The sequence below is a fragment of the Sesamum indicum genome, linkage group LG5 (assembly GCF_026168435.1).
Source record: "Sesamum indicum cultivar Baizhima isolate 11 linkage group LG5, ASM2616843v1, whole genome shotgun sequence".
NCBI lineage: Eukaryota > Viridiplantae > Streptophyta > Magnoliopsida > Lamiales > Pedaliaceae > Sesamum > Sesamum indicum.
Window position 1 is genome coordinate 1,941,296 of NC_142661.1, and position 69,333 is coordinate 2,010,628.

The 69,333-nt window shown below is 35.4% G+C and overlaps 10 protein-coding genes and 1 pseudogene across 13 annotated transcripts; 7 read left to right on the top strand and 4 right to left on the bottom strand.

Annotated features, from left to right (window-relative positions):
- The first annotated feature begins 3,163 nt into the window (after positions 1 to 3,163).
- On the top strand, positions 3,164 to 6,991 carry LOC105162949 (putative protein S-acyltransferase 4). The gene is made up of 6 exons (XM_011081128.3): positions 3,164 to 3,581; positions 4,656 to 4,850; positions 4,943 to 5,251; positions 5,553 to 5,774; positions 5,861 to 6,314; positions 6,525 to 6,991. The coding sequence occupies exons 1-5, from the start codon at positions 3,525 to 3,527 to the stop codon at positions 6,305 to 6,307; spliced, it is 1,230 nt and encodes a 409-aa protein (XP_011079430.1). The 5' UTR covers positions 3,164 to 3,524; the 3' UTR covers positions 6,308 to 6,314; positions 6,525 to 6,991.
- Positions 6,992 to 7,717: 726 nt separating this feature from the next.
- On the top strand, positions 7,718 to 9,976 carry CRD1 (dicarboxylate diiron protein, putative (Crd1)). The gene is made up of 5 exons (XM_011080930.3): positions 7,718 to 8,234; positions 8,787 to 8,851; positions 8,959 to 9,286; positions 9,394 to 9,492; positions 9,569 to 9,976. The coding sequence occupies exons 1-5, from the start codon at positions 7,785 to 7,787 to the stop codon at positions 9,830 to 9,832; spliced, it is 1,206 nt and encodes a 401-aa protein (XP_011079232.1). The 5' UTR covers positions 7,718 to 7,784; the 3' UTR covers positions 9,833 to 9,976.
- Positions 9,977 to 9,993: 17 nt separating this feature from the next.
- On the bottom strand, positions 9,994 to 12,523 carry SIP2;1 (small and basic intrinsic protein 2;1). Its single transcript, XM_011080929.3, has 3 exons — positions 12,012 to 12,523; positions 10,507 to 10,767; positions 9,994 to 10,405 (listed from the first exon to the last, which is right to left on the bottom strand). The coding sequence occupies exons 1-3, from the start codon at positions 12,309 to 12,311 to the stop codon at positions 10,214 to 10,216; spliced, it is 753 nt and encodes a 250-aa protein (XP_011079231.1). The 5' UTR covers positions 12,312 to 12,523; the 3' UTR covers positions 9,994 to 10,213.
- Positions 12,524 to 14,118: 1,595 nt separating this feature from the next.
- On the top strand, positions 14,119 to 15,833 carry LOC105162813 (putative cytochrome c oxidase subunit 5C-1). Its single transcript, XM_011080928.3, has 3 exons — positions 14,119 to 14,207; positions 14,301 to 14,353; positions 15,421 to 15,833. Exon 3 carries the CDS (start codon positions 15,449 to 15,451, stop codon positions 15,641 to 15,643), a length of 195 nt encoding a protein of 64 aa, XP_011079230.1. The 5' UTR covers positions 14,119 to 14,207; positions 14,301 to 14,353; positions 15,421 to 15,448; the 3' UTR covers positions 15,644 to 15,833.
- Positions 15,834 to 18,228: 2,395 nt separating this feature from the next.
- Positions 18,229 to 22,338, top strand: LOC105162812 (hypersensitive-induced response protein-like protein 2). Of its 3 annotated transcripts, XM_011080926.3 has the most exons (7): positions 18,229 to 18,304; positions 18,422 to 18,496; positions 19,513 to 19,723; positions 20,072 to 20,192; positions 21,083 to 21,174; positions 21,260 to 21,356; positions 21,571 to 22,338. In XM_011080926.3, the coding sequence occupies exons 3-7, from the start codon at positions 19,535 to 19,537 to the stop codon at positions 21,930 to 21,932; spliced, it is 861 nt and encodes a 286-aa protein (XP_011079228.1). In that variant the 5' UTR covers positions 18,229 to 18,304; positions 18,422 to 18,496; positions 19,513 to 19,534; the 3' UTR covers positions 21,933 to 22,338. The 3 variants fall into 3 exon arrangements, with proteins under 3 accessions (XP_011079228.1, XP_011079227.1, XP_088736842.1); XM_011080925.3 differs by lacking the exon at positions 18,422 to 18,496 and having other exon boundaries at positions 18,231 to 18,389; XM_088880716.1 differs by lacking the exon at positions 18,229 to 18,304 and having other exon boundaries at positions 18,413 to 18,496.
- Positions 22,339 to 23,190: 852 nt separating this feature from the next.
- LOC105162810 (proteasome subunit alpha type-3) lies at positions 23,191 to 25,852 on the top strand. Its single transcript, XM_011080923.3, has 9 exons — positions 23,191 to 23,444; positions 23,597 to 23,680; positions 24,082 to 24,155; positions 24,291 to 24,377; positions 24,465 to 24,549; positions 24,749 to 24,795; positions 25,163 to 25,228; positions 25,385 to 25,475; positions 25,594 to 25,852. The coding sequence occupies exons 1-9, from the start codon at positions 23,301 to 23,303 to the stop codon at positions 25,663 to 25,665; spliced, it is 750 nt and encodes a 249-aa protein (XP_011079225.1). The 5' UTR covers positions 23,191 to 23,300; the 3' UTR covers positions 25,666 to 25,852.
- A 151-nt stretch (positions 25,853 to 26,003) lies between these two features.
- On the bottom strand, positions 26,004 to 29,892 carry LOC105162811 (uncharacterized). The gene is made up of 2 exons (XM_011080924.3): positions 29,702 to 29,892; positions 26,004 to 28,632 (listed from the first exon to the last, which is right to left on the bottom strand). Exons 1-2 carry the CDS (start codon positions 29,706 to 29,708, stop codon positions 26,543 to 26,545), a joined length of 2,097 nt encoding a protein of 698 aa, XP_011079226.1. The 5' UTR covers positions 29,709 to 29,892; the 3' UTR covers positions 26,004 to 26,542.
- A 6,867-nt stretch (positions 29,893 to 36,759) lies between these two features.
- Positions 36,760 to 39,398, bottom strand: LOC105162809 (uncharacterized). Its single transcript, XM_011080922.3, has 6 exons — positions 39,217 to 39,398; positions 38,479 to 38,571; positions 38,112 to 38,210; positions 37,786 to 37,827; positions 37,474 to 37,705; positions 36,760 to 37,115 (listed from the first exon to the last, which is right to left on the bottom strand). Exons 1-6 carry the CDS (start codon positions 39,337 to 39,339, stop codon positions 36,895 to 36,897), a joined length of 810 nt encoding a protein of 269 aa, XP_011079224.1. The 5' UTR covers positions 39,340 to 39,398; the 3' UTR covers positions 36,760 to 36,894.
- Positions 39,399 to 42,914: 3,516 nt separating this feature from the next.
- Positions 42,915 to 43,940, top strand: LOC105162948 (uncharacterized). Its single transcript, XM_020694136.2, has 2 exons — positions 42,915 to 43,661; positions 43,809 to 43,940. Exons 1-2 carry the CDS (start codon positions 42,915 to 42,917, stop codon positions 43,938 to 43,940), a joined length of 879 nt encoding a protein of 292 aa, XP_020549795.2.
- Positions 43,941 to 47,098: 3,158 nt separating this feature from the next.
- LOC105162807 (G2/mitotic-specific cyclin-2) lies at positions 47,099 to 53,388 on the bottom strand. 2 transcript variants are annotated; one of them, XM_088880212.1, is made up of 6 exons: positions 53,263 to 53,388; positions 53,101 to 53,157; positions 52,807 to 53,002; positions 52,610 to 52,726; positions 52,051 to 52,162; positions 47,099 to 47,250 (listed from the first exon to the last, which is right to left on the bottom strand). In XM_088880212.1, the coding sequence occupies exons 1-5, from the start codon at positions 53,304 to 53,306 to the stop codon at positions 52,091 to 52,093; spliced, it is 486 nt and encodes a 161-aa protein (XP_088736338.1). In that variant the 5' UTR covers positions 53,307 to 53,388; the 3' UTR covers positions 47,099 to 47,250; positions 52,051 to 52,090. The 2 variants fall into 2 exon arrangements, with proteins under 2 accessions (XP_088736338.1, XP_020549592.1); XM_020693933.2 differs by lacking the exon at positions 47,099 to 47,250 and adding an exon at positions 49,277 to 49,318.
- A 347-nt stretch (positions 53,389 to 53,735) lies between these two features.
- On the top strand, positions 53,736 to 58,275 carry LOC105162946 (G2/mitotic-specific cyclin-2-like; annotated as a pseudogene).
- Positions 58,276 to 69,333: the final 11,058 nt, after the last annotated feature.

The window sequence follows — 69,333 nt, forward strand, 5'->3', positions numbered from 1 at the left end:
CATAGATTTATATATGTAATTGCTTATGAGAGGAAAATTTACTTTTATTTATTCATTAAATTAGAACTAATTGATTTTTATAAATAAAAACATTATTAATTCTAATATGGAGTATTCATGTAATTGTTTGAACAATATAACTTGTTATTATTTAAAGAAATATTAGTATAATTATATGTATTATTTTTAAATTACCATTTGTCAAAAAAATCTCTGATTCTAGTTTCACTTATTCATCAAATTCTTTTTATTTTCGTAATTTTAAAGTATTTGGAGCTCAATTTATCTTTCACTTGTTTGTCAAACTAAATTAAAAATAAATTTATACATACATATAATTACCGTAGTTATATAATTATCATATATATATATACAAATATATATTAATTCCATATTTTTGTTTTAGTTCATAAGCCCTTTTGATTTTATTAATTGTATATTTTTTAAAGTAAATATATAAATATATCTGCATGTATAAATTTATTTTTAATTTAATTCAACAAACAAGTGAAATTAAAAAATAAAAAGAGCTTGATGAATAAGTAAAACTAAAATTAGAAAAAGTTTCGACAGAGGGGTTGATTTTAGCATTTTAGAAATCTCTTTATTTTTTTTCTCTTTCATAAAGCAATTTTGTAAGGGTAAAATGGTCTTTTCAAACTTAAAAATTAAATGTCAGGATTTCTTTTGAAGGTATAATACTTTAAGGGGGTAATTGAATACTTCAGGAGTGGTAACTGTATTTTATCTTTTTTTTTTTCCTTTCTGTAAAGGGCTAATTACACTTATACCCCTTTCAAAAATGTGAAATTATATATTTTTCTCAATTTTTTTTTTTTGAAACTACCCTTTATAAGTATACCACTTTCGTAAGAGTTTGAATGAAAAATAACAGTTTAGCATAAGAAAAATATATGAACTTATAATTTTACGTCTCAATCAATATTTTGTGTAAATTATTAACAATATATTTAATTTTTCATTCATAAATAGTTATTTTTATCCAATGACATTAATTCAAAAATTATATTTTATTATAATTACACCATTTTGACGTTATTTATTATCTTTTATTCTCTTTAAAGTATAAAAATATTATAAGGGTATTTTTGTTACTAAATTATACAGAATGCTGAATAATAAATAGAATTAAACTTTTCAATAATTTTTTTGTTTGACATCATCATTTTTCGTTCAAACCCTAAATAAAATAGTATAATTGTTAACAGAGAATTTTCTAAGACGGTGTAAATATAATTTTAAAGGTTTTTTTTTTCTACAAAAATTGTAGTTCATATATATTTTGAGAAGAGTCCAAAATAAAATTAAACATTTAATAAAAATTAAAATTCTTCCCATAGACTTAGGATCTTTGTGCATACAACTCTGTCTACTGTCTAATTTTATTTTATTTTATTGTGACTCTGTAAGAAACAAGAAGGTATTATTTTAAACTGTTTTCAGACATATGTGATGATGCTAAATAGAATCTTCACCAACAATTATTGCATTTTAAATCATATATATATATATATATTATTTGCAAATCCATCCCAAAGAATAGTATATTCGCAAATTCCAACCACTTTCTTAGCTGGTTTTATACCAAATTATATCCTATAATATCCGTTTTTTGTATTATTATCTCAAAAAATACACATCAAACACAAGAAATTAAATTTATTTCAAAGCATAGAATATTAAATATATATATATGAAGAGGGCAATATGTGCTTGCACGTTGTATATGACTTTAATATATAAATAAATAGTGATTAATGGTAAGTTTTGTGCTTTGAGATTGTACCAAAAATATAAATAAATTATAATACTAAAGAAATGACTTATTTATGTTGATTTTTAGGAAAAAGGACAAAGAAATATATATATATATATATATATATATGAAGGATAAATATATTTACATCCGCTGATCTATTATCTATCTACACAAATTGTTCTTGTCTTTTGCGTATTTATATAAGCCACTCCTGGCAGCTCAAGAAACTGGAGGTGATTTGTGTAATATTGTTAACGTTTCTCGAAGATATATGTGGAATTTTTTTAAAAAGAGGGATGGTTTGTGTAAATGATGTTGATCTTTTTGGTCGGTGTATGGTAATTTTTCGAAAGGCAAGGTTGTGTAAATAAAGATAAAGAAATATAGATGTAATTTTTCTCTATATATAATTGGGAGAAATATAGTTTATAATCTTTCACAGTAATTTATATATTCTCTAATCTAGTTTATTATTATTAGGGATAGTTACACTCCCCTCCTCTGAGGTTTAGTGTAATTATATGTAGATTCCATGTGGTTTGAGAAATTAAATCTAGCTCTCTTGAGATTTGTTCCTATCTAACAAGTGAGTACCTCTATTAGTCAAAATTTATCGAATTTGCTGATATTAACAAAAAATTAGAAAAAATAAAAATTTATATTAACCACCAGTTAACTTACTCCTAAGTTATTGCATGGCAACTAAATCTTTTTATGATAAAAAATTACCCTTATACATCTTCATATGTTAATGCATGTGAAGATATAAATCTTCAATGTTATAAAGGTAGCTTAGTTCGAAAGAAATTATAGACTTGCGATACGTCATTAATCAGTCAATCGATGGTAAATATCAATCTCCATTCAATTTTTTTTTTGTTAATATCAACAGATTCAGTGAATTTGACTAATGGAGGGACTTATTTATTCGACAGAAGCAAATTTTAGGGGTGCTAAATGTTATTTTTCAAACCACATGAAATTTATGTGTAATTACATCAAATTTCAGGAGAGGAGAGTGTAATTATCCCATATTATTATTATTATGAAATAATACCATATTATCAAGAAAAATCAAGAAAATATAATTTTTCATGCTCCTTTTTTGTTTTTTTTACATAATAAAATCTTTATTTTGAATTCCATACATTGTGAAAAAGGAATTTGCATGGTGTCTTCACAAGAAACGGCAAGAAAAGGTGAAAACTTGGAACATCCGCCGCAGCAGCCAAATTTACCGGAGGAGAGAGAAAGAAAGAGTTGATGAGTGCCGACTTAGAGAGAGAAAATAACTGAAAAATCAGTTTTTTAGTTAGAGAAATTGCTCAGAAATGCAATAAACTGACAAACAGACAGACATTCAAAGATTAGAGAACTAAGACATGTAAACACATTTATGAGAATAATAAACATTTCTTCCTAAGAAAATCCGTCTCAAACAGAAACGGAGGGCAAATGGCAGCTGTTTCTTGATCATCATCTCTCTCTCTCTCACTCCTTCGCTAAATTCAAACCACTCACAAAACCCTGAACCCACGTTTTGCAGAGAATGATCAAGAAAGTTGAAAAGATTAAGGTTTTAGACTGTTGAGGTTGTCTCTCGACGTGGGCTGTCGCCAAGAATCAAAAGGGTTCAAGAAAGAACGGAGCTTTATGCGATCGCAAACTAACAGCAACCTCAATCGAGTTTTGGGTTGTCTGTTGTTGTTCTGTTTTTCTTGTCTTTTTTTTTGATTGAAGCATTATGGAGATAGAGAAACCCAAACCTCAGAGGCTTTATCAAGTCTGGAGAGGAAGCAATGTAAGCCCTTTTCTTTATGGTTGATTATTTGTGCTTTCAGGAGTGGATTTCTTGATTTTGATATGTAACTTTCCTTAAACCAAGAAATGTTCTTGTGAAGATGTGGGAATTTTATTGCTGGGATCAAATCATTTCTGTTTCATTTGGGTGTTTGCAAAGAATAAAGTTAAAACTGTATGGACTAGATTTTGTCCAGATTGTATCATATAGAGAGTTTGATTACTGGCTATAAGAACTTCTCACACTTGCAAGTTTAAATTCAAAATTCCCTCTTCTGAGATGAGATTGCATTCAGTCAATGGTAAAAAATTCAAAAGAATTTTAGATATGCAAAGAGAGAAATAGAGGACGAAGATTTATGAGGTTCGACCATATGGTCTCCGCCTATGAGAGAAATGCCCGTAGGGCTAAATTATATTATTCTTTTTTAATTTGAGGATCTAACCTTCACCTATTTATATAGGTAAATTACATATGTTTGATAATGGAAAACAAAGGAAATCTCTCCAAAATCAAACCATATAAGTATCACAAGAATCACTTGGATATTATTGTGATTCTCTTATGATTTTACAAGTATTTGGAGAATCGATTCTCAACATGGATATATGTTTTTTGTTTGGGTATATGCAACAAGTAACAGTTGTAGACTTGTGGTGGTGTAGTTTGATCCGACGTTATACTTACACTAAGCTATCATGGGTCCTTCTTTATTGCACTGAGTAAATTTTTAATGTTATAAGTTTTTACGGGGACTTCAGTATAAACGTTTGATGGATAGACGTTGCTGCCATTTTGTTTGAAATTGTATCATACTAAGAGAACTTGATCGACTATGGACATAGGAACATTATGCTTTCCCTTGTGTTTGATTCTCCTCATTTTTCCGCATATTTCACTATGTGTCTTCCAATTTCCTACAGAAGAAGATTTTATCGTTTCCTTGTGTATAATATAACGGAATTTCCCTTTTCATGGTGGCTCGTTTAGATTTGAACAATGCTTGTAATTGATTGCTGAATTTGTGATATCAAGCACTTATTAAGATTTGGTTTGTTCTTTTGAATGTCACAGAGATTCTTATTTGGAGGAAGATTGATTTTTGGTCCGGATGTATCGTCTTTGTTTCTTTCCACATTCCTCATTGCCGGCCCCGCGCTTGCATTTTGTATAAAGATCTCATGTATCATCAGACATCGGATAAGAGAAAACAAACCTGCTCTTTCATGGTATTCTGTAATGATTGTGGCTATTGTCCTAACCATGATGGTAAGTAAACTATCCAAAGTGGTCCTATTTTGTGCAGAAACATCCTTAACCTGATAAAATCATTGAAATTGTTTTCTTGATGTTGCATACAGGATATGTTCTTCCTCTTCCTTACATCAAGTAGAGATCCCGGAATTGTTCCTAGGAATACAAGACCACCTGAATCTGATGAAACAGTTGAAATGAACACTCCATCGATGGAGTGGGTGCAAGGTAGAACTCCTCATTTGAAACTTCCTCGGACAAAGGATGTTATCGTAAACGGGCACTCAGTTAAAGTGAAATTTTGTGATACTTGTTTGCTCTACCGTCCTCCCCGGGCATCTCATTGCTCCATCTGCAATAACTGTGTTCAGAGATTTGATCACCACTGTCCGTGGCTTGGCCAATGCATTGGTATAGTGAGTATTTCTGACATACCTTAAAACAAATTTGTGTCGCATAAGTACATATATGTTTGTCTAGGTCTTTTGTGTACCGGTATTGCTTATGAATGTTTGTCGTGCAATATTGTCTTGACATTGGACAACCAATATTATGTTTGGCTTGGATTGGAGGTTGTGAGATTTCTGTTCCATGTTCTCAAATGTTGTAGTGGAGATCAAAGTTCATGTGAAATGCACACAACTCGTACAAACACTGAGTTCTGAGTTTTCAAGGACAGAACATAGTAACATGTGATGTTTTATTATATGTTTGCAGCGAAACTATAGGTACTTCTACATGTTTATATCAACATCGACGATCTTATGCATATATGTTTTTTCGGTGTCATGGATCAACATTGTCCATGAGAAAGACAACGTGTGGAAAGCCATTACAAGTGATATTTTATCAGACTTTCTGATCATTTACTGCTTCATTGCTGTTTGGTTCGTCGGTGGCCTTTCAGTTTTCCACTTGTATCTCATTAGCACGAATCAGGTAATCATTCTCTCAAATTGAATATGACCATTCTCGTGTCGATTTTGTTCGGATGCACGTACTAATGAAGAAACATTATCATGCAGACTACATATGAGAACTTCAGGTACCGCTACGACAAGAAGGAGAATCCATATAACAAGGGGGTGATCAAGAACTTTCAAGAAGTCTTTTTCTCTAAAATCTCACCTTCGCTGCATGATTTCCGAGCATTCGTTCAAGAAGATGAAGTTATGGTCAGAGAACCCACAGATCACAATTTCATGGAAGACAGCAGTAGCTCGAAAGAAAAAATTGATATCGGAAGTAAGTGTGGTGAAAACAACGGCCTTACACTCCCAGAGATATTGAGAAGCATCGAATGTGATGAGATTGAGGAGAATCTGAAACACGAGGAAGGGGACGATGGAACTGATTCTAACAGGTTGGTCAGTCGTGTTGAACAAGAACCGGACAAACACGCGATTGAAATTGACGAAGAGATAGTTGATTATGTAAAATCAGATCAAACGACAGCATCAGTTCAAGCATAGAACACAGGTAGCATTCCGTTGCTGCAATCTTGATTTTATGACATATCTGATCTTGTTTGAAGTCTTACATACAGTTTAATCATCAATCCAAACAAACGATAAGTTGTCTTATCCCATCCGGCATCATACGACATTCTATGTAGTAGTAATCCGATATTGTTGAGTGTGGATTCATATAAGCTCTCAAAAACTGAGACATTTCTTGCATTCTGTTCAGTTTTCAGAATACGATACGAAAACATCGTTGCCGGCTTTCAACTCTGTTTCCAGCAGGAAGTTCCATACTCATAGGACCCTACAATGTTCAGAATAATCACTGCAAGTTCTTGCAACAGAACCAGGAAGCAATTCTAGCTAGGAGACTGCAAACATCAAATATACGATGATTTTGTTGTGTTTGTTGCTTTGTTTTATTAGGGTCTTACCCGGCAAGTTCAAAAATCTGACGGCTCTGACCATACATCACGTGCGACTTGCTCATGATTTCTTTGATGAATGATGGATGTTTTCAGAGACCAATGGATCTCAAGGCTTCTTTTAATGTTTGTTCCAAAACAATGTGTAAGAGAGAGTGTGTGTTGTGTGTCAGAAAAACATACTTTAGAGCTTAGATGGGATATTATTGTCTCCAAAATGCTGACGAGTTTCGAAAATTCATGAAAATTAATTTTTTTCTTTTTATCATTCTTGTGTAATATATTATATTTGATTTTTAATATTTACATATTATCAATTATTTCGATGCACAGAATATAATTATAATTAGGGTAGTTAAAGCTATCTCTCATGAGATTTGGTCTAATTACAGGTGTCTTTTGTTGTGTGAAAAATTACAAATATTCTCATAAATGAAAAATAATTATGTAGTTCCTAAGTAGTGAAGTGAACATTAGGATTTTACCCTAGTTGAACTTTTACAAAAAATATTTAAAAAAGTGATGATGGATAAAATAAATAATCCAATGGGAGTATTGGTCCGTAAAAATATTTTAAAAAATATAATGCATAATTTAAAAGGGTATTTTGGTCAATTTTCATAAAAAATTGAATAAAAACTTAACGAAAACTAACGGAATGACCTCGTTGTTAGATAAAAGTTAAAATTAGAAATGATTTATAATTTTTCAAATAATAATAATGTATTTATAATTATATTCAATTTTAAAAGAGGTGATTGTATTTTACACTTAAAATTATTCATCAAAATAATATATGTAGACATGTATATTGTCATTCACTGAAAATCTACTTGTGGAGAGAGCTAGACCACGAGAACTGTTGTCCCACTACATGAATATGCAATCAGACAGGCGTATAGCACCAGGCCACGTGTCAAACTCCCACGTAACTCATAGATTTCTTCCGATGAGGTTAGATTCAGACATTTCTGTCCGAATTATCATATAATCTCCCACTCCTCCTCAGTCTTCTTCAGTTCATCATTATTTTGTGCTGAAATTTCAGTTTCAGCAAAAATATGGCAGCAGAAATGGCTCTCATAAAACCCGTTTCCAAATTCAGCCCAAGAATTGGGAACCCAAGAATCCCAGTGGGGAGAAGATTCTCCACCGTCAGAATGTCGTCCACCGCCGCCCCGTCTCCGGCAAAGCCGAAGAAGAGTCAGAAACAGGAGATACAGGAGACCCTTTTGACCCCGAGATTTTACACCACTGATTTTGATGAAATGGAGCAGCTTTTCAACACACAAATCAACAAGAACTTGAACATGGATGAGTTTGAGGCTTTGCTTCAGGAGTTCAAGACAGATTTCAACCAGACCCACTTTGTCAGGAACAAGGAATTCAAGGAGGCTGCTGACAAGATTGATGGGCCATTGAGGCAGATTTTTGTGGAGTTCTTGGAGAGGTCTTGCACTGCTGAGTTCTCTGGTTTTCTTCTCTATAAGGAGCTTGGAAGGAGGCTCAAGGTATGTTCTTGATGAGTTCTTCAACTTAATTCTTCTTGCCCTCTTACTATATGGACTACTTGGGAAAATTTAATATTGTTTGTTGGGTTTGAATGCTTGATGGTAATGATCAGAATGGAGCAGTTCTTAGCTATTTTGATTTGAAGTTTTTGTTGGTTATGAATCTGAAATTCCAACTGCATGACATCCGTTCGACGTTTTGTTTAAGTAACTTTAACCTTGTATTGCTAGATTGGTGGTGATTGATCACATTTATATGGCAGGTGTTCTTGATGTTTTCAGTTATTTTCAGCTTGTTTTGAGTGTTCAAAGTTTGTTATCCAAAAGAAGAGCTTGAATTACAGCTTGAAGTACAGATCCAACTTGAAAATGTATTAGATTTTCCATCTCTAATGGTAATAACAGTTGTTTGCTTGCATCTCATGTAGTCGGTTTGTGTAAATTTAAATTGGCTGTTTTTACTCATGAAAGGCGTTAGGCGTTTCGTTAAAGAATTTCGTTAGGCGAATTCATGTTGATGTTAGTCAACTTATATATCCATACCTTGTGCAGAAAACCAATCCTGTCGTTGCTGAGATTTTCTCCCTCATGTCTAGGGACGAAGCCCGCCATGCTGGGTATGTTCGAATTTCTCCACCCACCCTGTTGAAGCACACACCTTACTTTTTGACAAGGTCACAGATGTTTAAATAATAACAAAAGAAATTGGGATTGTTTTTAACAGGTTCTTGAACAAAGGTTTATCTGACTTCAATCTGGCTCTGGACTTGGGGTTCCTAACAAAGGCCCGAAAATACACTTTTTTCAAGCCTAAGTTCATTTTCTATGCGACTTATTTGTCTGAGAAGATTGGATATTGGAGATACATAACCATATACAGGCATCTCAAGGAGAACCCTGAATACCAATGCTATCCGATTTTTAAATACTTTGAGAACTGGTGCCAGGATGAGAACCGCCATGGTGATTTCTTCTCGGCTTTGATGAAGGCACAGCCTCAGTTCCTAAATGACTGGAAGGCAAAGTTGTGGGCTCGTTTCTTCTGTCTGTCGGTAATAACACGTTTTGAACAATGTGTATTGTTTCTTGAAGATTTAGCTGCTATCTCATTATTTCGCTTTTCTATGCTTTGCTCATATCTTGATGATCAAATATGTAGGTTTATGTGACGATGTACCTCAATGACTGCCAAAGAACGGCTTTTTACGAGGGCATTGGCCTTGATACTAAAGAATTTGACATGCATGTTATCATTGAGGTAATTTATTTTTCTCGTTGTCGTCTTGCATCATTTCGTTCTTGCATTTTCGCTTGAAATGTAATTCTTCGTGCAGACAAACCGCACAACTGCAAGAATTTTCCCAGCTGTACTGGACGTTGAGAACCCAGAATTCAAGAGGAAGTTGGACCGCATGGTGGAGATCAACGAGAAACTCCTTGCTGTTGGAGAAACCGACGATATCCCGTTGGTGAAGAACTTGAAGAGGATTCCTCTCATTGCAGCTCTGGCTTCTGAGTTATTGGCTGCATATCTCATGAAACCTATTGAATCTGGTTCAGTGGACTTTGCTGATTTTGAACCACAACTTGTGTACTAATTTTACCATATAATTTCAAATTCATTTTCTACATAACCGTGATTATTGTATAAAAACATGGAGCACAGAACAGAGGCATCACTGTAAGGATCGGGCACTTCTCTGCAGTTCCTGAAATGCTAATTGCTACATCTTTTAAGTTTAGTTTCTGCAATAAAATCTGAACAGAGGAAGATGACTCCAAATTTAAACAAAGCCATGAATCTTGTTTGCAGAAACCTGAGATATACATGTTAGACAGAGGGAAAAGTATGAAATCATGACCGAGAACCAAGTACAACAATATCTGAAGTGAACCATTCTTGATCTATGAACAACTTTACAAGTTCAACAACACTGGAATTCTTGCATCTAATATACAACAAGCCATGAAGAATCTTATCAATTTAATTTTTCAGTCTTCAGCTGTGGGGTGTCGTCCTTCTTAGCAGCTATGGTCTTGTCCTCCTTAGGCCCGGCTAGTATTCGAAACACCCAAACTGCCGCCAAAGTGCCCTCGATGGGAGCAAGCCAGTAAACGATCAAATGCTCCTTGGTGATATGTTCTCCATTAGCAAAAGCCCACCCCATCACCTAAGAAGCACCAACAGAATTGTGTGATGTTGTCGTTTTTCTAAATTTACATATCGAATAGGAAATGAAACAGATCCAGATAATGATAAAGCAATACTTACAGAGGCCGGATTCATGCAACCACCAGTTAGGTCGGAGCCCAGTATGTGAAGAGTAAGCTTGGATACACTGGAAATCCAAGTGTTCATGAAGAAACTATAAATAACCTTTCTAGACAACCCAAGCGAAATTATCACGATGGTGAATGTTAGAAGACCTTCAGTCAATGCACCCTTCGCTATGTCAACGCTCAAGCGTGGCCCGCGTCCTATTCCAGGAAATGTGTCGAGGATGAGCCTAACCCCATAAATCGACCCAACGACCTTTTGAAAAGAAATGAAAAGAACAGATATGAGGTGAATAAGCTTGGCCAAACAATGATGACTAATCGTGCATGCATAAAAAGAATGAGTTCCAAAACTGATGCACATTATAACACATAGACATCCAATTCAACAGATAGCCGGGATGCTTTCCGTGCCAAAATATTTTTTAGGATTGACGTATCATTTGATAGAGTTTGGTGCCTATAAACAGTACTGGGGAAGAAGTATTAAAGAGATTAAGAGAAACAAAGTTTTCTCCTTCTATTGTGTGGAAAGGTATAAACTACTGAACTCAAATTATTGAATGAGAAAATTGATTTCTACGCCTCTCATCCCCTCATTTCTACATGGTATATCAATAGAACCTTGGATCGAGGGTTCATCAGTCCTCCAGCATCCACAGTTTTTTTGTTTTAATCTTGATTCCTGTTAATATCATAACTACTCATGTCTCCAATCATTGTATTAAACAATCTTTGGAAACTCAAACAACCATCTTGGTCGGGATTCAGCAAACAGAAGAAGAAACACCATGTTCTCCTTACAATTTGGTTATGATCTCAGGCAATCCTCATGAGAAATTGTCAAACGGACCAGGCGCCATCCCTACTTGTCCCTCAACTAAGCCGAGCATAGTCTATAATCTATATAAAGGCAAGTCACAGCAAGATTCCATCTTTTCATTTAACTGTCAAGCTGAGCCACTCTCAGTTATTTCTCCTTGAAATTTCCGCGACCTGGTAAATCGGAAACATATACAAACTGAAAAATACTTCTTACCACCTCTATCCACCTGTCTTAAAAGCCCATAAGCAAGCAGATTAATTGGAGTATACACCTTAAAATGCCAAGGATATTTCATAAGTTCACAGGCCTTCCATCTCATTCTCAAATCTCAACAAGTCAAACATTTCATCAAAAGTATATCCGGATCCATATAGGCACTAACAATTAGCAAAAGAAGGAGCTTAATTAACAACAGACTGTTAAAATGTAACTCCCATCCAAGCACCCAAACCACAACTTTCAATTCAAAAGGTTATGAACAAACTTATCCAAAAATACATGTCCCACAACTACAGAGCTCAACCACTGGTTCTAATTACTCAACCCACCAAAAAACAGACAGCTTTATGTGCATAACCAAAACCTTAACATCCCCGGTCATGAAATTACAGACACACACGATGGTCAGTTATTTTTCTCAAAAAAGAGACAAGAAAAAGACCAAGAAGAAGAACCTGGGTAGGGATTCTGGCGCCAAGAACGAAGAGGAAATTGGAAAAATCCCCAGAAATCGCGGCGGACAAAAGGGTAAGAGGATTGTAGTGGCCACCCCTGGCGGCCTTGCACATGAATGTGAAGAAGAACATGTTAAGGAGAGACACAGCGTATCTGACGATTTCGCCCTCAAATTCATGAGCCCCATAACCCAAGATTCTATGCACAAAGATCTTGTTAAGCACGCTTGACCAAACCCACATGAACGACATCAAGAAATCTGCAGCCAGCAGCCGCCATCCCCCCGCCATCTTCTTCATTACTCTCTTTCTCTCTCTCTCACAAGAACACACACAGACACGCAGTTATAGGTGGAGCTAAGTCATATAGAGGAGGAATCAGGATCCCCGGGCTCTGATATTTCCTGGGAATCTTCGCGCTGGGACACACGCGGCCTGTTTTATCAACAGGTCTTAAGTTTTCATCGGGCGCGCGTGTCTGTGTGTGTTGGTCGGATTCTTTGTCCATGGTTTCTGTCGTGCGGTTGATGTTTTATTACCTTTTTCTTCCTTAAAGTCCTCTTGTTTTTGTCTTGAGGTGTGCATTATTGTCCTCCAATAAACATTTTTTTGTTCCTCTCTTTTGTTTACGCCAATGGCCATCTGTTCCAAAAAATAATAATAATGTTTGGATTCGTTTTTAAGTGTTTTGTTGTGTTTTATAGAGATAGAGAGAGAAAAACAAAGATAAACAAGTGTTTGTTAGAGATAGTATGTATGTTTGGATTTGTTTTTTAAGATAATTTAAAATAAGTATTGTATGTTTAATGTTGTGTTTTGGGAGACAAAAATTATTATTCATTATCAATTCATAGTCAAATCATGTCTTTTTTATATATATTTATGTATATGTATGTGTATATATATACGTATGTATTTATGTTAAAACAGTTTAAAACACCTAAATAAGGTGTTTTTGAATGATGACAAACATTGAGTATGTTTTGATTCGTTTTGGAGATAATTTGAAAAATGAAAACAAACATAGCGAATATATTTTTATCCTTATAAAATTAGTTTTTTCATAAAAAAAAATTATTTGATCTGTAATAAATCATTAATAAATTAATCGGGTTTCATTCACTTTCTTGCTAATAATAACAAATTTGATGAATTTTGACTAATTAAGGGCTCTATTTATGAGACGAAAACAAACATTAAGGGTACTAGATGTAATTTTCAAGACCATATAACCTTTTTTATGTAATTACACCAAACCTTATAAAAGAGCGGTGCAATTATCATATTGATAATTTTAATAGATGGTAGAAATTAAGGAATATTTGCAAAACTTTATTTTTCTTTTAAAAGTGCTTATAAATTCTAAAAAGATTTGGATAAATGATTTTGTAACTTTTTTTTAAAAGTACACATAATGTATGTTTTTACATATTGACCCCTCCCATGTTTTGTAATTTCTTTTAAAAAACTTATACATAAAATTTGATTTATTCATATATTGGACCCCAATTATTTTAATTACCCACAGATAATATACTAAAAATATAAATACTTAAGACAAACAAAAATTATTAAAAAATTTAATTTATTTATAAAAAAACCTTAAAATACAATAAGCACTTTTTCACCAACTTATTTTTCATGCTATTATTCACAAAAAAATAAATAATAATAAGTTATTTATATTTTATTGGATTAATACCTTTTTAAAATTACGAAATTACACTTTCTCTAATATTTTTTTTTATTGAAATTACACTTACACCCTTTTCAAAAAATCTCCATTTATACCTGACCCTGTTCCATTAGGGTTTGGTTTCGATGAAAAATGTTGACGTTAATACCTGATTAAAACCAAAATTGGGTAAATTACATTTTTGGTCCTTATATCTTGGGTCAAAATTAATTTTGATTTTTAATTTTTGAGACACAATTTTGGTCTCTAAATTTTATAATTTATTATGATTTTGGTCTAATTGTTAAAACTGGGGTTAAAATTAACAGTTGGACCAAAATCATAATAATCTGTAAAGTTTAGGTACCAAAATCGTGCCTCAAAAAGTTTAGGGACGAAAGGTGTAATTTAGCCGCCGAAACTCGTGTGGAACGACGTCGTTGCTTATCTTTGTTTATTTAACACTTCGCTGTCTATTGGCAGTGTTTCTTCTATTCTCTACCCAATCAGAGAATTTTAGGGTAAAGTCTCGCAACTACGTCCACACGCACCTACAATTCAGTATGACTGGTAAAATTTTTGGAAGAATTTCTAATTCTTGATTTTTCGTGCAGGTTATACGGGTCGAAAGCGTTGCGAATTTGATTCAGGATTTCTGATTTTGGGGGTACGATGTTTAATTTCGTTTTCTGATTTGGTTTTCCTTGCTGGAATTAGTCGTGGCGGATTACAGTAGTGCAATTTCGATTATGTTTTAGTTTTCCACTCTTGATAATCTTGCTTTCGCATTTGAATAAATCTTGGAGTGGAGCTGTGCTGGTTTTCGAGCTGCTTTCACCTAAATGAGAGCCCTTTTTGGGTTAATTTGTTCTTGAACTAGTCGAGACCGTTTAGTGAGGAAAGAATTGTGGTTACTTGATTTGATTTAAGCTGGAAATTTTCGTATTTTTAGTTACCCTTTGGGCCTGTTGTTTGGGCTTGCAGGATTTTGTAGAAGTCTTCTACTTTTTTTCATTGTTTGCACACATGGGGTGGGGATGGTTATTGGTATTCTCTCTTGGTTGTAATTGTGGTTTGCTGTCTGCTTCTTGAACTTTCTCTTTGGTTCAGTATTCTCGATGGACTTGAAATCAGTTAATACTTGTTGCAACACCTCGGGGTTGAGGAAAAATGTTCTGATTTTGGCATCTGAATTATCAATATGTGTCACTGACGAATTCTCTATGAGTGTCTTTTGGTGGAAGGATTTTGGGATAGGGATTTCTAAACCATAATACTAACTCCGTTGTACTTGTGCCTGGGTTTGAATCATTGTGGATTCGAGGAACCTATTTGAGATTCTCCGGACCATCATCATGGATTAGGCATAGGGATCATCTTGCAAGTGGAGTGTAAGAAATATTCATGTTTCAAAACCTTGTATTTCAAATGTTCAGCAAATGCTTTTGTTTTTCAAATAATTAAACTAAACCTATGAACTATTGTTTTATTTATTCAAAGTTTTTGATGCATGTGGAACGAACTATTTTCCTCTTGAATTTCAGTAATTTCTGGAAATTAGTAACTTGTTGGATAGGGATGAGTTAGATGCCTATTATCCCATTGTTAAATTATTTGACTGTTGCTCGTATTTGATCTTATCTTTCTCATTGTGGTTCTTAATTACCAGTGCTTCTGCTCTCAGCATTTTCTGAAATGGCTTGGATATAATTTTGATTGGGGAGTTAATTGCAGGAATTATAAGCTTTTAGCAAGAAGTTGAATGGCTGGTCCGAGGATTGCTCATGCCACTTTGAAGGGACCAAGTGTGGTGAAGGAGATAGCCATCGGAATTGTGCTTGGCATTGCTGCAGGTAGCGTATGGAAGATGCACCACTGGAATGAGCAGCGGAAAGTTAGGGCATTCTACGACTTGTTAGATAAAGGTGAAATCAGCGTGGTTGCTGCAGAACAATAAACATTGTGAAATTTTTTTTGATCAGAGACATCCTTACCAGTTCTGGATGATTTGTATTCCCACCAATTGGTTCTTGGATCAGACATGAGCTTGTCTAGCTTGAATTTGAGTAAAATAAGTTGTATTGAAATTTTGTGGATCACATGATCACTTCTGCAGATTCTAAAGCTTTATGGGTGCTTATTTCTTATGTTTTAGTGCAATTCTTGATACATGATTCCTAGTTTATTATAGCATTTTCTTGTCTTATTATATGAACAACAACATGTGGTGAATACCTGCGGTACCCCCTCTTACGGATTGAAATTTATACTTGACTTGTCAATTACTGGCTTATTTATATATGATTTAGTTTGAATATCCACTGCTTACAGCTAAAATCAGTTGTATGTAATATGAGCAGCTAAACAGCTTGTGTATCTTTCTACAGGTTTGAACAGCTATTTCACTGATACTTCAGATGGGTGTGTAATATCTGTGAATCCGGATAAGATTATCCCACTTAGTGAAATGCAATTACAACAATTCATAGCCTATTCTTCAAATGAACTATAACCGAGTAATTTCCTTTATGACAGTTGAAATGTAGATGCTTAAGGTCTCTTGTATATTTTGTTTGATGTTTATCAGATTGTAGGTTATACTCATTCTTCATCGGATGCTTCCGATAACTAACTGAGTCGCAGTTTTCTGTTCTTATGTTGTATTACTGTATTATGTGTAAATGTTATGGACAACATGAAACTATATTTTGAAGTGCATAATTCCGTTTCAGTTTCTTGGAAGGGAGCTGGTTGTGAACATATGCAGGTACATTCACACTCTACCTATCTCAGTTCTGTATATCAAGGTTTTTCTTCTCTTGGATAGCTGGAAATCTTCTTGCTTTTCACATTTATGACAAGGACGTGCATTTGCGAAGACGTGAAGGGGAAAAGGATAGCCATGTCAACGCAAAAGTTGCGAGTAACATTGAAAGAATGGAACTTTGATGTAGTAGTTGGATATTTTGGATGTACATATAATGAGTCTCTTTTATATCAATTCGGGACGAAGATATCAAACAGTGTGAATTATGTCATGTTAAATCGTGTTAGTACCATTATTTTTAATCGTATAACTGATAAAAAAAATTGATACTTCCATTACCTAATATATAAGCTCCCTTTTGAGTAAAGAAAAAAAGATGAGAGCTTGGGGAGTTGTATATACTTGTATATTATCAAAGCATTAGTTAAATAAAAGATTATTTCTAAAACTCTATTTTTGAAATGAGAGGATGGAACTCTCCCAGTATGTATTGAGCCCATTAAAGCCTGTATGATATGGATAGATAAAGAAATGCTTACGCCAAGTTGTGGGTTCATTACAACTTTCAACCATGAAAAACACGTAAATGCATAGGGACCAATCTCTCAATAATAATATCTATGGGCGTTTACTTCGTTTACTTAAACTTTAGTGGTCCCCAAGAATGAATTTCACCTTAAAGACCAAATGCACATTTGCCAATCCAATTTTTTCTCTTGCAAACCTATCGATGAATAATTAGGGCAAAATAAGGATTATGTATAGTATTCATTACACAACAAGATATATTTTCGGGACAATACTGTAAAATTTTGATTAAAGTAGATTATATTTGATAGAGGAATGTCAATTAAAATAGGTAAGTACATGTTGCTTTATTTGACGTTGTTTTTAAAATTAGGTCATGTGATTTTTTCATAACTTGTATAAAAACGTCAACCGAGATAGGTAAGTTATTGTTTTTGAAACTAGGTCATGTAACCTTTTCAATTCCTCGATTCTATGCCAAAACTGTTAAACTTTGATTAAAGCAGACGATACCTTATATATGATCATCAATTGAGATTAGGCAAATACACGCTGCTTCATTTGGCGTTGTCTTTGAAATTAGGTCATGTGACTTTTCAATTCCTTGTATCGATGCCGAAACTATAAAACTTTGAGTGAAGTGGATAAACCTTGTATAAGGACGCCAATTGAGATAGGCAAGTATGTGCCACTTTATTTAATGTTGTTTTTGGAACTAGGTCATGTAATTTTCTCAATTCCTCGATAAGATGTTAAAATTGTAAAACTTTGATTAAAGTGGACGATACCTTGTATAAGAACGTTAATTGAGATAGGCAAATATGCGCCACTTCATTTGATATTGTCTTTAAAATTAGGTCACGTGTCACGTGACTTTTTTAATTTCCAGACACATTAATATGTACCATCATCTAACATTGAAGATAAGTGAGAAATTGGAAACATATATATATTCAAAACTTCTTTATTGTTTCTAATGGGAGGTTTTTTCAGGACAAATTAGTGAGATTTCGGTCGAAACGAAAAAAAAAATTTAGTGCTGTTAATATATAATCGGAATGGTGAGCTGTATTAAATTTTAAAATTGGGAGAGCTCAAATAAATTTTATTAGGTAATAATTTATTTATATACTAAAAGCTAAGTAGTGAAAAATTAAAAATTTCTCTATTTAAAATGAAAAAGAAAAAGAAAATTCATAATTTCGACCCTATGGTTTGACAAACAGAAATCTGGTCTGGCAAAATCAATTCAAGAAATAACAGAGGCATGCTGTTCGCCTTGCTGAAGATATACCCAATCAATTGTTACTATAAATAATTTAGGTAATCAGAGCACCCTTGTATTTACAATCACGAAATTTGAAAACCCAATTCCAATCTCGAGCTGGCTGTTTCTCCTCTGTCTATTGTGAGTATTCTTTTTGCTCTTTTGTTCTGTAGGTTTCTCAGTAAATTTGCACGAACAATGGTGGGAATTTGATGTTTATGCAGAAGAGACTGCTGAATTTTGGTGAAGTTAAGTCGTTTTTGTTATATATTACATCTGGGATTCTGTTGTTATGTGTTGTAACGTGATGAATGAATGGCTTGTTTTCTGCCTCCTCATAGTAATCATGTCGGGGGAAGTTGTCTCCATGTGTACTTCTCATCTTCCCTTTCCCCATCCTGTTTTACACTCTTATTTTGGAGTAGAAAGGTGGGATTGAAGTGATCTTTGGATTTGAATAAAGAAGGAAATGATTTATGTAACAGTGTTGGAACTGAAGCTAAATTCAGGATTTTCTTGAGATGTGGGGAGTTTCCTTTTCTTAATCCAAATTATCTTGTGATGGGGCAGTATAGAGGGATTGATAATTGTGCGAACACCGTGCTTCTCATGGCATGGTGTTAAGACCTTTTAGTCTTAGAAGTTTCTCTGCCTGCAGTTATATGGGCTCGATCTCACAGAGCAAACAAAGTATAAATTACTCTCTAGTTATATGGAGCTCCGTTTATTTTAAATTTTCCTTGATTGTTTTGTAGTAGCCTTTTGGTAATATGGGCCAACCTTGGTGAGGTCGTTGTTGGATTCTTCAATTTGTTGTGCTTCCCAGTTTGACTTTTAAGTTGTGTTCACAAGTTTATTAGTTCTATGGTCATTTGTCTTGGCTACTTTATCTTACACATGCAAGTAAGTTTGAGTACCATTTTATTTGACGAGCCACCGGATTCTGAGCCCACTTTACGGAAAACTTGACTATAGAGAAATCTGATTGAATTCGATGTGTGTTTAGAGGCTTTGAAGTTTGTTGTCGTGGAAGTTCAATTTAACAGAATGACAGAATTACGAAGCTTATGGTTGATTCATATGATTGTTTTCTGGTTCCATGGTCATAAAAAAAAGTAATATGATTTTCATCATTACAATCCAGAGAGAACGAGTTGATTTCCTTTTTTAGTCTTTTAGTCACCCAGGCACATATTTATGTGTATGTGTATGATCTTATCATCTCATGTTTGATCAAATGAAGCATCGGTGCACACAATTTCAGGTTAGTGGTTTTCGCTGGATAAATGGGTCAGACACTTGGTTGTATCCAAGTGGATCAGTCCACGGTTGCTGTGAAAGAACATTTTGGAAAGTTTGATGAAGTGCTTGAGCCTGGTTGCCATTGCCTGCCCTGGTGTGTTGGCTACCAATTGGCTGGTTCTTTGTCATTACGTGTGCAGCAGCTTGATGTCCGCTGTGAAACGAAAACTAAGGTTTTCACACCAGTTTACTTACTACTTAGAACTTTTATTTCCCTATAATAATCAGCCTCCATGCATTTCCTAATATCACTAAATTGTCTTCAGTGGTAATCTGCAGACTAGTTATTTGGACAAACATGTTACATATGGAGAATGAAGTGGTAATTGAGATTTTGGTCGAGTGGCAAAATATGTTAAAAGAGTATTCCGAATTGCTTTTCCAGGATTATCTCCCCAATTATAAATCAGAAAAGCAAAAAGTGTAACTAGGGCCACTCGTGAATAAAGAATCTCTTCTTTGCTTTGTTGTCTGCTCTAATATGATCAATTTGATGAAGTATCGGAGCTGTTTCGTTTCAGGATAATGTGTTTGTCACTGTGGTTGCTTCGATCCAGTACCGAGCATTGGCTGGGAAAGCATCTGATGCATTTTATAAGCTATCAAACACAAAAGCACAGATCCAAGCATATGTTTTTGATGGTATGATTGTGATTTATGATTTTTACTTTCTTGTGTAGCAATATCATAAAGCACTTTGCTGTATACAGAGATTGAGCTGATATACTATCAATACATTGTGCCTTTGTTCATGTTATTATTACGGGTTTATATTTGTATGTGACACGAGGAAAGGCCCTTAATGTTATGTTTTTGTAATGTTATGTATAATGACTTTATAACTACATGGGTGTTAGGTCACTTTTCCTCTACCTGTAGAAATGTTCTTCCTCATCACACCTGTAGTTTGGCGTCATCCAAATCAATTTTTCTTTGCTAAAACTTTGACGAGGCTTGCACGCATTGCCAATAGCTGAAACAACTGGCATACAGTAATTTAGGTATTGTCTTTAAAACTAAAATGCTGTTCTTTCCTGTTCACTTTGTTGGAGATAGGATCTATCTGAATTGATTAGAGAAGATATCTGTTGCAATGGTCAGAATAGATACTTTTATTTTGGGTAAATTACAATGGGTTCTCATGAGGTTTGTCATAATTCCAAATACCCCTTCATTGTTTGAAAAATTACAAAATACACCCTCTTTGTTTGAAGAAATACAATACCCTCTGAAATTAATGGCCGCCTAACAAATACCCTTTCGTAGCCTTGAATTTCAGGGGTATTTGTAATTTTTCAAACAACGAGTGGATATGTGTAATTATGAACACACCTCAGGGGAGCCCATTGTAATCTAACCTATTTTATATGGAGGTTCATGACAACTAATTACTGCGGAGTGCATGTTACGGATTCAGATTAAGGGAAACAATTGCGAATAGGGATTAAATAAACATGAGACGCTATCTGCTGTTACATTTCCTTGATAGTGTTACAGTAACATTAGTAATCTGAATATGGATGGATGTTTAGTCATAAGGGCAAGTGTACCAAGACTGGATTTGGATTCTACTTTTGAGCAGAAGAATGACATAGCCAAAGCTGTGGAGAGTGAACTTGAGAAGGTACTATGTGCTCTTTACAGCAAACGCCTATTTCTGTGTACATAACTAACTAATGCTTTGATGTTCCGCATCTTTATCTTCGCAGGCCATGTCTGCCTATGGGTTTGAAATAGTGCAGACTCTGATTGTTGACATAGAACCAGATGCTCAGGTCAAGAGAGCCATGAATGAGATAAATGCGGGTAAGTTTATGACATGGAAAATGCAGCCGAGTGTTTGATATTGAACCTAAGTGGATGTTTTGATATCAAATAACTCATGAACAAACTTGTATATATTTGTTTGGTTCATGTAATAACATCCAAGATCCCAAAGAGCAAATGTTTCGGGTTGGCCTTCTATGGGATGATACTGATGAAATAATTATTATATGATGATCTGTCAACTGCAAAACAGCTGCTCGGCTCAGGGTTGCTGCAAACGAGAAGGCCGAGGCAGAAAAGATCTTGCAGATCAAAAAAGCTGAAGGAGAAGCTGAATCCAAGTACTTATCTGGGCTTGGTATTGCTCGTCAGCGTCAGGCCATTGTAGATGGGCTAAGGGATAGCGTTCTCGCCTTCTCAGAAAGCGTGCCAGGAACAACAGCTAAGGATGTCATGGACATGGTTCTTGTTACCCAATACTTCGACACAATGAAGGAAATTGGCTCATCGTCTAAGTCCTCTGCCGTGTTTATCCCACATGGCCCTGGGGCCGTCAAGGACATCGCTTCACAGATCCGTGAGGGTCTTCTTCAGGCAGACAGTCTCATCCACTAGTTCCTCACCACGAACTGGACTTCCACACCTATCTAAAGGGTTGATTCTGTCATAAAATGCGAGTCTGATCTTGTTTTAAATTGCGTTCATCTATGGATTGCCTTATAGCTACTCTCGGTTGTGCTGTCAAGATATTCCTGTCGAGCATTGTGGTTTGATGCTCAGGTACCCTTATATGCTTGTATATGCCTGATGAAACAAGATTTGCATCACTGTTTTAGCTCCTTGTGGAAGAAAGATTAGACTCTTCCTAGTGCACTTTGATGTACAGGGCTGAGTTTGAGTAGGAACAACTTGCTTCTTCACTTCCTTTCATGTTTGTAGAGCCAGTGCAAAAATAAGAAAACAAAATTTACTGTAATATTTAAAGATTTACAGACTTCAAAACATTGTTCCTCAACTTCAATTTTTCTACTTTAATTACAATGGGCTGCCATAATTGTTTTCTTCTTGTTACAAGTATTTGCAAGTTTCCCTTGATATCGAGTAGAGGTATTTGTTAGATGGTCATTGCTTTCAGTAGATTATTTGTAAATTTTCAAATGATGAAATATTTATAATTATGACAAATTTCAAACAGCCTATGGTAATATAATAAATAATTAAAAAAATAATTGCAGGGGATTAAAGCTGCAATATGTCACTTTTAAATTTAATTTAAAAAGTGATTATTAAAAATGAGGCTAAATAACTTAAGAAATTACATTGCTAACCTGCTCAATCATAGAGTCAAACGGACGTCCCTCTAATTTTCACTAAAAGTTTGTAGTTATCTCACAATTAAAGTAATCTATTTGCTTAACACTAATTAAAGGAAGAATACAAGAAAAAAAAATTAAAACAAAAAAGAAAAATTGCATTTCAGCCCACCTATTTATTTTTAATTTAAACGCCTTTTTTCTCTTTTATTTTTCTTTTATTTGCGACTATATATTAGGCAAAATTTTGAAACTAGTCCCGTAATTTAGAGTCATTTCATACTTAACTCTATATTTTATAGGATTTTTAAATTTAATTTCATCTTTTGTTAAGAGAAAAAAAAAATATTGCAAAAAAGGACCCCACACGTTGCAAAAAGGGTTATTTTTGCAATATTTTGTGATTTTTTTGTAATTTTTAATGAAATATGGTGTTAATTTTAAAATTCTGTGTAACATCGGGTCAAATATGAAATGACGCTAAAGTGTTGGATTGATTTTACAATTTTACGCTATATGTTATGTGTCTTGTTAATAAAGAAAAGTTTTTTCTCTATTATTTTTTATTTGAAAAGAAGAAAAAGGAAGAGAAACAGAAACAGCATAGAGTACAAGAAAGAGAAGCAGAAGCTCAAAGAGTAGAGAGAGAGAGAGAGAGAGAGAGGGGAAAATGAGCAGCATAGGCACAGGGTACGATCTGTCAGTGACCACATTCTCGCCGGACGGTCGCGTATTCCAGATCGAGTATGCCGCAAAAGCCGTCGACAACAGCGGCACCGTCGTCGCCATCAAATGCAAGGACGGCGTCGTCATGGTATAGATATGTATATGTGTATTTGTGTGTGTGTTTGTAGAACCCCAAAATTTGGACATTGATTTGGTTTATTAGTATTTCTTGTTGGGCTTGGAGCTTGTAGTGGACTAGGGTTTTGATTGCGTTTTTCAATTTTGCTGATGGTGTTGAAGGGAGTGGAGAAGTTGATTGCTTCGAAGATGATGTTGCCGGGGTCCAACCGAAGAATCCACGCCGTTCATCGTCATTCCGGCATGGTACGCTTTGTTTCCCACAGATACATGTGCATGTTTGTTTTTAGATTTGATAAGTAGTGTTTATTTGTGCTGCAAAATATGGAGGGTAGTTGACATTTCGATAAGTGGTGATGTTAATCTATTATGTGCATTGTTGCTGATATAAGATGTAGTAATAATTTTTGTATTGACTAAAAGAGTAGGGATTCAAGTCGTTCTCAAACTCATGAACGAGCAAAATTTTGTAGAAATAAAAGGGATGTGCAGTTTGTTCGGTTTAGCTTGAATTTTTGGTTTTGAAATTCTTCGCATCAATATGCATAAGAAGTTTGTTGAAACTTTCGACTCTCTTTTTCTTTTTTTTTTTCCTTCAAATCAAATTCAAGTTTTTTTGGACTGTGCTGATGCTTTTGCACTTTCAGGCTGTTGCTGGACTAGCTGCAGATGGCAGGCAGATAGTGGCACGAGCAAAATCTGAAGCAACTAACTACGAGAGGTTTGTTCCGAAGGGCTATGTGTGTCTTCTGTGCTTGCATTGTGCTTTATGTTCTAAAATTGTGGCAGGCATTTATGACAGTATAACTTAATAGGTATTTGTTCTAACATGTTATTCGATCCTTCTCGTTTCCAGTGTGTATGGTGAACCCATTCCTGTAAAAGAACTCGCAGCACGTGTTGCGAGTTATGTGCATTTGTGCACTCTCTATTGGTGGCTCAGGTTGTGATATTGTATCTTTGAGTTGTTTTATTAAATTGCTTCTATTTATCTACTTTCTGCATCTGAACCTAATATTAAGTTCTGCAGGCCTTTTGGTTGTGGAGTAATTCTGGGAGGTTATGATCGTGATGGGCCACAGCTCTACATGATTGAACCATCCGGCATATCCTATGTGAGTGTCTCCCCTTAGTTGCAAATGATGGTTATAGCATTTAATGTCTGTAATACCTCTGGTATTACATCTAGTATATTTTGAAATTTGGATTATATAAATGATATCGGGCATCTTGTATGTTATGCTACTTTTTTAACTATTTCAGTTTTGTTCTTTTGAGGGGCTTTCTGTAATCTGTATATTCTTATTGCTGCAGAGATACTTTGGTGCTGCCATTGGAAAGGGAAGGCAGGCTGCTAAAACGTAAGTTATCCGTTTCCCCATCTTAGTTTCACCTACTTCGGCAGGACAAATGAAATTCAAAAAGGAAAATGAAACAAAATGTACTCTGTGCTTCCAAGTATGAAGATATTGAGTACTCTAATAACCTTACTTTACCTCCGAATGTTTTAGCATCATTTTTATTATCAGTAATGCATTAGTTTTGCTAGGATGTTAATGATTTCGGCTTGATACTGATTATGGGTAGATACAACATCCTCTGTTGATATTCTCTATTATTCATATAATTCTGGATTATTTCAATGTTGTTCTTTTTAAACTCCTCACCATCTTGTTATACACTTTGTTTTCAAATATGCTGACCCTCAGCCAAATATTATATTGACAGAGAGATTGAAAAATTGAAGCTTTCAGAAATGACCTGCCGACAAGGTGTTATTGAGGTGGCCAAGATGTGAGTTATATCTTCCTAATGATGTCTAGACAATTTTTATTGTTTAGTTTCACATTGAGTTTGTGCCATGTATGTCCAGTTTTGCTATTTTCATCATTTTATTTTTCTATCAATCTTAGTGGTTACTCACTGATCCCCGATCTTTTCTGTAAGCAGTATTTATGGGGTGCATGATGAGGCCAAGGACAAGGCATTTGAATTGGAAATGAGTTGGGTCTGCGATGAGTCAAACCGTCAGCATCAAAAGGTAAATCACGAGTGTACAAATATATTCTCCAGTCTTAGCCACTAATGATTTCTCTTGCGAATGAATTGTATTATTTGCTGCATTGAGCTGCTTATGATTCATACTTCTCGGTTGCTAGGTCCCAGACTCTCTGTTAGAGGAAGCCAAGGAGGCAGCTAAAGCTGCACTTGAAGAAATGGATGCAGATTAGGTTGCTAGATCCCTTTTCCCAGCCTTTCCCCCCCCCCCCTTCTGTTTCTGCTTGCAGTTACGATCTAAGAATATGAGAAATTCAAAGAAGGCAACAATCGTATTCAACTAATCAAATTGTACTAAACCCTTTGATCATCTGGTAGACTAAACTTGTGATGATATGCAACTTCCACAGTTTCATTGTTTCTATGTTGTCAATTGTCATTTGAATCTATGTAGTTGTCAATACCGTGCTTGGATGAAAAATTTAGCTACTTCAGTGACTAGGGAAGGTTGAGATAGGTAACTCCTATTCTCTAGTGTCCGTATAACAAGTAGAGCGATAGGTGCAACATATTTCAGGGTAATAGGGGGAAATAGAAACACCATTCCCCCAGCTAATACACTGCAATACTCCAGTATGCTCATTTCTCACACACATCAAACAATATGCACAGTTCCTATCTTTACAAGGATTAATGACAACAGATACAACATATCTATAACAACCCTTGAAATGTGCAAAAGCAATAAATCGCAACCCTCTTTTGCTAACAAGGTGCACAAATACCTGTTATCTTCGTTATGTGGTGCACAAAAGGAATAGCAGGAACAGCCCAATCACCAAAACAAGAGGCTGAAAATTATGATTCAGTTGCCAGTAGAATCGAACAAAACTCTTGGTTCAAGTTGGGAAGGCGTCAGCAATGCCCGAACATATGAAGACCAGTGGCAATCTTCATTGTATGCTTGTCCCAGGAGGACCTCAATTGTTATTATGTGATTGAAAATCCCATCTTCCAAGGTCAACATACACTCCTGAAAGGTGGCTCCGAGATAAGGGTAAAAACTGAAACAGCCGAAACGTGAGGCAGCTGTAATGTAAGAGTGTAATTTCAACTAGACGTGTCAACTTCTTTCCCACCATCTTCTTCGCTAATTTGTCTCTTCAACCTTCTTAGCCAGATTTTGTAGTCAACGGGATATGGTGTTCCACACAGGCTGTCAACATAATCCGCAAAGGCTTTCAGCACGGCGGAGATGTCACCAAGCTTCTGCTGTATTAGCCTCCTTGACCAGGATGTTTCTCGCCATTGTAGTGCTCCTTCAACTGAATCCAAAACAGGCAAGTCCCCACCAGAACAAAAATAGAGCATATATACTAGGCTTTCTGCATCAGAAGCAGAGCATAACTTCCCCTCCTGGAGCGCAGAAGTAGAAGAGAAATGAAGATTTAATGCTGGGCGGTCCCTTTCTTCTAAAATAGCATGTCCCCAGCCAATAAGAACATAGTAAGGCTGCCCCATTGCAGATTTCACACAGACAACATTTTCCGGCCTGATGTCTCCATGCCGAATTCCAGCGGAAGCAGTGGCAGAGAGAGCAGACAAACAATCGTGGCAACACCTGATAGCCTCATCGGCACCAAATTGGCCCGCTCTCACCATGTCAGCAACAGTCCTGCCAACTGGGCTGGTCACTAGGACAGGGGTTCCACACCATGGGTGGTCACAGTTATCACCTCTCTTTGGCTTCCGACAATTACCAGGATGAACTACCCGGCCGGATGCAATCAGTTCAGGAAGATACTTACTGGACAATCCTTTTTGTTTCATGACACTCAGTACTTTAGTTTGCCTCTGAACTTGATACCATAATTTCATATCTTCCCAAGCTGGCTCCAGCTGAGAAGGATGTGAACCAACATACAGAAACACAGTCTTTCCCCGATCTTCAACAGGGGATGCGACATAGAACAGAATCTCCCCGTCATTCAGAACTTCATCTATCTGATACCCTTTTTGCCAGCTTGAATCCTCTAACAACAATACTGATCCTACCTCCAGCTTCAGTGACCTCTCAGAATCCAGTTTAATGGATTCTTCCTGTACTTCTACAATTTCAGGTGTCGCTGTGTGATGCTGGAACCGGAACAAACCATTACCATTCACCCTTGTATCCTCCAGTTGCCTCTCAATCCTTCTTGCTTGAAGACGGGAACTGTGGTCAGCAGCTAAATCTTCAATAGTGTTCCTAGGTGTTCCAGCATATTGTGCTATAGATTGAAATGTAGCATAAAGTACTTGTAAAGCCCCAATGTCCCCCCAGTTAGCATTTCCAAGCTTGTTCCAGATCCTACAAACAGGCGAAATCGCGATTCGCGAATGATTCTTAATCCATGAAGCAGCAGATTCATAGACATTATTTAGATCAAATTCCAAGTTATTCAGATCACCCTCAACTTTAACAACACCACCATATTGATAATCAACCAGAAGTACAAAAACACAATTCAAACTGAGAGGTATATTTGATCTGCTGATACTTCTTGCAATCAACACACGAAGAGCAAAGAATAAAGCTTCACCCATAATAGAGACTGGGGGCTTAGAGTCTTCCTCAGCTGAAGCAAGATTTCCAATATCAGGTCTCAGAAGTGCCAATTCAATAATATCATCCCACTTCCCTTGTGGATGTCTGGGGTTCTTCAGCATTATAGCTGAGGCACAAAGCCCCTCAAGTTTACCTTTAGAAATTGCCTGTTCAGCTTGGTAAAATCTCAAGTTTCCATCATATAAAGAGGAAACGTAAAAAGGCATTCTATCATTTTCAGGCCCCCAGAAAGCTTCCCACAAGCCATTCGTACTCGCGTGCAGGAAGTCCTCAAGTGCAAGATAAGCTGTTGCTTCCACAGTGCTGGATGTTGATGCATAAATAGAATTAGGCATCCGGATTAGTTGCTGAAAGGGAATTCCTTCTAGAGCATAATCAAACTTCTGAAGATCCACTACCTCAAAAGGAACATCAAAGGTAGGCCTCACACTATCTTCAGCTAAATCCTCAAGCCAATCCAAAAGACTAGTTTTCAAGATTTCACTGTCCACAAATCTATGGAGAAACTCCTTCCTATCCTGAACCCTACCACCAGATGAAATACTGGACTTTTTGGCTGCAGACTCCAATGAATCCCGATCTGGGGATATACCTAAAAAAATAATATTTACATAATCATCAGACATTTTGCGACATCTCCCAAGGATCAGTTTATACTTGAAATGAAATAGCAGGCAATGGAGAACAGTCTCAAATTCACACGAGCTAGAAGGAAACAGAACATTATAATCCACATGGAAGAACTAGTTAGGAACTATCAAAAACCTGTGCAAGAAAATTACAGCTCAGAAACTGTCAGCCTTGTCCTTTCACAACCTAAACACATCCCCCTTCTAAGCTTAGGAAATTACCATCAACTAATTGAACTACCTTGACCCTGATACACATTGCTCTTTGGGCAGGATTTCACACCAGGCACGGTTATTTAATTTCAGTGTGTTAGAAGATCCAACCCAACCCGTTTTCATGTGTGCGTGTATGCATTACATATACGCTCGCATATAAACCGAAAGGATGTTAGAACTTCCTTTATGATGCTATAAAAACGTCTAGTCTAATCTCTCTTCCTACGCTACCATAGTAGATTGAGAGAACTCCAGCAGAGGCCAATACTAAGGGCAAAATGCAGATATGACAAATATTGACAAGAAAAGGTTATGGCAGTTTTAGAGCTCTCGTCGAAGCCTATTCACCATGAAAGCACACAACAAATACAAAGAAACTTCCGTTAAGAAACTTCTCCTACCTGTCCTGTATGTATCCTGATATCCATCAAATGCCAAAAGTCTAACAGAAGTATACGAATTAGAACCATCACAGAAAAGACACGCAGATGAAATTTCAGAAAAAAAAAATCTGGATAAATATTGTAAAGTAAACAGAAACCTCAAATCAGCTCCTGAAACTGCACAAACACCCAGTCCAAGAAATCAAGCAAGAACACAGCCAGAGATCATAAAGTAAACAGAACCCAAGCTAATTAAGATCACCACAATCACGAGACTGACACAATCCACTCTTATTCTATCCAACAATTCAGTGCAAACGATCACAACAATGGTAGAATCAAGCCATAATTCAGCAAACCCAGAATCACCAGAGGTCAAAACCACAAGAAAATTTAGGGCTCGGACAAAAAAGAAATCAGAGTTCCTGCTTACCTTCCATGGCAGGGACGAGAAACCGGTAAAATTGGAGTGTAATTTTCTTCTAGATCGTTGACATCAGTAAGCAGCAAGTTCTTAACGATTCTTTACTCGCACTCTCTCTCTCTCTCTCTCTCTATACGTACATTTTGTGCTGTCTCTCTCTAGAGCACACGCTTTTCTCTCTCAGTGTTCTGTATCCGCGAGTGCTTAAAAGCGCCTCGGTTTTAACAGAAGCGTGTTAATATTTTATTATCTCACCTTTTTGTCCTTCAATACTCTATTGGGACAACACTCTCTTCTCATCAAATTTAATTTTATAGTTTGAAAAATTATATTTATCACATTTGAGCTTTATTTTTATCTAATAAATAAGTTTCTCCATTAATCAAAATTCGTGAATTTACTGATATTAATAAAAATTAATAAAAATTGATAACTTATTACTGACCAATTGTAGGTCAAATATTTTTTTCGAACTAAACTACCCTTGTAATGGTGAAGATATACATCCTCACATGCATTAACGCGTAAAGACATATGAGGATAATTTGGTTAAAAAAAGTTTATTGACCTCCAATAAGTCAGTAATAAGTCGATTGACAGTAAGTATAATTTCTTTTCAATTTTATTTTATTAATATTAGAAAATCGATAAATTTTGATTAAATGAGGGACTTACTTGTTACACGGAATCAAACCTTAAGGGTGTTATATGTAATTTTTTAAATTATACGGTGTCTATGTTTAATTACACCAAATCTTAGAGAATTTGAGTGTAATTATCCCTACTCTATTCTTCCCTCTTCAAATGCAACTCCAATTTCTTTTTTTTTTTCTTTTTAAAAAAACTTAGCAGTTTTGGCATGTCGTTTTTGTATGAATATAATAAATAAATTTGTATTTTAATGTATATTATTAAAAAATAAAATATATAAATTAAATAAATTATATTTTTAAAAATAAAAATAAAAATAAAAATAATCAATTTGAGGTATTATCGACATAACAAAAGAGTTAATATAGTTGTGATAAAATTACGTTGAGTACTTTTGTTAAAAAAATATTTACAATTAATTTTTAAACTTTATATAATTAAGGGTATAATTGTCATATTAAAAAAATAGTACAGTGGTGTCATTGACTATCGTTGATAGGTGTGGCCCAAAAGCATTTGGCCCAAGAAGAAATTGCAGGCCCAAGAAGAGCCTGTCAGCCCATAATGAGGACAATCCATCTAAAAGTGTTAGGCTTAGCCCAAGAAGGAAGCGAACTAGACCAAACTTCATCCAAGGAGGCCTAGTACACTTAGCGAGCCCAATGCACAAAGTAGGTCCAGTACAACCCTAGAAGGAGACCTAGTACAATGGTTTGTTGGACCCAGGACCTTCCTTCCAAGCCCAGCCTAGGAGGAGGGAGGTGCCCTCAAGAGGCCGGACTCCTTGCAGAACAAAAGTCCTCGTGTGGCGGGATTCCTCCTCCCATCGAGGACGTGCTGCTCAAGTCAAGGAGGAGATAAGATTGTTCCCTATCCCTAGATTTTTGCCTCCTTTCTCGGACACGCAGCTCCCCTTAGAGTGCCTGCGATGAGGGACTCTTTCTCTATAAATATAGGTGGCACCCCTCTACGGAACCCTTCAAGAATTTGGAAATTCTCCTGTTACTTCGCTGTAACTCTCAATTCGCGTTCTTGCCACGTTTTGCATACAAAATTCTTACTTTTATCTCAATTTCTCGTTATAATTTATTTATATATTTATTTATTCTTAAATTTAGGACGAACTTGAGAGTCGGAGTACTAACGTGTTGTTTTGCAGGTTCTTTTTCTCAAATTCTCTTATTTTGAAATCCCAAATCCAACATCAAGATCCAAGGACATTGGAAATGTGCTAAAATCGCATGCATCAGTTGGCGCCGTTTGTGGAAAATTGAGCTAAAGGCATGAGTTACTATGGAAACCCCAAACAATCCCGCCAACAAGCAGAAGTCCATGGAGGCGCCCAACAATAATCAACCTTTGCAGGTTGTTGCGGGAACCTCCTTAGCCCCGATTGGATGAGGCTCCGCCCCAACTTTGCCGGCGCCAATGCTATCTCCTAGAGTGGTGGACCCTTTGGTGGATCCTTTGAGGCGAAGCTCCTCTTCAAACACCACTTTAGGAGAACTTTCCCCAGCCTTGTTGGGTGCAATTCAATAGGTGGTTGTCGTAGCAATTTGGGAGCAAATGGGGTACCGGTACCTGCCCGCTCAGTCCCCGTGGTAGAAGTAGGCGTCCCTAAAGGTAGAGTAGAAGCAGACCCGCTAGAAGGAGACATCGCTGTAACCAGGACCCCGCTAATGGGGATACAAGGACTCCCTCAAGAAGCTACCTAGGAAGTTCCCAAGCAATGGCTAGCTCAACTGGAATGCCTTCAAAAGGGCCTCTAGGATGTGTTACACTAGATAGCAAGAGTTCTAGGAGACGAGCAGCAGGGTGTCCGGACGCGGTGATGGCGGATGAACTCCCTGCAAACTGCCCGTACCCCAATTTGCTGAATATGATGGGTCGACTGACCCTAAAGAGCACCTCTTGCGTTTTGAGAATGCAACTCTTTTTCGCAGGTACATGGATGGAATCAAATGCCGTGTTTCCGTCACCACCTTCGCCGGGGCAGCACAACAATGGTTCACCCAATTGCCCGCTGAAGTAATATGAAGCTTCCAAGATTTCAGGTCTCTTTTCTTGCACCAATTTGCTAGTAGTCGGAAGCTTTAGAAGATGGAGCTCAGCCTTTTTACCATACGTCAAAAAGACAACAAGCTGTTGAGGAAGTACCTGCAAAGGTTCAACATGCGGCCTTGGAGGTCTCCTCCGCCACTCAATGGGTGAATACCAGTGCTTTCTCGCAAGGACTCCTGGATTGAGACTTCTTCAAGTCCCTGGCTAAAAACTTTATTTCAAAATTCGACGCCTTCCTAGCTCGTGCAACCAAGTATATCAAACATGGAGGACGCCCAAACTTCAAGAAGGAGAGTCGCGGGGAGAAGAGGAAAGAAGCTCGGGAGGGGGCCCCTTTTAAGAAACCTCGCACTGACTTTAGGGACATAAAACTAGAAACAAATAAAAGGAAGGAAGTGAAGATTTTCCCTCCAGAACCTTTACCAAATGAAGTGCGTAGGAATATCTTTGAAGAAAAAACTGAAACCAACGATCCTCCTTGAAAAGGAGTTATACGAATGATTGTAGGAGGTCCAAATGGAGGCAACTCTCATCATGCTAGAAATACCACGGTTAAAGAGGCACATAGCGTAACCATAAAGGAAATCTGGGACGTCAGGGCAAAGGAGTATATACAACAAAGGCAGGAGAAACATGACATTCTTGCAGCAACTGGTCTATGAAGGACGTTTTTGGAGTAGATGGCGCCTAGTCTATCGGCTATTGGGGAACCCTCTCCTCTTCCTCTTGAGGGATCGTCCTCTCTTTATTCCCTAGAGGAGACCCAGACCCCATCCAAGAAGAAAACTCACTAGAGCAAACCCCATCCAAGAAGGAGGACCAGTACACTTAGCGGGCCCAGTACACCAAGTAGGTCCAGTACAACCCTAGAAGGAGGCCTAGTACAAAGGCTTGTTGGACCCTAGACCTTCCTTCCAAGCCTAGCCTAGGAGGAGGGAGGTGCCCTCAAGAGGCTGGACTCCTTAGCCTAGAAGGTGCAAAACAAGAGTCCTCGTGTGGCGGGAATCTTCTTCCCACCAAGGATGTGCTGCTCAAGTCAAGGAGGAGATAAGATCGTACCCTATATCCCCAGATTTTCGCCTCCTTCTCGGACACGCTACTCTCCTTAGAGTTCCTGCGGAAAGGGGCTCATTCTCTATAAATATAGGTTGCAACCCTCTATGTAACCCCCTTCAAGAATCTAGAAATTATCCTGCTACTTTGCTGCAACTTTCAATTCGCGTTCTAGCCATGTTTTGGATACGAAATTTTTAGTCAAATAAAATAAAGAATTCACATCTAACAAACTACGACTTCAATAAATTTTCAAAGAAAAAAGAATTTCATACTTGATTTAGTTTAAAAGCATTCATACTTCAAAAGTCAAAGAGTAGTTATAAATTGAGATCCCAAAAAGCGAGATCGACTAATTTGTACTATTACGAGGCGATTCAACACACTTTTTCACTAAAGCTCTTACAAAGGAAAATCCTTCCTCCCTTCTCAAATGAGGAGGGTATTTATACTACTCCAGGGACCGACGCTATTTAGAGTAGGTAAAGGTAAAATGCAGTTTCGTTCTTTACCTATTCTTTTTACATGGCTAGAATTATTCTATCAAGGGCGTCTTCATAATTTGCAAAAATTATAATTGTTTTAGTAAATTTGACCTTGGACCTTTCTTTTGACGCAATGTGTTTCTTTTCTTTTATAGCGTGATTTGTTTTCTTTTCATCATAAATAATTTTCTTTTTCTATTTTTTTAAAATATTCGTAATCTCTTCATTTCTTTCTTTTTTAAACCTCATGAAATGTCAAATTTTGATTTTATTGAATAAAATGAAATAATAATGCTATAATAAAATGTTAGAAATATTAAAATTTTGAATTCATTTGATCATGATTAAACATGTTTTTTAAAATATTATAAACAATGTAATTGTTTTTATTTTTTTTTCCAAATGAGCTTGTTAGTTTATTTTGATAATTTATAAGTGACTCTTTTAAGAATTTCATCAAATATTTTGGGCATTTTTTTAAAAATTTTGATTTTCAATTTTTGGTGAAAAAATATTTTTTTTTAATTTATATAGGTTTTCCCGTAAGATAAAAATACGTTTAGATTAGTTTATGTGAGCGTTTTTTACGCTGTTTTATGTAGTGTTAAATTAATATATTTTTTTATTTGATAAAAATGATGATTTTATTTTTTTATTATTAGCAATTTCTCTGAATTTCTTTCCATAAGAAAGGGCACAAAACTGATGTGTCAATTAATATGTAATGGAATTATTAATGCCGTTAAGCAAGGGATGTTTTACATTTTAGGGGTGTTTGCGAGATATGGTATAATTGGAGGGTGTAAATGTAATTAATCTTAAAACAAAAGATAGTATTAAAGCTTTTCTTTTATAAATTAAAAATAATAGAAAAACATATAAATGCAGAAATATAATAATCTTAATTTAAAATATATATTTCTATTTATTTCTTGTGTTTTTAGAAGTATTAATTCTTTGCTCAGAGTATTTTATTTTCACAATGTCTGAAAATATTTAACTCAGTTAAAAATTGCGTAAAATAATTTCATATATTTGGTCGGTGTAATTTGACCTAATTTTAATAGTTTATAATTTTGTAAAAATATGAACTTACGCTTTTTTACACTATTACGTCTAATTATATAAATATAAAAAAAACTCCATGATTTGGACATAAGAATTTTTTTTTTATTTATCAAAAGATTAAATTTAAACTAATGTATTTTCCATTATATTCATTTTCAGTAATTAATTCAAAATTTCACAATATTTTTTTTTTACTAAATTTTGAATTACATCAAATTTGGCAATGGTACTTAAAATTATTCATAAATATTACTAAACAATTTGTAATTTTGTTAGGTTTTAAATATTTATTTATACTTCATACTTGAGAAATATCCCACTATACATTTAGCTATATATTTTATTGAAAAAGGAAAATATAGATGCATTATTTTATTTAATTTTTTTAAAGAATGATTAATTAATTTTCTCAAATAAATTATATGGGAAAGCAAAACGCGAAAAATGATGTTTATTTAAAAAAAATAAATTTATATTTTTAAATAAATCAACATACATTTGTTACAATATTCAATACATAATACAATAATTATTCTAATAAATCAACAAACTTAAAATAAATAAAAAAATATTATTATTAAAAATAAATTAAATACCTACGTCCATCACAATTTCTGAAGAAAAAGATGGATCGTGAGTCAAAGAATAATGAGTGATGGAGGGATTGATGTCTGAATAATGATGATAGCTTACATGTTACTCTTTTTTTTGTGTCTTTTTTGACTCATTCATAATTATGTTTCTCCTCTTTACATGATTTTTTTTATTTAAAAAATGTAATTCAAAAGTAGAAATTTTGATTCATTTGGATAATTTTAAATTTAAATTTTTGATTCTAAATATAAACTATATTTTATTAAATATCTATAGATTTTAAATTATTCTAATATGGAGTAATTTACAATAATTTCTCCAATCTTCTCTTAAGTCCGAACTCATCGTCCAGACGTAGCATCAATTTCTTGAACTACTTATCAAGTCCTCTAGAAAGTATAAAAATATGTAATATGCGTGCACACTTATATGTATAGTATATCGATCGGGATAAATAGGAAGCTCGTGATCCAAACACACTGTACATTTCAAAAAAGTTTAATTTTTTATTCCATAGCTTAGGTCATTTCCGTAAGTCTTACATGGCCACTTATGTCAAAAAAAATAAAAAAGTTACCAAAATGGTTTGATTTTAAAATTTTTACAAATTTAGGCAGAAATGCTGTTCGAAAAACATTAGAAAGTGGCCAAACACCTGACAAGAAGTCTGAATTGTGATGCGAGAAACCAGTTCTTTCTAGAACTGATGTCTTCCTCGGAAGCACACCGACAATTTTTTATACATGTAAAATTTATTGAATTTTACCATGGGTTTTTTTTTTTTTTTTGTATTAATATTCCGGTTTGTTCTTGTTCTTCTGGTGTGAACAAATTTCTTTGAAGTAACGACACCAAGTAATTTTAATATAATATTTTTATTAATATTGTGTACAAAAAATTAAGAAAAATAATATTACATGTTTATTAATATTCTTTGTGAAAATTGACAATAAGTATATCGTGTGACTTTACGTAAAGTAACAATACCAAATATTTTCTTTTAAAAATAATTACTATTAGAATGTATTTATAAAAAAAAATTAATTTAATAATAAATTTAATATTTTTTTATTAATATCATTTACAAAAATATATTAAATTTATTATAAAATTAAAATAATTTATTATTATATGCAACATGAATTGAAATAGGAATTCGCAATAAATAATCCATACTGATAACAACCCTTCAAAAATCACAAAAATCCCAAATCAATGATTTCACATACCATACCATAAAAATTAAATTAAACATATCATTGCTCTTGGCATTCTCATATTCTTGATGTTTTAGGCATTCACTGCTTCTACAGCTTCAGCTTCTCTTCTCTGCAGGGCAATGCCATTCCCTGCTATCTCACACTCACATTTCTCCTTTGGCTCAGCTGCTTCTTCTTCTTCATCATTCTTCACGGTTTCGTCTACCGTATCGACAGGAGCTGCATTTGTGCTGCGCTGTGAGAGTATAATTTCCATAGCCCAGTTGCTTAGTTTGCACACAGCATCTTCATCTGATCATGAAATGAATGTGAACAAATAACGGTATCATATGAACATAAGAGCTTTTTAGTCCGTCTGGATGTGTAAATTTGCACGTAAAAATTGATTTTTGGACTTGGAACTAGCCAAGAAAATTCATTAGGTTAGTGTGATATACTATCATCTTGTAGTGTAGTTCGTGACCATGTCTGTGAAGATATTATGATAAAATCTCTCGATTTTGGAAAATTACAACGATAAAAATCCTTGCAGTCACATTTTACGTTACAAAATATATTACATAAGATAGGACTGAAGAAAACGTCAGTGTATGTAATTTTCTAACATGTCTACGAGTTTTTACACGGGGAGAAGGACGTTTTAACATACCTAGCCTTGGCACGGTGTGGCCCTGAGGGTGCCGTATGACGAGAGGGTTCACAAACGCTGTGGCTAGCTCCTCAGAAGGTAGTTTCAGCCAGTCTTTATCTCCAATGAAATGCACAGATTTCACCCTGATGGGGTCTTTATAAGCAACCTCACATATGCTCGGGTCCCTGAATTTCGACCCTGATATAGATACAAACAGCTTGAAGGGTGGATGCTCCTTCAATATCTTTCCCTGCACCAAAACCACACATGTTATAAGGCCTCAATCTCATTCCCCATCCGTTTTTCGTACTTGAAAAACGACTTCAGTACCTGTGCTTGATAACCTAGTAGAAGGGCCGACAATGTTGCTCCCTGTCCAAACAAGAACATCTTTTAGCTAGACAAGTGTACGTTTCGGATCTTTGGTTCATATGTTAGAAAATTATACAAAACATAAGTAAGATGTGTGCGAAAACTAAACACAAGATTCAAAGAATTGCTCCCACGTTCACAATCACTCGAGTTTAACTCACTTAGACAGAGTCAACGGTGATCGTACATAACGTTGAATCAAGCTCCACATCTCAAGAACGTACCGTAAAAAGAGTAATCTGATTTCACACAATTGAATTATGAAAAACATATGGATTTTTCACCTGAGAGAAACCAAGCAAACCATCAAATGGACCTTTGCTTGTGATGTACTCACACAAGTAAGCTATGCATTCTTCCAAATTTGTGTACTCTGTGAAGTCCTGGTCAACAATTTGCAACAAGGTTACTCATAAATAACTAGTAACCACGCGCCATTTTTAGGGGGAAATTCTTATCCAAATTAGGTTTCACCGAACCAAATCAATCAAACAACAAGTGTAGTGCGATTAATCACTTTTCTTGAACTGTACATCAATCACATGGTAAGTATATTACACTTGTCATATAATTGGTTCAGATCTAACCAAACCCAATTTGAATTAAAATTTCTCCCATTTTCAGGTGACTATACATGAACTTTAAAGATACCTTGTTGAACTGGAACCACTCAAAGTAAGGGGGTGGAAATATGCCCTCAATCTCAGATTTTCCTCCAGCAGGAAAAATTCCATCTGGGAAATCCTGCATAGTTTCATATATATATATATGCGTATGATTTTCAGGTAGAGATTTCATTCACAATAATTCATTTCTCGTACTCATGTAAGTGCGTACTCTTTGATATGTAATTTAACAATCAACTGTTCTTACTATATATGCAATGATGGGATTCTTGGATAATTCTTACAGGGTGTCAAGGATGTTGGGTTTCAAGCAATCACAACTATCCATGTGTATATGATGGGATTCTTGAATAATTCTTACAGGGTGTCAAGGATATTGAGACTAGAGTCGTATGAGTTTTTAAAGTCATAGTGAAAATTATATTAAAAACCCTTGAGTTTATGTCGAAATATACAAATATTTTTTATTTTTCTTTTTATATAAAATTACAACTAGTTCCCTTGAGGTTATTTTTATAATTACAACTATATTCTCTATTTAGAAGCAAAACTTACATAAATACCCCTTAAAAACATTACACTAATACTCCTCATGGGGTTTAACTATAATTTTGGAAAAGGTTTCGGGTATTTGTGTATTTTGATTTAATTTCAGGGTGTAAATGTAATTTACCTTAAATTATAACAGTAAAAAATCACAGACAAGTTCAAGTTTTTGTTGCAACATATGAAGAATGAGGTGTAAACTGTAAGTAGAAGATACCATATCAAAATGAGCAAAAATGGAAGGATTCCATTTGCTGATTTGCTTTCTGAGGAAACTCCCACTGGTTCTGAATCCATGCAGGCACACTATCCTCATCTTTGCTCCATCCCCACCCTTCATTTTCAATCACAGAAATCAATCAAATTTTGATGAAGTAGTGGTACAAGAAAATGAAGGGTTTTTCCAAGAGGAATGAGCTTTTAATTAAGAGACAACTAACTTTTGAGTTTGGTAGCTTTCCTGGCTGGTGTAGGTGCACGTGCACCCTCCAAATAGTACTACAAGGAACCAAAAAAAAGAAAAAACCGTTTCTATAATACCTAGCTGAATTTGTGAAATTGAGGCTTCATGATTATAAGATCATACATGGGTTCGAATCTCACTAATATGTAGGATGTTAATCTACTCTAATAGTAGGTGTCGTTTGAGTTTTCTGTTTTATAATAGCAGTTGTTGATTATGTCTAGTTATTTGATATTGATGATTATTATATAATTATTATAGTAATCGAAAGTTCTTAGATATAGAATTTGATATTGTTAGTTGTAATCGACATACTAAAAAAATAATAGTTCATCACCTTCACATTGATAAAAGAAATAAAATAAAATTTTAGTATCTCTTTGATGGGAAAAATCCCTATTTTCAGATAAATACCAAAAATACCCTTAATGAAGGGCATTTTCGTCATTCGAAAGCCTAGGATCCGCGCCTCAGAGAAAGTGGATCGGATGGACCCATTATATAAACCGATAACCTGACTCCGGGAAGACCGTCCGATTGAAGACGCACCTCACCCTGATCGTGACACGTGGTCCAAGCAACAGTATCCACTTGGGCTTATATATGTCCTGATGCAGTATTTTTTGAGGTAACTAAATCATCACTTTTTCGACCTATCTTCTCCTGATCGTACATTTTTACCTCGAACACGCCTGATTTGAGCGACGAAAGGTCATTGTTGGGGACACACCCGACGAGCTTCACATTCTTATTTTATTTTCAGAAACCCATTACTCGATCTTAAAAGAGTTAGCATTTAGCTGAGAGGTCAACCCTTGAGGTCGCAGGACTCGAGCAAAATCACTCTTAGAGTGGGATTTTTGATGCAGTAAAAATATATGTAGTAAAAGATTATTTTTTTGAACTGGTAATTAGCACTTATCTGATTCCGAATTCAATATGTATAGTAAGTGAAGTGTTTTGTTCTTTTAGAATGAGAATTTTCCATTTTAAGATTTTCTCTCTCCTTTTTTTTTTAATATACTAAGAAGCATGACGTGCGATGACCTGTATAAATATATTTTTAGAGGAAAATATATTATTTATAGTAAGTTATTAAATATATTAAGTTCATGATATTATTTATGTTGTTGTCATTGAAGCATTAGTATTATATAATTATATTTTCTGAACAAATTGATAATAATCGTTCTAATTGATAAGAAAATTATTTACTTCTATTATTTGGAATTCACTCTCAAACTCAATCGGTACTATTAAATAAAAAAAAATTCTCGAAATTAAAATTTTGTATTTTGTATTTGCTGATGATTGTATTTATTATCTTGTATTAAACCCATTAATACAAAAAATAATAATATTGAAAAGTTCAATAGGAAGATAGAACTATTTAGGCAAAGCTCCTTGTTTAGAATGATTTTGCTAGAAATTTCGTTCATAAATAATTAATAATGTACACAATCTATAAATGTACTCCGATAAGGGTATAAATATTTTTTTACAATAGGAATAAATACTCAAGAAATTCTTACTATTTTATATTTTACTATAAGTTGCACTGATTAGTATTATCAAAATGATACATCCATTACATTATGAAAAAAATTAGAATCTAAAAATAATTATCTAATATTAATATTAAAATAAAAATCAATTAGTCGAAAGTCATTTAATTTAAACTTTTCAACAACACCTTAAATTTAATTATAATAAATTTAATCAATTAAGGTATTTACACGACGTCCAAGAGTTGGATGCTGTAAATATTGTGTTCTTAAAGTATTATCTATTTGATTTAGGTGTATATTTTTTCTATAAAGATCTATCTACCAATTAACAAGAGTTTTGATGAAGGAGTTTACTAAATTACCTAAATACCCCTGTCATTTTAAAGGCCTTTAAATCCCCATAGTTGACTATTTGACCATCTTGACTAATTTTGACCAGGAAATAAATAAAGGTCATAGGATCATGATGACGTGGCAGCATCTCAAAGGGGACACGTGGCGTCCTCCTAGACAGTACCGTACAGCTATAAATAGCCCCATTTATGATTATTCAAATGATATTTTTATCTCATCATTTTACCTCCATTTCGTGATCTCATTCGATCTCATATTTATCTTTTTGACCCCGCCTTTCTAACTTAAGCATCGGAGGGCCATCGCCGAGGGCTACTCGGCTAGTCTCACGTTTGCTTTGTTCTTAGGATCCACTAACAGGTAGTACGAAAGAAGGATTCAGCAACCCGACTTAACGATCCGACCTTGCGATCTAATCCTGATTTAGCACGACCTACATCATTTGGCTTCGTCTGTGGGAATTTGAGAACGAACTAGAAATGGAAGGGTTATCTCGACGAGAACAACAGATAGAAGAAACCCAGGGGAGAAAGGAAGAACGGATGATACAGATGACGAAGGAAGAATTGCAGCGAATGATCGAAGAGGCGAGCAGAAAGGCCATTGCGGAATACGAGCGCATAACGGTAACCCCAACTAGAGAAGGGGTTAGGAGACAGTTATTCCAGAAAATAGAAGCAGAGCAGAGGAGAGAGGTCTCGAGGGTGCCTGAAAAAGGCCCTGAAATAACCTTATCAACTGAGGTGACTAGCAAAAGAACGATGACCAGCAGAAGAACGATCACCAGACAACTAGACATATCGTGAGCGGACGTGGATAGCGTTAGCAAGCAGATTGAGAAGCTGGGAAAGCAAATAGAGGAGCTGAAGAAAAGGGGAGAGATCGTGTCGCAAAATAGGAGCTCACCTTTTACTAATCGGATCCTGCTGGAGGTGGTGGACAATAGCTTTTGGTTCCCAGATCTTCCCAAGTACGATGGGAGCAAGGATCCTAGGGAACATGTGGCTGCATTTGATCTGGTTATGAACCTATACGGCCAGACTGATCCGATAAAAGCGAAGCTGTTTGTAACTACTCTGAAGGGCAAAGCTCAGGAATGGTTCACGAGCTTGGGTAGTGGAACAATTGATTCTTACGAGCAGTTAATTCATAAATTTTCTTTTCATTTTGCCAGCAAAAGAAAAGCGAAGAGGTCAACCACTCACCTCTTCACGATCAGACAAAGGGAGGACGAGATGTTGAAGGCTTCCATGGGGAGATTTAATAACAAAGTGTTGGAGGTCCAAGACTTACGAATTGACATGATGGTGAGCATCTTAATACATAGTTTGAAGAAACGCCCGTTCGCATCAGCGCTGGCTCGAGATCCACCAACGGAAACAGAGCAGTTAATGGAAATGGCACAAAAATACATTGATGAGGAGGAGATGAATGCCATGAAGGACTGAATGGACAAGGGATCCGGGGTGATCGAAGGGAGAGCGATCAAGAGATGGAAAACAACGATCTGACAAAGATCGAGAACTGAAAGGACCATACCAACCTCGATATCATAGGTACACTCCCTTAACCACGACCAGAGAAAGAGTGATGACGATGGTGGAGAAGAAGGGCCTCCTGCAGTGGCCAGCTAAGATGCATGATACACTTGCAAAGAAAAATTCTCACAAGTATTGCAGGTTCCATAAAGACAAAGGCCATAACACGGAGGACTGCTACCAGTTGAGGGACGAGATCGAAAGATTGATAAGACAAGGTTATCTAAAACACTTGATCGATAGGAGGGCTAAAGCAGGTGATCGCAGCAAGTCACGGAGCCGTGAGCGGCACCAAAAAGATGAGGCAGGAAAGAGCATAGCTCGGGATAATGCACCCACAAAGGGTATTATTCATACTATCTCGGGTGGACCGACGAATGGAGATTCGATGAGAGCGAGAAAGAAATATGTCAGGGAGAGCAGGTTCAAGTATGGAGAACAAATGATGCATGTAGAGAAGCAAGAAAATATCGTCTTTGGAGACGAAGATTTGAGTTTGGATATGCTCGATCAGAATGACCCCATGGTCATTAAGATGGACATTGCCAACTATCAGGTACATAAAGTGTTGATAGATGATGGTAGTTCCGTTGATATTATTTTCAGTGATGTTCTCAGAAAAATGGACTTGGGGAATGTGAAGCTGAGGCCAGTTCGAACACCTTTGGTCGGGTTTGGAGGTAGTGAAGTCGTGCCTGAAGGTGTGATCGAGCTACCAGTTTCTTTGGGAGAAGAACCTAGAAGGAAGACGTGCATGGTTCAGTTTTTGGTGGTCGACAGCCCATTCGCATATAACGTGGTATTGGGACGACCATGATTGAATAAGTTTAAAGAAGTGGTATCTATGTACCATTTGAAGATGAAGTTCCCCACAACACAGGGAATAGGGGAGGTAAGATGCGATTAGCGAACAACCAGACAATGTTATAATTTGGCCGTTAAACAGGAAGAGACGGTGAAAAAAGAGAAGAGGAAGGAGAAGATAAGCCAGAGTGAGGATGTAAAGCGAGAAAAAATGGAAAGAATCGAACCGTCAGAGGAGTACAAGGAAGTGGAATTAATTTCAAGGGATTTCTAAAAGACGACCTGCATCGGGCTGCAAATGATGGCGGAGATAGAAACGTTGATGATTGACTTCTTGAGGAGCAATAACAACCTGTTTGCGTGGAGCCCTTCGGATTTTCAAGTTATAGACCCTGAAGTAATTGTACATAGATTAAATATTGATCCGCAGGTCAAGCCGGTGAAACAAAAGAAAAGGATGTTTGGGGTCGAGAGGAACAGGATCATTGAGGAGGAGGTAGACAAGTTACTGCAGGCCGAGTTCGTAAGGGAGATTCAATACACGACCTGGCTCTCGAACGTGGTTATCGTTCCAAAAGCTGCTGGAAAATGGAGAATGTGCACGGACTTCACTAATCTTAACAAAGCGTGCCCGAAGGACCCGTATCTGCTCCCAAGGATCGATCTGCTGGTTGACTCAACTGCGGTGTGTGCGCTGTTTACTATGATGGACGCGTACTAGGGTTACCACCAAATTTTTATGGCAAAGGAAGATGAAAAAAAAATCGCGTTCGTGACTGAGAAAGGAGTCTACTGCTACAATGTGATGTCCTTCGGGTTGAAGAACGCGGGTGCGACCTACCAGAGGCTAGTGAATCGAATGTTCAAGGATCACATTGGAAGCACGATGGAGGTTTATGTAGACGACATGTTGGTCAAAAGCAAGCAAGAATGTGATCATTTAGTGCATCTGCGAACAACTTTTAGCATCATGCGATCCTATGGCATGAGATTGAATCTATCTAAGTGTACTTTCAGGGTACGAGGGGGAAAGTTTTTATGCTATATGGTTAGCGAGGGGGCATAGAGGCCAACCCTGAAAAGATAAAGACGATCATGCAGTCGGGATCGTCAAAATCAATAAAAGAGGTGCAACAGTTGACGGGGAAGGTCGCCTCACTGAATCGCTTTATAGCCGGTTAGCTAATCGTAATTTACCTTTCTTTAAGGTTCTGCGGAAAGTAAATAATTTTGAGTGGAATGACGAGTGTGAGCAGGCTCTTCAGGAGCTAAAATTATATTTGACTATCCCCCACTACTCCCTAATCCCATGATTGGGGAAAAATTGTATGTATATTTAGCTGTCTCAGATAACGCGGTTAGCTCGGTGCTGGTTCGAGAAGAAAATGGAAAGCAAAGCCCTGTTGACTAAGTAAGCAAAATGTTGCAAGGGGTAGAGAAGAAGTATATCCAGATCGAGAAGCTGGTGTTGGCTTTGGTTACAACGGCAAGGAAGTTGCGACCTTACTTCCAGTCTCATCCTATTGTTGTGTTAACTAACCATCCACTAAAGCAGGTCATGTCGAGACCGGATACGTCCGGTAGGATGGTCAAGTGGGCGGTTGAGCTGGAAGAATTTGACATAGAATTCCAAACAAGGAGTGCAGTCAAACCACAAGTATTTGCCGATTTCTTGATTGAGCTCGTTGGCGAGCAGCTAGGAGAAGAGGAGAGATGGCTGCTACATGTGGATGGGTCGTCGACCTCAAAGAATGGGGGAGCCGGTATTTACTTGCAGGGTTCGGATGGTGTGGAGATCGAGATTGCCATTAGGCTTAATTTTCTGGCGACCAACAATGAAGCTGAATACGAAGCCTTAATTTAAGGATTACAGACAACATGGGATGGAGGCATAAGGCAGGTAGATGTTTATACGGACTCACAGTTGGTCGCGATGTAGGTACAGGGTACTTATGAGACGCGAGAGTGGTCCATGACTCAATACTTGGTGAAGGTGAAGGAAATGATGAAAAAATTTGATAGATGTACGATCAACCAGATCCCGAGGGATGAAAACGCACGACCAGATGCTTTGTCAAAATTCGGATCCTTGGTAGAAGGAGTTAAGGAGAGAAAGATCACTGTGATGGTCAAATCACAACCAGTAATAGATGAGAAGGTAGTCCACGCGGTCGAAGTAACAGATTCATGGAAAACACCTTTCGTTCGATACCTGAAACAGGGGGAACTTCCTAGCGATGCGATCGCTGCAAAGAGGATACAGTTCAAGGCTAATCGCTTCACAATGCTTGGAGACGATCTATACAAGAGACCGCGGAGGGTATCTTATTGAAATGCTTGGATGGTGAGAGGACGCAGTACATTATGAAAGAAATACACCAGGGCAGTTGTGGAAACCATTCAGGGGGAAGATCGTTGGCCCAAAAGATCCTCAGGCAATGTGAAAGTTTCCAGAAGTATGCGTGACTACTGCATTTCCCTGCGACCCCGTTAGAGCCATTGAGGGTCGCATGCCCTTTCGATCAATGGGGGATAGATATTGTTGGTCTGTTTCCTCAGGCAGTGGCCTAGAAAAAATTCTTAATTGTTGCGGTCGAATACTTTTTCAAATGGGTCGAGGCTGAAGCTTTGGCGAAAATCTCTGAGAAAGAGGTAATCACTTTCATTTGGAAAAATATTATTTGCAGGTTTGGATCCCACGAGTTCTGGTATCAGACAACGGAACTCAGTTCCAAGACAAGAAGATCGTAGCATGGTGTAAGGAGCTGAAAATCCAACAAAATTTCACAGACATTGGGAATCCTCAAGCGAACGGGCAGGCTGAGGTCACGAACCGAACATTGCTATAGTATTTGAAGACCAGGCTGGAAGGAGCAAAATGAGCATAGGTCGAAGAATTGCTTGGAGTGCTTTGGGCATATCGAACAACCCCGCGAACAGCTACTGGCGAGACACCCTTCTATTTGGTTTATGGTAGTGAAGCCGTTATTCCTGCAGAAATTGGGGAAGAGACTGCTCGAGTTACCCAGTACGAAGCACAAAGAAATTCTCAAGAACGTTTGTTTGATCTTACAGTGATCGAAGAAGGTAGAGAGATCACGCGTATGCAAAAATCTTGAGATATAAGAGCATGATGACTAGGAATTATAATCGAAGAGTGCGACCCAGGAGTTTTCAAGTCGGTGACTTGGTATTGAAGAAAGTGGAAGTATCAAAGCTGTCGGAAAGCTCGATCCAACATGGGAAGGTCCGTACAAGGTAGTGGAGGTCAGACGAAAAGGAACCTACATTCTACAAGACTTAGAAGGGAAGAATTTGCCGCGAGCTTGGAATGTGCATAATCTGAAGAAATTTTATGCTTAGATGTATGTAAGCGACCTACAACGGTCTTGCCTGAAAAAGACTTGTAATTGTCTGAAAAAGACGTCTGAAAAAGACATTGCAATAAAGTCTGAGAAATGCGACCTGAAAAAGGTCATTTTGCATCCATGAGTATGATAGAAGAGGCAAAGATACTACTTAGGGTTAAAACAGAAACCAAAATTTGACTGGAGATTGTTTCTTTGAATTCATCCAAAGGTAGCCTGCAAAACAAGGAAGATATTAGCTTTACGTAGTGATTATGGATCTCAAATGTATTACAGTTCTAGAGATTTGTTTTTTTTAGTGCTGTATTCTCTGCTATTTACTTGCTTATAGCTTGGAATTTTTAATGTGTCTATACCCCTGTAATCAATTGCTATTGATGAAATGGTATTTGTTAAATGAGAGTCCACATGTGCTTGTCAGAGTAAACATTGCTTTCTGGTGGTTAAGTTATGATCTCTCTGAATAGAGGCAACCAGAGATCCATAAGCAATTTGGAAAAGATTGCGGGACTAGAACCTGAAAAAGGTTCATAAGCGATTTGAAAAAGATTGCGAGACTTCTAACCTGAAAAAGGTTCATAAGCGATTTGAAAAAGATTGCGAGATTTCTAACCTAAAAAAGGTTCATAAGCGATCTGAAAAAGATTGCAGGATTTCTAAACCTAAAAAGCGATATAAAAAAGATTGCGAGTTTTTAAACTCGAAAAAGGGGGTCATTGTGCGATCTAAAAAAGATTGCAGGATTCTCCCGAGGAAACGTTCATGATCTGGCAAAGATTTGAAGTTAATTAAACGACCTTAGCAGGAATCTTCATGAATATATAATACAAACTGCTCGAGGCTCAGTTGAACAAAATATTTGATATTGATAATCATCAGCTTACAAAAAGGGAATTAATCCCTAATTCACCATCATCAGTTCAAAATACAAAAAGTTGAATGGTGGTTACAAAAATTTTTATTATCCATCTATATCTATGAAATAGGAGGTGGGGGTGGAAGTTCATCCATCAGATGTAGAAATTCAGGAAATTCATCAGCAGGTGCTGGTCCAGGAGGGTATGGCTCGAGATTTTTATTTAAAGATACATCCAGCTGATCGAGATCAAAATCCTCCACAAATCCTTCGAGCTTCTGGATCTGGCCTTAGCATTTTTCGAATCCCTCGATCATGAATTCTGAGCCTCTCTGAAAGTTCTGGACTTCAGAAAATCACGAGCACCATTCATGCGAGCTTGATCTAACATATCCTTGAGCTCCTGGCTTCGCAGAAATTGGGCTCGGCCTTCAATTAAGGCCTGCTCCCAGCCTGTTTCAAAGGCAGCTTCACGATCGCTTTGGGCCATGGATCTTGCTTCTTCCAGTTCCTTCTCAGAAATTTCCAACTTGGAAGCAAGTTCCATCTTTTCTCTAGCATCAGATTGAAGGGACTCTATCAGTGATTGTTGCTCCAAAATCTTCTTTTCCATCTCTAAAGCTTTCGCTTCGACAGTTATTTTCTCATGCCTGCACATCAAGCATTGGAGGGAGAGATTATGGGCAAAGGCCATGGCCTGTTAAGAGGAAAGAGTTAGTTAAAGAATGGGAAGTCAGCTCGTGAGAAGGGTAGGTCGTTGATTACCTGAGTTATGTTGTGTGCAAAATGCTCCTCGATAGATGTGTGAGAGGTCTGGGCAAGAATGATCTGATCCCTTTCGAGGCAAGCAACCCTATATATCTCCCAAGAATCTTGTCCGGCTAGGGTCCACAGAATACTGCTATTCTTCGAGATTTTCCAATCAGGGACCCATTTTTCTCCAGACATTTCAGCAATTCGAGCAGAGTGAGATCGCTCGTCTCTTGTTTGTTGCCACACTTCTTGAAAAGTGGCAAATCTCCTCCAATTCTCGGGCTCGGCAATTCTGTCGGCAGCGAGCTTGGCCTCTAGTTTACCTTGCTTGTTTGCTCTGGATGAGGGATTGCTTCTACTTTCTGTGGGTTCTGCTGGAGTTTCTGCTGCAGAAGTCGTTTTACCCTTGCCCCTCTTCCTTTTTCAGACCTTGATCTTCAGAGATCTCCACCACCTCTACTTGTTCATCGGGTGTACGATCCCTTACTTCTATGGGAGATGGTTGGTCAGAAGCTGTTGCGGTTGCAGGAGATGGGGTAGGAGTTGGAGCACGTTCTTTGGATTTCGCTTTAGCAGCTGCTGCAACACGTTTTAGTTCGCGATCAACAGAAGGAGGTAATGTTCCCTTCTTGGCTCTGGCTTTGTTCGCTATCCTGGCCAGCATGATTTCGGACTCTGCAAAGGAAACCAGTTAGTGGATCGCTTAAAGAAAAAAGAAATAAAGGAATGAGACTTCTGAAATCACCTAATGAGCTTTTGACTGGAATAGGAGCAGGGGAGAGGCCCACGAGTTTTAACAGTTTCTCCTGTAGTAGTACTTTTGGAAGGTATCAAAGCAGTGTTCTGTAATTTATAAGGTCGCTCTCGAACCCCTCCCTATAAGTTTGGGTTTGGGTTTACTCATACCAACCCAAGTAGAAGTCCCAATATGTACCAGGTGGAGGTCGAAGAAAGAAGTACCTATCACGCCAAGGACCGACATTGGACCTCAGGTCGTCTAAGTAACGACAGTCCTTACGTGAGGTTAGGTAGAACCAACCGGTTTCCCCCGACCTTTTGGAAGCAGTGATATTGTATAGGGACCAGAAATTATCGAAGGAGGGGGGCAAGTCAAGGTGTTTCATGACGATAATGAATAGAAGTATGTGGCTAATAGAATTGGGGGATAACTGCATGGGGCAGATGCCTAATCGGACAAGAATATTGTTCACTTCACGGGGTAACGAAAATCGTAATCCTGCATCTAAGTGTAGAGTGGACAATGCACAATAGCCCTCTGGGGGTTGATGCATGCGATCGAAGGAACGAGGAATGATGACATCGTAATCAACAGGAATATAATATTTTCTCTTTAATTGCACAGGAGTAGTTTTAATAATACTCACAATCCCTAACCATGGTTTTTGTTGCATCAGCTCAGTATATTTTTTAAAAATAGGGGCCTCATCGGATTCAGCAGTTTCCTCAAGGGGATCAAAGTGAGGTGCAGGAATAGAAGAAGTGGGATCGCGGGGATGTACCAGCGGTCTCCCGGGGGTAGGTCGCTGACGATCCCGACATAGAGTTAGGGCTCGAGGTAGATTTGGATGCAGACATAGGAATAGAAAGACTCCTAGACCTAGAAGACATGTTATAAAAACTGGAATAAGAAGGGAATGAAGAATACCTGGATAATGGAGGTAGCTCACAGGGGGAGATCGAATGCGATTAGTTGGGGCGGTCAAAAAAGTTCAAAGAGGGGACTATATATGGGAATATCTGAGGCAGCGCGCCTTCCCACACGGACACGTGGGTCATGGCAAACGGCTGGGATCCTTCTATCTGACACGGTGACTGTTCACTTCCCTTAATTAATGACACTAAGAGGAGTCATGATGAAGGAGTTTACTAAATTGCCTAAATACCCCTATCATTTTAAAAGCCTTTAAATCCCATAGTTGACTATTTGACCATCTTGACTAATTTTGACCAGGGAATAAATAAAGGCCATAGGATCATGATGACATGACAGCATCTCAAAGGGGACACGTGGCGCCCTCCTAGACGGTACCGTACAGCTATAAATAGACCAATTTATGATTATTCAAATGACGTTTTTATCTCATCATTTTACCGCCATTTCGTGATCTCATTCGATCTCATCTTTATCTTTTCGACCCCGCCTTTCTAACTTAAGCATCGGAGGGCCATCGCCGAGGGCTACTCGACTAGTCTCACGTTTGCTTTGTTCTTAGGATCTACTAATAGATAGTACGAAAGAAGGATTCAGCGACCCGACTTAACGATTCGACCTTGCGATCCGATCCTGATTTCGCACGACCTACATCAAGTTGTAATTATTTATGTTCCAATAAAACGAATTTAGTTGCAGTATATTCCTAACCAGATGTTCTTCTTAATTTTATTTTCATGAGATCAACAAAACTAGGCGATCTATGAATGATGTTGCAACGCTCATCATGTACGATGTAATTTATTGACTCCAATGAGCACTTACTCTCATACATCATCAAACTTTCCAAACATTTCTTCTAAAAATTTTAATATCTTATTAATTAAGATAAGAAGCATGACGTGCGATGTAAGTGCACAAATATATTTTTAGAGGTGTATATATATGTTATTTATAGAATTAAGTTCATGATATATTTACGTTTTTGTTATTGAAACATTATACAATTATACTTTCCGAACAAATTGATAATAATTGTTTTAATTGATAAGGAAACTATTTGCTTCTATTATTTGTAATTCAATTTCTAAATTTAATTAGTAATAAAAGATATATTCCCCAAATTAAAAATTTTGTATTTCTTATTCAATAAAGATTGTATTTTATTATCTTGTATAATCAATAAATATGAAAATAAAAATAATAATAGTAAAATTTCAATAGTAAAGCAAATTAGTCAAAGCTTCTTATTTTGGATTGTTTTTACAAGAAATTTCATTAATAAACAATTAACAATATACCCCAGTAAGGGTACAATCTAAAAATGTACCCCAATAAAAGTATAAATATTTTCTCACAATAGGAATAAACACTCAAGATATTCTCACTTTTTATATAATTAATCGTAAGTTGTACTTATTACTATTATTAAAATGATATATCCATTATATTATGGAAAAGATTGACAATCTAAAAATAATTATCTAATATATATTCATATTAAAATAAAATTAATTAGTCGAAAGTCACTTGATTAAGTTTAATAAAATTGAGGATATTTATTCTATATTAAATTTTTACTTTTTGAAGTTTAACAGATTCAAGTGCCAATCACAAGACCACTAGTGATGGGTGTGTGGGTCGGAAAAGTAGGTGAGGTGTTGGGTTCAATTTGAGCCAGAAAATCAAGAAAAGCAGCTGTTGATAACAAGCGAAAATAAGTTGGCCATAAAACCTGTATGGTGCTGCCTGATGGATCTCTGCTGCACCTTGGCTCATTCATAAGCTCCCACGCCATTATCTTTGTAAGCAATTCCCGTGATGCTGTTTTCTCTTGTCAGAACAGCCTAATTATCAAGAAGACTCCAAACTTTAAGAACTTACATTAATCATCATCGCTCCCCGGATAAATATGTAAGAAAGTAAAATGAACTATGAGTAAAAGAAAACAAGAACATCGACCATTGATTAAGGAGGATCTGAAGTTGTGACAGAAACCTGTGTTTCCTTACTTTAATGTGGTTCTTGTAGTACCCCTTCACTGCTGAGTTCGTGAAGAAATCATCATCAGAAGATAAGTTCTGGCCCTGATTTCTTACTTCAATTTATTATATTTCAATTACGACCTATAATTTATTTACTAAAATTTATTAGTTAATTCTAGAATTATGTATTATAATATTTGGAGCGTCCTAGATCAACAAGAAATACAAAATTGTGCTTCGCAAACGACGTTATAAAACAAAAGAAGTTACTAGAATTGCAGTAAAATGAGGAGCATCAAGAGTTTATACCTCAACTGACTTGTAGATCTCATCAACATATTCAACAACAGCCAAGTGATTATTCACGTCAGCAGCATCTATGACCACTATTTGCACCTTTGGTTTATTGCTTAGCCCGTATGCAGCCTGCAAATGAAAGATCAAATAAGAAGGGGAAAACTACACCTGGATAGTACCATAAGGCTTGGAAGGTTAATTGTATTGACCTTGCTTCTAGCAGTGAGAGTTGAAGTAAGAGTTGGAGCTTTCTTCTTCATCGACTTCTCTCCGGCCTTCTCTCCTTGAGCTCTGCAACTTCTGTAATATCGGTTTGGTGGTTGCTGCAGCTTTTTTGTGAGCACGGCAGCTCTCTTTTCCGGCAGAGCTCCATCCACCACAATTGGCTCCATTGGCATTTGCAGCCTGTATTTCATCAAACAACAAAACATCATCAATAAGGGCGTGAGAGAAGTCAACAAGAATGACTGAAACAAACAAGATTGCAAATTCAAGAACCGGACCTTGTTGTTTTCAGCTGCTGCAGCCTGTTCATTAGCCAGTAACTGAGCACAAAACTCCTGAATAAAATAAGAACACAACACATAATTAGCACGCAACAGGTCATATTCAGATTTCAATCTGTTCATACACTTTCAGTTAGGATGAAAGAATTTGTTCAATACCTGAGGAAGCTGCTTCCCCTTGACCCCACCACCGGTAACCACATTTCCTATGTCACCTAGTGCACGACGATTCTTCCTTTCTGCTCCCACATTCTTCTGCTTAATAGCCCCCGGGACTACCTCTCTGTAGATCAGATTAACAACACATGTACAAATGAGATGGGGGGGGGGGGGATTTCATCAAAGAGCAAAAGCAAGAAATGTATGGGAAAAAAGATCATCTTGATGAGAATCCGAAACAATCAAAAAGCCATTGAACAATTGAAAGAAAACAGAATGTTCATGATTGCCAAGAAACAATCTTTGGGAAAGAACTTCGTCAATGGTCATTGCAGTAATGAAACTCAAATCGGATTTGCATATAAATGAAAGTGAATGAACAGATTCTTTCATCCTAACTGAAAGTGAATGAACAGATTGAAATCTGAATATGACCTGTTGCGTGCTAATTATGTGTTGTGTTCTTATTTTATTCAGGAGTTTTGTGCTCAGTTACTGGCTAATGAACAGGCTGCAGCAGCTGAAAACAACAAGGTCCGGTTCTTGAATTTGCAATCTTGTTTGTTTCAGTCATTCTTGTTGACTTCTCTCACGCCCTTATTGATGATGTTTTGTTGTTTGATGAAATACAGGCTGCAAATGCCAATGGAGCCAATTGTGGTGGATGGAGCTCTGCCGGAAAAGAGAGCTGCCGTGCTCAGAAAAAAGCTGCAGCAACCACCAAACCGATATTACAGAAGTTCCAGAGCTCAAGGAGAAGGCCGGAGAGAAGTCGATGAAGAAGAAAGCTCCAACTCTTACTTCAACTCTCACTGCTAGAAGCAAGGTCAATACAATTAACCTTCCAAGCCTTATGGTACTATCCAGGTGTAGTTTTCCCCTTCTTATTTGATCTTTCATTTGCAGGCTGCATACGGGCTAAGCAATAAACCAAAGGTGCAAATAGTCGTCATAGATGCTACTGACGTGAATAATCACTTGGCTGTTGTTGAATATGTTGATGAGATCTACAAGTCAGTTGAGGTATAAACTCTTGATGCTCCTCATTTTACTGCAATTCTAGTACCTTCTTTTGTTTTATAACGTCGTTTGCGAAGCACAATTTTGTATTTCTTGTTGATCTAGAACGCCCCAAAAATTATAATACATAATTCTAGAATTAACTAATAAATTTTAATAAATAAATTATAGGTCATAATTAAAATATAATAAATTGGAGTGCATTATAATATTTGGGGATACCTTATATTTTCTTAAATTAAGAAAATTTAAGAAAGACGTAATAGGCACAAACCCTCACAGCCTCGCCTCTCATTCTTTTCCTTTCTTTTTTACACACACACAAATATACAACATACATAATACACACACAAGTGAAAAATTGTAACTTCTCTTGACCGAAACAGAGATATGAAATTATAATTTTAATTTTTATTAATTTGTATAATTATATTATTTAATTAATTGATTTATTAAATTTCTAGACTAAGACATGTGATAGGTAGATTAAATTTCTAATTAGTTTCTTAGTTATATCACGATGACATCATATATTCTTATAATTTTTATGTTAACCCCTATAAGAAGGGAAAATTCCACTTTTTACCCTCTTCTACTCTAATTGTATCTTTATTTATTCTTACTCTCAATTATATTACTTTACCCCCCTTACTTTATAAATGCTTCAATTTTGCACACTTACCACAAAAATAAATAAATAAATAAATAAAAATTGTAATTTGGTTTGACGAAGTTTATGAAAAGTAAAAATGTTGTATCATTCTCCCATCTTTAAATGGTCTCCTGAAATTTTAATAAAAAATAAATATTGACTGAATTCTACAGTAATATTAAATACTTAATATTAATTGGATAGGAATTAAAAGCAGAAAAAAAATAAAAAAATCAGTAGGAATCAATAATATCCAATTAGTGGTCAGCCTTCAAACAAATAAGTATTGAATGATGTAATTTAACACGAATATTTTTTACGAGTTTGACTATTTAAAATAGTGTTGAATTGAATATCAAGTTGAATATAAAAAATGATATCGTTGGTTAATTAGATTATTAAATTTATTAGATTTAAATATTAGTTAATTTATACAATTCCATCAAAATTATTAACTAAATAAAAGAAATTGATTAATTTAAAAGAAATATCAAAAAGGAAAAATGAGGTTTTAAGAAATATCATGTTATTAAAGAAAAAAATGAGGTTTTTAATGATACTATTTAGGAATGTTATTAAAAACGATAGTTATATAATATATATATTTTAAGTATTTTAATCCCTAAGAATTAAATGATAAATTGTAAGTATTTTTATGAAAGTGTTTAGTTATTAATAAAAACTAGAACGAATAATAATAATATAAAAGAAATTACGATATTCTAGATATATCAATTGTATGTAGTATAACTCATTATAGAATATTGGGGGGGTAAGGTGAAAGGAGTATATCAATTGAGTAGATAAAAACTGTTGTAAGGTCGAAGTAAGTAATAATTAGTATTATCTATATATGTTCTCCCTTTACTTGTGACGCTACTACTATATAAATTTGTGGTTCATACTGACGTTGACTTATTTGAAAATATTTGAGTGGTGAATACGTGAAATCATAAAATACATGCAATATTATATTTGTTTTATGATGTGTGTGATTGTCTGAAAATGAGAATATATTGATATATGATTTTACGTTACTAGTTGCTTACAAGAATGGTGATATGTGGAAATGAGGGAGTATTGAAAATTGAATAATTGTGGTGTGAATATCCCTTGATGTTGTTGAAAAACTTGTAAGGAGAAATGAGAGCTATGATGCGATATGAGAAAGAAATGAAATGAAAAGAGTTTTGATGCGATATGAAAAAGATGTGAAATGAAAAGAGCTATGATGCGAATTGAAAGAGCTATGATGCGAAATGAGATTGATGAGTCGGCTGCCAAGGGGATCACTTGACGGGAAAAATACGATATCACCTTCCGGTAAGCAAATTATGAAAATGGGAGTTTAATTTATTGTTTTATTGCGAGTTAGCTATGTGGTGCGAGTTAGCTGATTATGTTGGAATTAAATTGACTATTCTACGCATGTTGCCTACTTATCTTGTTTGAACTATATTTGATATACAGATTTTATGTCTATTATGACGTTGGGATTACGTGTGCACATTGATTAGATGACTATGTGCATATTTATATATAAACACAGGGGTTTACTTTAACGTTTAGGAAAACCCTAATAGCGTTAGAGGGTGCTACATTAGGTGGTATCAGAGCATGAATTAGATTTTCTAGGGACAGTAGATGAAATGTAAATATATGTGTGCATTTCGTATAGGATGGAAGCGTCAAGGGGAAACACTGTTGGCCCAACTGAGTCCTCAGAATCTGTGCAGGGTCATGATCATCAAGCATTATGACTGTCTAATGTTGTGAGATGATTATACCTATTATGACGTTGGGATTACGTGTGCATATTGATTAGATGACTATGTGCATATTTATATATATAAGCACGGGAGTTACATTAAGTATAGGAAAGATATAGCCCTAGTACCGTTAGAGGGTGCTACAATGAGGGTCGTGTTCACGATTATATGGATTCACAACCTGAGATAAATGAGGAAATGAGAGCAATTCTGATTGATTAGTTGATTCAAGTTTACCACAAGTTCGAGCTCAATCCTGAGACCCTTTACCTCACTATCAACATCGTTGATCGGTATCTTGCAGCCAAGACTACATCAAGAAGGGAGCTACAGTTGGTGGGTTGGGAGCAATGCTTATAGCTTCCAAGTAGGTTCTCTTGTGATATTGCAAATGAGCAAATTATCCGCTTATGAAAAAATAAATAGCGATTCACCTCTTTGTATTTTTTACAATCCAACAATTTACCCTCCTATGATTTACCTCCTTGTATAAGGAGCCAAATTGCTTTATTTTAAAAAATACAGGCGCAAATTGCGATATTTTTTTCATAGGGAGGTAATGTGCTCATTTTCAATATCACAAGGCCCCCTTCCAAGTATGAAGAAATTTGGGCCCCTAACGTGAATGGCCGCGGATATTGGAGAAGCGGATATTGGCCGCGTTGGAATGGTACTTAACAGTCCCGACTCCATACGTTTTCCTTGCCCGCTTCAACAAAGCATCTCAAATTGACTCTGATGTGAGTATTAATCATTCTTTGATCAGCTGCTGAGTTATTCCTGAAATCCAAGCCAAGAATGGTAAACCAAGTCATAACTATCCTCAAATACCATGCTTTCTTGTTGAGCGAATGATGAATTATGCCACACTTATTTACTATCCATCAATAATTGCTGCCTTGGTGCATGTTAAATAAGGTACCCATCTAGAACGAAATGTGATGAGGATTTAATTATTAAAAGATACATTTCACCAGGATCCACACCGTCTAGACCCGCCCCGCGGTTTGACCTGGACTCGAAAGACAATTAGGCACTGTACGACTGGAGTAAGGGAGACTTGAATCATGATACGTGATCTACAGTGTCAATTTGTATCCTATAAATACTTCAGATCTGACCAAATCGAAGTAACTGGCATTTATTGCATTGAAATCTTTGACGTCAGATCGCATATTTTCATCTCAACCATCAACTAACTTGGGCGTCGGAAGGTTTTCATCAATCAGTTGGCGCCGTTTGCCGGAAACAATGAGGATATAACGAGTAATATGGAAGGAAAATATGTCGGAATTTGAGGGTACACCGGGGACTAGAGAACGAATGATTCAGTTAACAAGAACAGAGTTACAATAGATGATGGAGGAAGCGGGAAAGAATGCTATTATAGCCTATGAGCGAAGAATTGCTACACCCATTGAGAAAGAAACTACAAAGAGAAGGCTATTCAAGGAAAATGATGTTGAAAGAGTATCGAAAGTCTATGGGTTGATTTCATACCAAACGTCCGCTTATAATAGCACTAGCATAGATGGCACCATAGAGATCGATATGATGGTGTTGAGCTATTAGTTATAAGTCTATGTGTATGCAAGAAATAATAATTAATGTACTCTATGGTAATAATTTTATTGTGGATCGATCTTTCATATATATCGTGGTAATTTTGGCACTGAGCTATTGTAAAAAAATTGAGCATTACTGCATGGATATTTAACACATTAATGTTATTTTACATTTTATGTTGTTTAGTAAAAAATTAAATAACGTTGTGAATCTCATTCTGGTAGGAATGTTTAATCCAAGGTGTACACATCATATATGTCTTAACAAATATAGATTTAACATACAGTTTTTAAAATTTCATACACCAAAAATAAATACTTGTTTGTTAGAGATTCCATGAAATTTTAGGTGTGCAACATATGCTGAATTTTGGAAGGGACACTTTTAAATACGTGATTGATGATTTGTTGACATTTTTGAAATCAATCATGTACTTAACTTTTACCCAAAAAGAAAAATAATAAAAGAATCCATCAATTTTCATTCCAAAATATCAAATTATTAACTTTTACTCTAAAAAATAAATAAATTTCGAGAGTTTTTATTTGTTTATGTACTTCATTTAATTGAAGAATTAAAGTATATCCACCAATATAATTTTTCAATAGTAAGAAATTAAAATACAAGCACAACTATATGGTTTTTTTTTTTGGTAAAATTTCATAATGTTTTAAGTCTTAAATTCAATGCAGTTGAAGGCCTATTTTTTTTATTTTTACAGCCTGCTCTGAGTATTTTGAAGTTGTGGAACGAAAATAACAAATAAAACATGATAAAATATCGAATAATATTCTGAACGCAGTCATGATCCAATATGACAAATCGATATTGGATTTTTTATGGGATATAATATACAGATTGCAAAAATTTTGTATACAGACATCTACATATTAAATGAAAGAGAAAATAAAAATAGCAAAATAAAATAGAGGGTCTGAAGTTTGCATTACCAATGAGGTACAATGAAAGGTGAAAGATTAGGAGCCATAAAGGTTATTACGATAAATAACTTAGACAGGCAAACCAAAAATCAACGCCAGGAACAGACAACAACTAGAAATGAATGCCAAGATTAGGGGATTACAAAGGCATATATATCATTGTATTGTATTATCTCCACACACACAAATAGGAACCAAAGACTTCACGCTTGAAAACTCAGCACTATTATCATTAGATGGAAATTAAGACCGTCGTCAGCCTTTACAGCAATGCGTCGTCGTTTGAACCAGCAAGCATAAATTGCCATTTCAACTTCAAGTTAGAGTCTCCACATGTGACATTCTTATAGGATCAAACATCTTTTATATATATATGTGTGTGTGTGTTTTGGGTTGAGGGGGTTAGAAGGTTAGAGAATGGTGCAGGTGTTTACACTGCAATCAGAGGCATACTTCCTGGCAAGAGTAAGGGCTCCATTTCGTTCTCGCTCGGATTAAAAAACAAGCACAAAAGACTGTCCTTTCTGAGCCTACCAAAACATTGACTTAGCTGCAGAGTTGCCGCCTCCTCTGGATCCACATAGCTGGAAACAAATATTATTTTGTCAAATACCATTTCTTGGATACTATTCATCATATTTAACTATGACATGAAGTGTTATACGGATGAAATCAAGAAACCCCAAGAAGAAGAACATAGGTTTCTCATCCAAATACATGTTAGAGCAACATTGGTTTCTCGCAAAAATCACGTTATAAATTTAAGTACTACCAAGAGTGTGGCATATTTAAATACTGCCACAGAGGAGAAAAATATATTTTCTTGTGCTTATGTGTGTGCCTAACAAAGAGTATCGGTGATATGAAAAAAGGGTTGTCAAACTTCCTCAAAGCAGTATGAGAAAATGAATTCAAGTTGTGGGGAACAACTAGTATTTCTTATCCAAGAATTCCTAGTGAATATATTCAAAGCATTGTGCAATAAACGAGAGCGCAATGGCATTAAAGATGATCAACTCATAAGATCAAGCATGATCCTGACCTTAATTGAAAAATAATTCTTATGAGTTGATCATTGATGCAAAAATAACACTTGTATAAACAAATAAATTAGTTATGGTTGTTGGTACAACCAAACAACCTCACATTTTTTTACCTTTTCGTCAGCCATGTTACGACCATTGACTAAATTTCTAATTAACAGACAACCCTGGGAACGTCCACAAGATCTAATCTATTAACAACATTAACAATTCGAAATGCCTGATTCTAATTAACAAATTTCTACGAGGATAATTCGTTTAAATTAGATCATGCATTCCCCATAACATAACTAACTACTTTGACATAATTAATTATGCTACGTTGCTACTAAGTATTAAACTAAACAAACAATTACACAGATTTTTGTAAAGTCCGATTAGCTAAGAAAACCTTCTTGATAATGAACAATTTACCTAATTATTCATAAATCAGATATTTGTAATAAAGGCATGGAGAATAACATGAATACTTATTTAACAAGTGTAAAGAGAACATATTAGATCTCACAACAAGTTACAAATCAAGCAATCACCATAACATTAATCAGAAAATAATGAATTTAGTCAGATATGTTAATGGAAGAATACACTAAGAAGTGGAATTCTATTAACCCCGGCAACGACTTATAATAAAAGAGAGAATATGAAAGTGAAGTAACTATTGAATTTCAAGTATTCTATTCAATTCAAAGTGTTTTTCACAAAGGGAGAGACCCCCCTATTTATAATAAAAGCCTCCTACGAATCTAGACATAGGGGGGGTTAAGTACATTATTCGTTCCAAAAATGTCAACAGTTCATCAATCACGTATTTAAAAGAGTCCTTTCCAAAATTCAGCATATGTTACACACCTAAAAATTTCATGGAATCTCTAACAAACAAGTAATTTATTTTTGGTGCATGAAATTTTAAAAACTGTACGTTAAATCTATATTTGTTAGAATAGATATAATGTGTATACCTTGGATTACACATTCCTACCAGAATGAGATTCACAACGTTATTTAATTTTTTGTTAAACAACGTAAAATGTAAAATAATATTAATGTGTTAAATATCCATGCAGTATTGCTGAATTATTTTACAATCGCTCTGTGACAAAATTACCACGATATATATGAAAGATCGATCCACAGTAAAATTATTACGATAGAGTACATTAATTATTATTCTTGCATACACATAGACTTATAACTAATAGCGCAACACCATCATATCGATCTATATGGTGTCATCTACGCTAGTGCTATTATAAGCGTATGTTTGGTATGAAACCAGCCCACGTGCCAAATGAAAAACATCATACCACCAATTATAGGCAGCTCTCGATACTCATGTAGCATAGGGATGCTGCCCAGCAACACTAGGGGTACTTCCATTATACGCCTTGTTGGTGAAAACAAAGGTGAAGGGCTCAAATAGGATGAGTTCCTCTACAGATACAGAGACCGTGATCCCTTGGGCACAACCTATGAGCTCAGACAACTCAGGGTCTATGGCGAGAGGATCGTCCTTTATGTAAACTGAGGCCGAATAGCATGGGCGAAGAGTCGATTGAGTTGGCTTGAGCCACGGCCATGGCCACGGCACTCGTGTAGCTTAGTCACCTTTTGTGTAGCTTGGTTTAGGTTTTGGACCCAGGTTTTTGGATTGATTTAGGATTTTGATCAAGCGATATACCATTGCTAGAGATTGGGGCAAGGTTGCCATGACTGAGCAAATTAGAATTATTGTAGCTAGTTGCTTCACTATATTTGTATTTCTAGAGATTTTGACCTTTTTCTTGAGGCAATCAATCATAATATATTCAATATATATTATATATATGCAAAAAAAAAATCCAAAAATATGTAGTTGTAACCTATATTTAATTACATGAAAATGTAATAGTAAAATACAATATGTTGAAGTATGGAGTCTAACCCAACATTACATTCAGGCCCAACGATTAGAGATCTAATCTTTTTTTTTTTTGTTAGGGATAAAATTTGTAATTTAGCAATGTTTTTGATATGCCTTAGTGTAAATAGTTGATGGATTATATTTTAATGTTTTTCACTGAAAACAATCAAAGTAGAAATCAATTTTGAATGACTGTAGACACATTCCAAATACGAGATGGGTTCTTTCGAGCATTTTTAACAATAACTATTCCTATTTTAAAGCCGTTCCTAAAAATCGTTCCTAAAAACAAAAATGATGTCGTTTAGTCCAAAAACAACGTCGTTTTTAGCATCTTTAACAAAATTATTTCTATTTTTTTTTAAAAAAATCGTTCCTAATTGTATCTCAAAATTATTTCCAAAATAATCAAAAAAATAATATATATAGAAAAAACTGTCCTGGACATGTTAATGATCAGAAAAAAGCAAATCATAAATTAATTAAGGCCATTGGTAACATATAATTCTTTGAATTAAAGTGATACATATTTAGAAAATCAAGTATATTTGTATATATAAGTTTGTTAGTCTTACATAGATGTAAGTAGCATCTTATACTTTTTTATTGGATCGCCTGATCAGACCGTTAAAATTTTAATCAGATCGTTGAATATTACTAAATTGACAAAATACTACATTCCATAAAGTTTTGGATATTTTTGTTATACGTATACTAATATATCGTATTTTATATACAATCAACGAGGTTAAAAACGATGCAACTGTCCATCAGACCATGTGATTTTAGATCAAACGACTACATATGTTCACATACGAAAAAAATTGTTAAGTGTTTAAGTTTGAAATTAATCAGGATCCCAGATGTTGAGACATCGTAACCAGGAAGTGAACGAAAATCTGTGGACATATTTAAGAACGATTTTGGAACTCATTTAGGAACGATTTTTGTTAATCAGTTTAGGAACGGATATATTATACATTTAGGAAAGGTTTTTGTTAAATTCATCTTAGGAATGGTCAAATATTTAAAACCATTCCTAAGTTTGGTTTTCCATCCACTTATCATTTGGCGCGAAATTAAAATTTTTGGAACTGATCTTGGAATGGTTAAAATAAATTGACCGTTTCTAAATTTTGATTTTTTATTTTTTTTATTTAAAATATTGTAATGTATTTAGGAACGATATTTTTTTTAAAGTCCATTCAAAGTTGAAACGGTGTCTGGAACGATTTTTTGATTTTTGGACCATTCCTAAATAGGAAAATATGTTCTTTATTTTAAAAAATAATTTTATTTGTGTGAGAACATTATTTTGCAAATTGTCCATAAAATCTGCTCCAAAAACTGTTCCAATTTGTAGCGAATTTTGGAAAGATTTTTGAAACACATTACTTCTTGAGTAAAACTCATAATTTGGAATGGTTTTTGGCATAATTGATTAAGTGTATTCTAAAATCGTTCGAAATTGTACTTCATTTTAGAATACGTATTCTAACTGTTATCTTTTGGACATTCGTTGTCACACATATAGTAACAGTCATTGCGAAACCGTCCCTAACTCTAAAAATATGTTCGAAACAGAGTTCCAAATATTAACCGTTACTATTTTGGAGCATTCTTTAGAACGGATTTTGTAATTGTTAGTTTGGAAACCGTTCCAAAATTATAACCCTATAAAAATATGAATCATGACGTCATCTATCAATATTCGTTCCTCATGTACTCCAAAACTCGTTCCAATATGGAATGGGTTTTGGAACGGTTGCCTTGCCCGTGCCAAATTCTGCCTTTTTTTTTTGTAGTGGTATATAAAATGAGTACGGTACCATAAAAGATAAAAAATCAGGAAAGACCTTTAATACGGAAGGAAAAATCTATATGTTTTCATTCAAAGGGAAAAATGATCAATAATTAGGCCTAAGTACCGAAACTGTTAATATTTTAAAAAGTTCAAGGACTAAAATAAAATTTCAATATGTTTAGGGACTAAAAATGAATTAGAAACAATATATGAGGACCAAAACTGTAATTCTCCCAAAAGAATAAGTAGCAATGTTTGGGGAGCAAAAGTGTAATTCTCTTGACTTTTTTATAACTGTAATACTGATATAAGAAAGGGTAAATTATAACCACTTCTCTTAATGTTTGGCATAATTATAAATGTATTGTCATTGTTTGAAAAATTATAAATACCCCTTTATTTTAACATGCATCTAACAACGAGTCCATTCCATTAGCCTTTTTTAGGTTCCCATCCAGTTTTTTGTGCTGAATCAACAAAAATATCCTAGGGTAGTGGTAATTTACCCGATAAAAAAAATACAAAAAAGAGTATTATATCCTTAAAACAATAATAATATATAGGAAATACATACATTTTGAATAATTAAACAACTAAAAAAAGCAAGTGTTGAGACATAAAAAGACACGTTGCAAGAAAGAGAAAGTCTTGCAACTCATAAGTTGTGCAAGCTTCTGGTCTTGAATTGATATAAAACAGATGCAGGAACCATAAGAAAATGTATTTAGAATGCCCACTACAGCAGAAACTATAATTATGAGAAAACATATATGACATCTCACATGTATGTGTAATTTAGAATTTTATTCTCTTCTCCAGAATATGTGGATGAGGCACTACTTTACCATACAAAATTAATTTTAAACAAGTAAAGATAAAGAAAACAAAAGCCATGCAAGCATGTTGCTTGTTGCTTATTCATATGTAGTAAGTAGTAGGGTATGTAATAGGAGCAGATTGAACTGGAGAAGCATGCTCCATCAACAGGACTTGAAATGACAATTATACCGTCAAATTGATAAATCCGTCGAGGGTTGTGTTTAGAATCCTCCCTAATGTGGCGTCAACAACAGTGTCAAGAGCTCGGAGGGTCGAGGTAAGTAAGCCGGTGGTGGTGGAAAGCACAGGGCAGATGGTGGCGTTCAATGGAAGTTGAACAGTGACAACACATGGAATTGTGGGCATGCCGGCTACGAGCGAAATTAAACGAGGAACGGTAATGCTGAACGATCCGGTGGTATTGGTGGTGGATTGGCCGACGGTGGTGCTGACACCCAGAAGATTGGTGCAATTCAGCTTAACAACAGTCCCATTAATGCCTTGGCCAAGGCAGTTTCCGGTGGATGTGCAACAAAGTCGGCCGTTGACAACCAGGCCAGGCAAGAGCTGGCCGTGGCCGTGGGTAGTGAAGAGGAGGAGAGCCACGATAAAAAGGGCGGAAGTGCAAGTAGAAGCCATTCGGAGCTTTGAGGTTTATGTGTTGTAGTACTTCTTTACTTCTCTACTTTGTTGTGTTTGAATGCAAGGATTGAAGTCCTATTTATACAATTTTATCGAGTTTCTAGTTCAGATTAAATTTAACTAGATATGAACGAATCATATAAAAAGTGTACCACGATTGAAATTTTTTTTTTCCATGCAGAAATGTTTTTAGCAAGTTGAAGTAGGAGTTGGAGTTTGGGTTGCTCTATGTGTACTACTCCTTTATTACTGTACATGTCAACTTGCTTGTTCTTGTTGGATAGTATTTTATAGATGTTCTGATATATCTACAAAATTTAGGGATAGATACAATTAAGAGCTTAGACATAATGAATTAGGGAATTCTGAAAGTTTTACATTTTACAAGACTTTTGCAACTATGAAGTTTAATTATCTTTAATTAATTAGATTAAATATGGCAATGGAAATATCATTAATGTTTTATTTTAATTTACAATATCATAGTTAATATATAAAACTCACAAGTTAGTGGAATTATGTAAATTTTTTTTTTGTCAAATTCGAGTTTGAATTGCTTTTATGTCCTTTTTTTTCTTTCAACAAATTGGCAGAAAATATCTGACGATTAAAATATAAAAATAAATTAAATTATTCGATATTAATTGAAATCAATCAATAAAGCTATTAAAATTTGAAATAGATATATTTGTCTTGGTTCCATAATTGAGAACATTCTACTTGCAGCTCTTCCCACTTACAGTTAATAAAATATTACCATTTATAGATTTCCTATTCTATATCTATATATCTATGGAAGTAAAAATTCCTCCTAAAGTTTCTTTCATTTACTCGTTTATTTTAATTAATCTTATAATAATATTTTTGAGGAATATTCATGTAACACAATTGACTTATTAGATCAGATTAATTGTTTGTCTTTTTTATAATTTATATTTAATATTTCTTCAAATAATCTTTTTCAAGTTGAGTCAACATACAACAAAGAGGATATGTTATACAGGTGACTGACACCTTAAAATACATTATAGTAAAAAAATCTCTGATTAGCTCCAAGAGATTCGACTGGAATTGGTTTTTCAGTTAGCAAGTAACTGTCTTTGTAGATACGCTGGCGTACTGCGCAATGCTTGGTCATTTTTATTGTTATGATACATAATTCATAGATATTGTATTGACATGTTTTTTTATCCTATTGATACATAAAATGAATTTGATAATCCTTTTAGAAGCACAAATAAGATCTAAACATTTATTTTGAAAAACATAATGATAAATATGTATTATTAAATATATTTTTATGCATATTTTAATCTTTGGAAAAAATGTAATTTAAGCCCTGTAATTTAGTAAGAGTAGCTTTTTTGGTCATGTAATTTTATAATTTTGATAATTTTAAGAAATTTTCAGTAAATTTTGGACCGAAAAATTACACGTGACTTGTACATGATGCAATTAAATTATAATTTTTTAGTCCTCTAATTCAATTTTGTACAAGACTTAAATTGCCAACTTCCATTTTACAGGAGTAAACAATACAAGAAAATGACTCAATGACTACCAAAAATTTATTGCTAGAATCGGCGTCGAACTTATTAGCAAGTAAAATTCTCATTGCTATCTACGCTATTTAATACAAGAAGCTTACTTTATAATTAATTTAGCAACAAAAAATAATTGCAAATGAATTTATCAACAAATTGTTTAAAATATTTATTAAATAGCATAGATTAACAACGAGAATTTTAATTGCTAATTAAGTCGACGCTGATTCTTTTTCCGTAGCTATTGAATTGTAGTGAAAAATGCCAACTCTCCCTAAGTTAGAGTACCAAAATTACAATTTAATGGGATCATGTACAGGTCATCTGCAATTTTTCATCCAAATTAGCCAAAAAAAAAAAAAACATTGCTAAACTTTTAAAGTTATAAGACTAAATTGTAAAAATTAAATCGTGCTTTGATTTTGGTTGATCAGAACTCGAAGTTCACATTATTTCAAATTTATTGTTTGACTTTTTTGGAGAATTATATTTTTAGTCATCAAACAATACCATTTATTTATTTTTGATCATTAATATAAGCTCGTTCCGATATTGATCCTCAAACATATACTTTTTGTACATTTTTCGTCCCTGACCTCTACTTTTTGTCAAAATTAGCAGAATGAGTCACGTGTAACTCACGTGAGGTGGATGGGGAGCTAAAGATAATAGCCAAGACTAGGTTTTCACTTCACTTATGCTATCAAAAGTTTTGCTTTTTTTCTCACCCAATTACAAATCCCTAGCCCGACTCTCTTTCTCCTTCGATCCAATCCTCAATATTGATTAAAATTTGTTTCTGAGTATCCATTTTGAGTGAAACTTCCAATTTTTAATATTAAAAAATTCAAAAAAATAAAATCTAAATTTTTAGGGACTGAAAATTTCAATGTGTTTAGAATCATTCCTAATGTGGCGTTAACCACAGTGCCGACAGTTCGGAGGGTCGAGGTAAGTACGCCTGTGGTGGTGGAAAGCACAGGGCAGATGGTGGCGTTCAACGAAAGTTGAACAGTGACAACACATGGAATTGTGGGCAAGCCGAGTAGGAGCCCAAGTATACGAGGAACGGTAATGTTGAACGATCCGGTGGTATTGGTGGTGGATTGGCCGACAGTGGTGCCGACACCCAGAAGATTGGTGCAATTCAGCTTGACAACAGTCCCATTAATGCCTTGGCCATGGCAATTTTTAGTGGATGTGCAACAAAGTCGGCTTGGCCAGGGCAGTCCCTAAATATGAAATAATAGAATGTAATAAACATTATGAAACATGAATAAAATTAAGGAAAAATATTGTATTAATATGAAAAATTATCTAATTACAAAAATAATAAAAAATTAAAATCTAATCTAATCCCTCCTCATCAGCGACGTCCATATCGTCCTTGTTCGAGGCCGTAGGGTCTTTCGGAGGCGGTTTTGGAACGTCTCATGCAAAATAAATAAAATTATTAGTACTTTTAACCAAGAATTAATTTTTTTAAACAAATAATATTAATAATCTACTTACCGCCACCTCAACCGCCCTTTAGGCCGCTCCAGCCATTGTCCTCCTTTTTCTTGTAGCACCTTTGAAATAACTCCATCTGCTTGGACGGTCGATCGAGCTCTGCCTCTTGTAGAAGAAAAAAACAATTAGCATCTTATTTATAACATTGTCTTTTGTTGACTGATGAAAGTGAATAAACCTAAATAGTTCCACTATCAAAATTCACTTGATGGGGCTAAACAAGTTTAAAAACATTACTTATTCTGTTTGTATGTGGTTACAAAGGAACTATATATTTCTAAATAATTATTATTTATTGAAAATATTGTCCTTAATTTGTTTTCAATTTCTAATGATTATGTAATTGTATTTTAATATGAAATATTACCTTAATATTGTATTATTGACATTATTTGAAAATAATAATATTATTATTGATATTAATTGAAAATAATTATTACTGGGAATATTAGCTTAACTTTTGTGATTATAGACATCGTTATGGTATTGGGAATATTAGCCTAATTTTTGTGATTATTGATACTGTTATGTAAATAATATTATTATTGAGAATATTGATCTAATTTTTGCGATTATTAACATTATTATGTAAAAATATTATTATTGGGAATATTGGTCTAATTTTGTGATTATTTACATTATTATCATTTAAATAATATTATTGTTGGAATTATATAATTTTTTGTGATATTTACGTTACGATGTAAATATATTATTATTAGAAATATGGGTCTAATTTTGTGATTATTTATATTATTATTTAAATAATATTATTATTAAGATTATATATTGGTCTAATTTTTGTGATTATTTACATTATGATGAAAAAATTATTTTATTGGGAATATTTGGTTAA

Excerpts from the sequence above, each read along its gene's own strand:
- CRD1 (XM_011080930.3), top strand. The coding sequence starts at position 7,785 with ATGGCAGCAGAAATGGCTCTCATAAAACCCGTTTCCAAATTCAGCCCA. Across the intron at positions 9,287-9,393 it reads CTCGTTTCTTCTGTCTGTCG|GTTTATGTGACGATGTACCT; the intron begins GTAATAACACGT and ends TCAAATATGTAG. Across the intron at positions 9,493-9,568 it reads ACATGCATGTTATCATTGAG|ACAAACCGCACAACTGCAAG; the intron begins GTAATTTATTTT and ends TTCTTCGTGCAG.
- LOC105162812 (XM_011080926.3), top strand. The coding sequence starts at position 19,535 with ATGGGTCAGACACTTGGTTGTATCCAAGTGGATCAGTCCACGGTTGCT. Across the intron at positions 20,193-21,082 it reads CCAAGCATATGTTTTTGATG|TCATAAGGGCAAGTGTACCA; the intron begins GTATGATTGTGA and ends ATGGATGTTTAG. Across the intron at positions 21,357-21,570 it reads CATGAATGAGATAAATGCGG|CTGCTCGGCTCAGGGTTGCT; the intron begins GTAAGTTTATGA and ends ACTGCAAAACAG.
- LOC105162813 (XM_011080928.3), top strand. The coding sequence starts at position 15,449 with ATGGCTGGTCCGAGGATTGCTCATGCCACTTTGAAGGGACCAAGTGTG.
- LOC105162807 (XM_088880212.1), bottom strand. The coding sequence starts at position 53,306 with ATGTGGTTACCGGTGGTGGGGTCAAGGGGAAGCAGCTTCCTCAG. Across the intron at positions 53,003-53,100 it reads CAGCAGCTGAAAACAACAAG|GCTGCAAATGCCAATGGAGC; the intron begins GTCCGGTTCTTG and ends GATGAAATACAG. Across the intron at positions 52,727-52,806 it reads CTCTCACTGCTAGAAGCAAG|GCTGCATACGGGCTAAGCAA; the intron begins GTCAATACAATT and ends TTTCATTTGCAG.
- LOC105162948 (XM_020694136.2), top strand. The coding sequence starts at position 42,915 with ATGACGATGGTGGAGAAGAAGGGCCTCCTGCAGTGGCCAGCTAAGATG. Across the intron at positions 43,662-43,808 it reads GCCCATTCGCATATAACGTG|GAAGAGACGGTGAAAAAAGA; the intron begins GTATTGGGACGA and ends GCCGTTAAACAG.
- LOC105162809 (XM_011080922.3), bottom strand. The coding sequence starts at position 39,339 with ATGAAGGGTGGGGATGGAGCAAAGATGAGGATAGTGTGCCTGCATGGA. Across the intron at positions 37,828-38,111 it reads GTTTGCTTGGTTTCTCTCAG|GGAGCAACATTGTCGGCCCT; the intron begins GTGAAAAATCCA and ends TTGTTTGGACAG. Across the intron at positions 37,706-37,785 it reads TACTAGGTTATCAAGCACAG|GGAAAGATATTGAAGGAGCA; the intron begins GTACTGAAGTCG and ends GTTTTGGTGCAG.
- LOC105162949 (XM_011081128.3), top strand. The coding sequence starts at position 3,525 with ATGGAGATAGAGAAACCCAAACCTCAGAGGCTTTATCAAGTCTGGAGA. Across the intron at positions 5,252-5,552 it reads TTGGCCAATGCATTGGTATA|CGAAACTATAGGTACTTCTA; the intron begins GTGAGTATTTCT and ends ATATGTTTGCAG. Across the intron at positions 5,775-5,860 it reads ATCTCATTAGCACGAATCAG|ACTACATATGAGAACTTCAG; the intron begins GTAATCATTCTC and ends ATTATCATGCAG.
- LOC105162810 (XM_011080923.3), top strand. The coding sequence starts at position 23,301 with ATGAGCAGCATAGGCACAGGGTACGATCTGTCAGTGACCACATTCTCG. Across the intron at positions 24,156-24,290 it reads GAAGCAACTAACTACGAGAG|TGTGTATGGTGAACCCATTC; the intron begins GTTTGTTCCGAA and ends TCTCGTTTCCAG. Across the intron at positions 25,229-25,384 it reads GTTATTGAGGTGGCCAAGAT|TATTTATGGGGTGCATGATG; the intron begins GTGAGTTATATC and ends TTCTGTAAGCAG.